The sequence below is a fragment of the Halichoeres trimaculatus genome, unplaced genomic scaffold (assembly GCF_033239565.1).
Source record: "Halichoeres trimaculatus isolate MK-OKI-2021-1 unplaced genomic scaffold, fHalTri1.1 fHalTri1_scaffold_11, whole genome shotgun sequence".
Taxonomy (NCBI): Eukaryota; Metazoa; Chordata; class Actinopteri; order Labriformes; family Labridae; genus Halichoeres; species Halichoeres trimaculatus.
The window spans coordinates 36241757-36312836 of record NW_027437189.1 but is presented as its reverse complement, the minus strand read 5'-3'; the positions used below and the strand labels follow the sequence as shown (position 1 = coordinate 36312836).

Here is a 71080-nt window from a genome sequence, read left to right as displayed (position 1 = left end):
CATCACACCGATTTTAAAGTCTCTGCACTGGCTACCAGTATCTTTTAGGGTTGATTTTAAGGTTCTCTTACTGGTTTTTAAATGTCTTAATGGTCTTGCACCCTCCTATTTATCCAACTTGCTTTTATCATGTGTGCCTGTGAGAGCCCTAAGGTCTTCAGGTCAAGGATTTTTAACAGTACCAAAAGTTAACACAAAGACCCACGGTATGGCAGCCTTTAAATATTATGGTCCACAACTGTGAAACAGCCTGCCTGAAGACCTGAGGGCTACACAGAGCTTTAACGTTTTTAACAGCAAACGTAAAACTTACCTTTTTAGTCTGGCCTTTAACTGAGTTTTATTTTTAATTTTACTTATTTATCTTTTTATCTAATTATATTTGGATCTTCCTTTTTTAAGGTCCTAACTTTTAGTTCATTATATATTTATCTTTTTTTAATGTGTCTTAATCTTACTATTTATCTTCTTATTTACTGCACTGTTACTTTCAGCTTTTTAATTTTTGTATCTTAAAGTTTTAGTTCTTCATTGTTTCTTTTTCACTGCTTTAATCTTGTAATACTTTTTTTTATCTTATTTGTTTCTTTTAGCTTGTTTGTTTTATTTTTCTACTGTGAGTTTAACATCTTACTTTACCTTCAGTGTCTTCTCATGAAGGTCTGCAGATAGCGTTTCCACAGTTCCTCAGGTCATCTGCAGGGATTTTAATCAACTGTGTTCACCTTGTGCACTAGGAGTGTGGGTTGGTGGGTTAGAGATGGAGGGTTGTACACTTTGCTTTGTTTTGCTTTGTTTTGTTTTGTTTTGATTTGTCAAGCACTTTGTGTTATGTCAATGAATCAAACTTTGTTTATAGAACACTTTTTACGCTTAAAGGTGGCAACCTTTAGGCATAAAAAGTGCTCTATAAACAAAGTTTGATTTATTGATTGATTGATTGGTAACTTTCAGCTGTTTATCACTGATACTGTCAGCTGAAAGTCACCAGTTAGCATGGTTGCTATTTACTCTGAAACACCGGTTGCACTGTAACTGTCAAAACTTGACAGAAGTTGCCTCTATTGTTTAGTATTGTTTCTGACAACTGACTAGAGAACAACCGTACATTTTGATGTTTGTAACAGGTTAAATTGAGAACAAAAAACGCTAACTCGTCTGAATGAATGGAGCTGAATCCTTCTTCTGCAGTCAAGATGAGTGCGCAGCTTTTTGATAGCGTAGACTGATAATCCCTTTATAAAACATGGGGTGTGTCTCAAAGCGATAAAGTTCCATCCTTCCTTCCTCCACTTGCATCAATCACTTACGTCTTAGTCCCTCCCACCAGAGATGATGGAGAGATGCGAGGAAATGAAGAGAGGGGAGAGGAATGAAGGAGATTGGTTTTTAGAGCAATGGGACATCCTCTCCTCCAGAGCATCACATGAAGCAACGTGTTTCAGTGATGACGGCATCAGCTGATCACGTCTGGATCATCTGTCAGTCAGCTCTAACAGCTGTTTATGTGTCTGCACATGTGTGCTGTAATAACTCTGATCAAACAGAAACAGTAACAGAGCTTTAAAAGCTCTCCTCTGAGCACAGTTATCACTTAGGGACAGTCTTCAAAATGGCGACCCAAAAAGTACTTATGGTAACGCGGAGGAGATAGGAGAGAGAAGGCACGAAATTAACACATTGAGGTGCACCCATGGACCTAGTGTAAGAAATTGTGAAATACAGCAGCTATCTTGGTCCGGTCAACCTTGCTGTCAACAAAAACAGAAGCAACTGAGACTCAAAGATGCCAGAACACTGTACAGCATGTTCCTGCAAAAATCATCAGACAGTACAGAACAGGGCTCCAGGGATTACCCTCTTTCTTCACTATGTACATACCATACTTCTTGTGGGCACCTCACCCTGTACTGTGTTTTTAGGCTGTTTTTCTATATTCTTTATTTAAAGTGTTTATATTCTCTATTTTTAAACAGTTTATATTCTGTATTCAAACGTTTTATATATTTAGATTCTGAGAGTCTTTCACAAGATTTCCTACGTGTGTAGACTGTCGGTCCATGTAGGCTACATATGGCAAATAAAAACATCAAATCCTTGAATCCCAAGACCAATTATTTTTGTACAGCATTAATAAATTGTGTTACACAAATGTATTGTCTGTTATCAATCATGTTTTTCCCTTTCACTGTCATGTCTATGAATTTTTAACTCATTTCAACAATAAGTTAAATATATTTCTTATACCATTAAAATCAGGAAAACTCATACAAATGCAAATCATGATCATAAGCTCACACAGAGCTTGTTTTTAGCTTAGTAACATTAAACAAGGCACCCAGAAATGATGTAGTAAGTAATCCCTATTACTCCAAGGAAAATGCACATCTGAAACATAAACGTCAGTATATTGACTTTTTGTAACATGTCTCTCTGTAGCTTTACAGTTTACTCCTATTGTTTTTTGATGTTGAAGAAAAGGTCTTACACAAGGTTGCTAGGCGCCGCCCTGTTGGCTATGGCTGACTTTTGCAGCAGCTCTCTTCTTTGTCCGTTTCTTGTAATTTTTTCATCTCTTTTTTTTTTTATCTTTGTATTTGGAGTGGATCATTGCTTTGTATGGCTCATTTGTTGGTCATGGACACCAAACTGGTTTTGTCTTTGTGACGAAGTGGGTGAGACCCCTGCTTTATTAAACCCACTTGTCACTTAAAGCATCAAATGTTTCCTTAAAAATTACTTTGCACATTTGTTAATTTTTGCCTTACTTTACTTTTGTCCCTGTAACATTGCAGCACTTACTATCCCGGGTTTGTTTGTGTTAGCAGTAAGTTACATTTTCCATCACAGTACAAAGTAATTTAAAGCAATCACACAGTCTTTAGTTGATCAAATCACTTTATTTAGTTTAAAGTGCACAGTAGTGTTGGGTCCGGCAACACCGATGCATCGGCGCATGCGTCGAGCTCATAGAGCAAAACCCGTGTCGTCGGCGTATCGCTTTAAGAAGGTCACGTGACCGATACTGGAACTGTTTCGAATTGACACTGACGCTCCAAACTGTCTTTATAAGGAAGCACATCTGTCAACAAGATGTGTCGGCCAAACAAATTTCTGACCCGATCTGACATGATCATCATAAAATCCGTCAATAATTATGGCACAGCCTCCATCAAAGAGGAAGGTTTCCGGCGTGTGGGACCATTTTGATGTCATGACGGAAAATAAGGTATTTGTTTTAACATCCTTGTTTTATCCTGTTCCTCTCAGAGTTTCCACTTGATCTATCTGAATTCAAATTAATTTCAAAGTAACTCTTAGTTTACTATTCATATTATTTTCTGCAGGTTAAATGTCGCATTTGTTCGACTGAACTGTCATATTTAAATAAAAGCACATCTTGCTGAGGCATTACAGGGCCAGGCATGAGGGTGAAGTCCCTGATACACCCAGGATAAATTCAGGTATACAGCCACTCTAAAACGTACACACGGTTGCTTCATTGATAAGTAGTTACTATTAATTTATCATTGACTTCTTTGTTAACCATCAAGCCTCCAGAAAGCAGATGCTTGATGAGGCTATTTTGAACTTTATCCTGAAGGACTGCCAGCCCCTCAGCATTGTAGAGAGTGAAGGGCTCAGGGAACTGGTTCAGGTCCTTGAGCCCTCATATGTTTTGCCAACCAGAAAGGTTTGTGTGGAAATTATCTTAAGTAGTAGTTGATATATCCAGTTTATTTCATCTTTAATTTAAATATATTGATTTGCTCATGGTTTGACTTAGTGTAAATTTCAGACCATCAAACAAATGGTGGCCAAAAAGTATGAGGAGGAACGGGAACGAGTGAAAATGGAAGTACAACAAGCTGTGGCAGTGAGTATAACAGCTGACATGTGGACTTCTGTGAACATGGAGGCTTACTTGGCTCTTACCTGTCACTACATTAATGACAATTTGCAGTTGTGTACGTCTGTGTTAGGAGTGCAATACTTTCCACAAAGTCACACTGCTGACAATTTGGCCCAAGTCAAAAGGGGCATGATGGAGGACGGGGCCATAACCAATAAAGTAAAGTGTCTTGTGACTGACGCTGCACCAAACATGATTGCATCCACCAGACAGCTCCAGATTCGGCACTCAGTTTGCATTGCACATAGTCTCAATTTAATTGTTAGAAAATCATGTGATCAGATCCCCACACTTACATCCATCAGACACAAAGCTAGGTACATTGTCACTTACTTCAGATCAATTACTACAGCCAAGGAGAAGCTTGCTCAAGTGCAGCAACAGATGGGACGGCCAACCCTGAAACTTATCAATGAGGTGCCAACACGATGGAACAGCACATATGAAATGCTGTCAAGGCTGCATGATGAGAGGGAACCAGTGTGGGTGTCTCTGGTCTCTCTAAAAACAGATTTGACTCCACTTACAGCTGATGAGTATTCCATCATAGGACACACTTCATCTTCTTCACTTCTTGTGCTTGCTCCTTTACACCAAGCTACAGTGGAGTTGTCTGAAGAGAGGCGAGTGCCGGGGTCAAAGGTCATCCCAATGATGAAAATGCTCTATCATGCACTAGAGCGTAATGCTTCCACCTTGCGCACACAGACAGCCATACACCTACATGAACACCTGAAGCCTCGAGTCACAGACACTGCTTCCAATCTGGAGTCATTAAGTGTGTTGACTCTAGCAACACTTCTAGACCCCAGATTTAAATCACTCGGGTTCCGCAGTTCCTCCAAATGCAATGAGGCCATCAGCAGACTGCAGTCTGAATGTGCATCTTTTTTAGATAACCTATGGCAAATGTTTGATATCGAAGTGGACAGGCAGACTAAAAACGCCACAGCTGATGCCATCCAGGAGGTGCAGAGATACCTGGCAGAGAGCAAGATTGCGAGGTCCCAGGATCCTTTGTCATACTGGAGAAACCAAAAATCAACATATCCAAACTTATACCAGCTTTCACTACAATTTCTTTGCACTCCAGTCTCATCTGTTCCGTGTGAACGAGTGTTTTCAACAGCTGGGGAAGTTGTGTCCAAAAAGAGGAACAGACTGAATTTCAAGACTTTGGAAAAAAAATATTTTTTTGAATAAAAATTTGTATATAAAACACTCCCAGTCCACAAGCAACCTCATTCACAACACGTTCACTGAGATTTTTACGTTATGACACATGTTCACATTATTTATTGACTGCATCTACAAATATCAAAAGTATTTCAAACTTAAATGACGAAATGAAATAATACAATATTAAATACAATGACTTAAATTATATTATTGTACATAATAGGCCATCATATCAGTGTCAGTTGAGTATGTTTACTAGGTTGCCTGTAGGAATTTTTAAGTTCCAGCAGGTGTCAGTATTCAGTGACACAGTAACAACACAGTGTCAATACAGTTTGGCAGTGTGTAGACATGCTTCACGAGGCCTCTTCTACCCATCACTAGTGCACAGTATTCATTAGTTTGTTTCTTTGTTCATACTGACCTTTGTTTGTTTCTTTGTTAGTACACCACATGGATCTGCAGACAGAAAGGGATGGCCCTGCACTTCCTGCCTTTTTATAGAGTTGGTGATGTCATTAGTGACATCATCGGGCCAAACCATCTGCAGGGGTTTCTTGTTTGGTGATTCATTTCTTTTAGGTTTAATTGATGCATTTTGTTTAATTAAAAATTTGAGATTTCTTTGTGGTGACTTATTTAATTGAGTAGATTAGTTAAAAATAAATTTAAGAGTTTGTTTCTTGGGTAAATTTCAAGGATGCTGTACGCACTCCCCTGTGAGTCAGGTCATCCACTCAGCTGCGGCTAATCGGCACTTGGGGCAGGCTATAAAGCTGGGGGAGAGTTGCAATTAAAGGGGAGAGAGCAGGGGGCTGTGCTGCCTCAAACACGTGCCTTAATTTGAGTTTAATTATGAGTTCATTAGCCTTATTTCAGTTTGAACTTTCGTTGTTTTTTGTTAACACATGTTTTTAACTCACTGTAAATAAAGACACGCCTGGTTGGAAAAGAACTGCTCTGTGATTGCATTCCTACCACCTTCCACAACACTCAGGCTCGACTTCACTACAGTCTTCAGTGATATTTTTACTACTTTTCTCCTGTGTTTGTCTGGAGATCCTATCCATGGCTACATTGTTTACATGTGAAATTAGCTGTTAGCAGCCTGTAGCATGTCAATGCTAACTGGTGTAAGGCCTGATGTCTTCCCACAAGGTGAGGAGAAGGAGGTGAGGATGACGTGCTGGTTCTCCGGTGTGAGCTAAGAAGTGACGCCATCGACCTGTCCTTTCATCCATCGTTATTGGGAATGTAAAATCTATCTCCAATGAGATGGACAAGCTAGCTGTGCTAACCCAGCAACAGAGGGAATACCAGAAGACAGAGTAGCATCATGCTTTTCACAGGCATGGCTAACGAAGCTGACATCAGACACCAACGCCACATTGGAAGAACTTTACCTGCAGTGAGCAGACAGAATCCAGGAGACAGAGACTGAACAGACTGCTGAAGAAGCTCAGTCCTGGACCCTGTGGAGGTGGAGGCTGGCTGACTGGACAATGATGGACAAGTTGTCAGCTTCTGTTTTCTTATGGACCTTTCTATACACTTTCTTACTTTTGTTTTCTTGATTGCTGCTGTGACTCCTCCTCAGGGATAAGCAAAAAATTTTCTATTCTATTCTATTCTATTCTATTCTATTCTATTCTATTCTATTCTATTCTATTCATAACCTTACTAAACTTCTTAGTGAAGCTAAAGAACAACTTCTTTACTTCTTTCTTTCTATATATATATTTATATATCCTTTGTTAGCAAAATATATATATATATATCTATATTCAGCCAAGCTACACCATTGCAAAAGGTTTTTCTGTTAATCACTTAGCCTTATAAAGTGGTTGGCCTGAATTGGCAGCCATAGCAGGAAATTGATGCCAAGGGCAGTTGCTCCTTATATGCCTCTCTGCAAAATGTTGTGGATTATTCTTTGTATGGAGAGAATATTGTTTCTATATTATTCAATCAAAAATAATAGATTTGACTCCAAAAAAAAGATTTGTAAGCAAAAGATAATAAGCGAGAATTTTTTTAAAAAAAAGTTTAGATCAAAACACAACAGGTTGAAATTGAAAATAAAAACAGAGAACATGTTTCCTTCCATTTTGCTTAAAAATCAGTCCTCTTTGCTTTCAAGTGGAAAACCTTCTCTTGAAAATCAGTCCTCTTTGTTTGCAAATTCCAAAGTTTTGTTTGCGAATTCTACTGCACTTAATGGGCGGGGCCTACGCTGGTGGATGAGAGAATAGTTTCTATTGGTTGGTTTGACCTGATCACACTCTATCAACACATGATTAGGTGTCTTGTTCGTCATCATTGATCCATTGTTTGATTTTTCAGCTCATTGGGCTTGCATTTGTTTCCCTCAGGTTCAAACAGTTTGGACAGTTTGAACCTACAGTGGCTGGCTGAGCCTTGTGGAGCCGCGGCGCGGTTCTCGTTGACGGCAACGCGGTCGGCTCGGTGCAGACCTCTAGGTCAGCTGGTGAAGCAGGGTGTCTGATGAGCATGACGTCTATGACATGTCCCATTATGCGCGACTATGCTCAACGAAGTTGTGATGAGGAACAAGACACCTAATCATGTGGTGATAGAGTGCGAAAAGTGAATTAAACAATTAATAAACAATGCTTAGCCTGGGGTGGGGAAAACAGAGGCCTATATCACAAATCAGGATTAGTGTCTTAGCGAGATAACTTCAGTGTTAACTCTCAATTACCGATAGCACGAAGCCAGTTCCTTTTTTATCAGAGTAGATCACCATGGTGACCTACTCTGAACGGCTATCCTGCTCTGGAGCAGGATAAGTTGGAGGTTGAATCTGATCCTATAAAAAGCCCCCCCCACAGGCCAATTGGCTTCTCAGAAACAATGGCCTGCCCTTTTCTCCCAAACCCGGTGGACAGAGGCACACAAGTTGTAAGAAGAGTTACGAAGAGAAAGGGTGTTTAAAGATCGATCAGATCCACTCGATCAAAGCGACGATTCCCTGTATGAGAGGTATAGGTTCTCACGGCCCGGACTACTCTACTTCTGTGAAATATTAGAGCCGTACATTGCCCATGCAACCCGCAGGAGCGGTGCACTGACTGTCCCACAGACATTGTGCATCGCCCTGCGGTTCTTTTCCACGGGCAGCTACATGTACTCTGTCAGGGATGAGGAGCGGCTGAGCAAGTTTACGGCATCCCGTGTTGGCTGCTGCCCTCACGTAATTTAGGGATTAATTCATAGCGTTCCCAGGATGAATGAGAAGGAGGTGGAGCCAGTTACCTGTGATAGGTAGCTGATTCTGAACAAAAGATGAAGGAATTCTAGCTCAGATTTTATCAATGAAATGTAGGCCTACACACAGCAGTACATATCACCAGTGGTGTGCGGTCAGGGGAGGCTGGGCTAACAAGAAAGATATATACATATTTTTTTATATATAGAAATATTTTTTTCAGTTGTTCATATACAATTTGTCATAATTAAAATTAAAAAAGGAAATTGCTTATTTGTCAATAAGATGGAGGCTTCGCGCTGGCTCCATGCTTGTAATGAGCGTCAGAGGCAGAGACTCCGAGAGCGAGAGAGACCGTTTACTTGAAATCACAACGTTTTGCAGGTTCGCGCAAGCGTACTAAGGTCTCACGCTGATTAACGTGGGCATCGATGAGGCACAGCGCTTCTCTGCCTCCGCAGGTTGGAATACCGCTCCCTCTTTGAGGTCTCGCGATAGTTTGTTAGTGCAGACGTTTAATACAGTCTACCGGGGTGCCTGACATGTGTTCTTGAGTTGACATACGGGTTATTTTTGTTTGTATTTTGCTCTTTCTCCTTTGAACTGAATCCTGTAGAAATGCAGGTGAACGTATGTTTCGGGTTCTAATTGGCATTTCGTCATGTTAATACCGGGACTTCAGTCTGTCTCCGACCCGTAGATGGGAAAGCTGATTAACATTTATTTACTTGGCTCGTTGCTGGAAACCGGTGTCTAGGAGTCCGGGCCAAAGTGAGGAAAAAGACTAAAGAGGAGGAAGAAAAGGTGCACCTTGTGCACAACCGCACATTTATTGAGGAAACAAAGACCAAAATAATGTACTCCTGCACCACACACACCATACCTGCACTCAGACCATCTCTCCTTCTGCTATGTCACACGTGCGCACACACACCCACACACACACAGCACAAACTGTCACCGCATTAAAGGGGCAGGGCTGACCAGTGACAGTTTGTATTAGCAAATGTGAGCAGTACGCCGTATATAGGCTATAACACACACATATAGAAATTTCAACTTTAGCTGGGTGCCTGCCTCCCTCGTCATGGACCTCACCGCACGTTACTGCATATCACCACTTTTTTTGGGAACATTTTAGGGGAAGCTGAGCTTCCCTTGTAGTCTTAGAGCAATCGCCACCGCTTGAAACAGACTTATCAGACGTGATGATGTTCTTGTATTTGTTTTTTATCTGCTCCCATGTTCTTCTGACTCCAGAAGGATTACATCTGGGAGAATGACATGATAACTGGAATACACGCAGGTCATTTGCACAGTAGCATTTATTATTTCGTGAGATTTAGAAGTGTGATCACTATCATTTTGAGCCACTGATGAGTAACATTTACACAGTCTACTATGGGTTGCCATGCATTTTGCCTGCGGTTGGCCGCTGCTACAGTGTTCCCCCTTACCGAGTTATTGCTTCTCTCCTCCTTGTATTGCTGCATTATCAGCCGCTGCTCTTCAGCGGTGACGTACGGAGCTTTCTTAGTCGCTCATGATTGTGATTGGTCAGCTGCCTCTGAGCCCTCCTCTTTTACGTGCGCGTTCACGGCTCTTGATGAGTCAATCCTGGGTTGAGTTACAGTGTTGATAACTCGTGTCGTGCTATCGATTATCCTGATTGCCATTGTTACGGTTACTCAATCCTGGATAGTTGTCAGTTACCGCGGATAAGTTGGTTCGTGATATAGGCCTCAGGAAAAGAATGGCGGCCCGTCAGGCTTATACCCTGGAGGAAACCCTGTACTGTAGGAACCATGACACCGCGTGTACCGTGGAACAAAATATTTTAATCACTCACTAACTTGGCTAACGTTAACTTAACTTACTACACTCAGGCCGTAACTAGCAGAGACAACCATGCTAATTAGTGTGTTTGCAGCAGTAGGGCATTATAATTCATTATATTGTATTGTTGTTTTGAGTGTACGGTGGACTGTAGCCAAAGGCCATCAACTTAACTCCAGGTGTTGTGTAAGAGGGAAGTGGTAGCTGGCGCTCGCACTCGGTAAAGCCGGGTCAAATCAACCAATACAAACTATTCTCTCATCCACCAGCGTAGGCCCCGCCCATTGCGTGCAGTAGAATTCGCAAGCAAAACTTTGGAATTTGTAAACAAAGAGGACTGATTTGTTGAAGAGAAGGTTTTCAACTTGAAAGCAAAGAGGACTGATTAATAAACCAAATGGAAAGAAATATGTTTTCTGCTTTTTTTTTCAATTGCAACGTGTTGTGTTTTGATCTCAACTTTTTTTTTTTAATTTCTCACTTATTATCTTTTGCTTACAAATCTTTTTTTGGTTTCAAATCTATTCTTTTTTATTGAATAATAAAGAAACAAAATTCTCTCCATAGTTCTGTCATAATTTCAATAACTTTGAAAATAATATGTTTTAAAATATATGCGCACATTAAAGCTTCTGTAAGTGTTAGTGCTAAAAGCCAACAAAACAATCAACAGAAAAATTCTTTTTTTTTTGGACTGTCTGTGGTTCAAACTCACAATGAAATATGTTAGAGGTCTGTCAGTTTGTATTGTTGCATTTGACCTTTGTTTATTTGTTTATCAGAAACCCCACTACTAAGCTGCTATTTTGTCAATGTTCGATTTTGTCAGTGTTAATTACATACATGCCTGCAGTGTTATATTTTTTAAGTGTAGACTTGGTTGCATTATTACACCAGCAGGTGGTGCCTGCGTTCAGGTTAAACAGAAACAATAGAAAAGCTGCAGAAGAAGACTGTTGTTGTTTTAGAGAGTGACGCTTGACGATAAACGGAGAGAGCATGAGCACCGTAGCATATACTTAGCAGCTAAATGAAGACACTGCAGGGAGGAAACAAGGGAAAAACTGTTCTTGTGAAAGTGCTGAAAATAAAGTTGCACGAGTAAAGCATCTATAAGTGTCCGCCTGTGTCCGTGGCTGCATCAAATATACATCAATAAATAAAAGCAGAGTTAAAACAACATGTACATACACAAGACCAAATCACTTTGACCACCAGGGGCGCCAGATTAAGTCTAACAGAGAGCTTCACAGCAGAGCTTTAAATGTTTCATTGCTACGGTTTTTAAAGACTCCAGACAAACTTTAATGACTTTTTAATAGATGCAAATCACTGCACTTTATAGAAGTTATAAAACTGTTTTTAAGAGTCAAAACATTGTTTCACATCTCCCAGAGTCACAGCCTCTGGTTCATGCTGACCTCTGTCCTGCAGGGTCTGTAAACTCTGCAGTAATGGAGTTTTTCTGCACCGTGCGCACATTCCTGGGTATGATAGAAGGGGACTTCAACAATCCTCTCCGATCCGCTTCCCACTTCCTCTCCAATCCCTCCACACACACACACACACACACACACACACACACACACACACACACACACACACACACACACACACACACACACACACACACACACACACACCAGCTGAGCAGCGGTCACATGACGGCTGCTCGACACAAACAGAACCCGCAGAGTGAGTTCAGCTACCGGGACGCTGTCAGCTGCTACCTGGTGTGCGGAGAACCAGGATCTGAAGGTAAACACAGCTTCTGTCTATTCTCTGTCTGCTTGTTTAATTTCTGCTGTTAAAGCTGAAGATTAGAGACAGGCTCCTGACAATACTGCTCTCTGACACCGCGTCTATCCCAGCACCGACAACAGCACTGCTTCATTCACAGTTTAACAGCCCTGATGCCCGGGAGATGGTTAGGACAGCAGGCTTCAGCGAGTTCTGGGTAAAAATCGACGAACCACTGTTCTGGTTCTGGATTATTGATTTTTGAAGGCTACTGATGCTCCAAGCTAACCCAGCTAGCTGATAACCCGGGTTGTGCAGCATTTAAAACTATTATGGCCTTTAAAGTCTTTATTGGTTATAAAACAGAACAGAGCTCATCCTGATGTCTCAGCATGAGCTACTGCAGCTCAGAAAACCCAAGGAAAAACAGTTATTTGTCCATTATTAAACTGCCTTCTTTACTGCAAAATTAGTTTGTCATATTTCTTAAAAATAAATTTGCAGAGCACGATTTAAAAGTACAGGATAAGATCTGCAATGTGGAGGCAAAACAAACTGCAGTTCCTTAAGTGTCCACTTAGTGCTGGCTGCAAAAGAACTTATAGCTCATTTGTTTAAAAGACCTTAGAGATGGGGTATCATACTTTTTTAGTCTTTATTTTGTCCCTCTGGTGTCCCTGTAGTATACATGATTTACAGCTCACACAAAACCCTATTTCTCTCCCTTGGTATTTATTTATAAAACTCTTATTTCAGCTAGTGTCTGAAACACTTTGTCATAGCTGCTGTCTCCCTGCTCCACAAACCCCCTGGCCAGGTCTCTGGAGGCCTGTCTCAGGCAGAGATACAGGCAGACTTTTGGTGTTTGAGCATGAACCAGTTAGAAGATCTGGTGAAGAGTATGTCCTATTTTTAGAACAGTGTTTTGATGCAGTTTATTTCTACAACTTAAGATTATTTAGGTTTGAAAATCTGCACACGCTTAGTGTGGACATCCAGTTTTGGTACTGTATATCCATGTTTGAGAAAAGGGAACAGTTGGCCTCAGCACACCTGATGATTTCTGGGAGTTGGCTTAAATGTTTAAAGAATAAAAACTGAACGCTGCCCCTCTATGTCTGGTTCTGACTCTGGGACAGAAAGCACACCTGTTTCAGGTGACCTCAGCAGTCAGAGTGGTTTGTAACGAGAGCTTAGCTCTCTGATAGAGGAAGGAAAAACCTCAGGCAACCTCAGACTCATGTGATCCACTTTCTCAGTCTCAGTGAGGACTCCAGCAGCAGCTGGCTGTTTACCTGGGGTGACCTATGAAAAATGTAACGCCCAACAAGTCCCCTGAGGATACATACAAGGACCAGTTTTTCCAGAGTTCTTCAGGCTCCAGAATATTCTGCAGGTGATATTAAAGAAAGGGGAGCAGGATTTTCCTAAACAAATGAAAGTGAGTGGAAGAAGTGAATCACAGCAGCTTTGATAGTGGACGTAGCACAGAGCAAGAAGAAATACCAGAGTGAAACGAAATGCCAAACGTAGAAAGCTTTTCCCTAAACGAGGGTGAAGCTTGGCTCGACTTTCACTCACTTTCAGGAACTTGGAGAGCAGCACAGGACAAAGAGAGACGTGAGTTAGCTTTCTGCTAACCAGGTATGAGTCAAATACCTGTGATTAGCTTGTGCTAACATGCCAAGTCAGGTGCACAGCTCTCGAAACAGGTTGTTGCTGGGCTAGTGAGTGTGTTCATGTAGTCGCTGTCGGAGGCTGTGGGTGTGTGCTGCTGCTGGCACTTGGGCTAAGGAGGAGGAGCCCAGCTTGAATGCTGTGTTGTCCAACAAGTTACAGAAATTCCTGCAGATGCCACCTTCAAGGAGACTGTCTTGATGTGGTAACTTCTTAAAAAGTGGCCCAGACTGCTTCCCCCTCCCCTGCTTTTATCCTCTGCCCCTGATTGGTCATGAGGTACAGGTGAGTTAGGTCACCTGCAGTGGAGTGGCTCTAAGTCCAGAGTAAAAAGCTGTTAGCCATATTTTCCAATTTTAAGCCAGATTTCAGGCTGTAAAGATTGTCTTTTTGGCTCGTTGTGTGTGTGATTTCCAGTACGTTTGCTGCCAGCCTCTAGTGGATACTGGATGAACTACAGTTTGCGGCTCTTCTGCATAGTTTGATATTTTTAAACTGGGGGTTCTTCCTTTTTATTGCCACACAACGTAACACACACCAAGACAGCCGGCTGATGACATCGATCACCCCCTGTATTGTTTAATGAAATGAAATGCAAAATACTGTATTTATTCCAAAGGAAAATTCAGGATTGTAGTAGTTCAGATTGTGTTCAATAATAATAATAATAATAATAATAATAATAATAATAACGATAATAATAACTAGAGCCCGACCGATATGGGATTTTTGGGGCCGATACCAATACTGGGGGCAAAAAAAAGCAGATATTCAATATATCGGCTGATATCCAGTATATCGTCCGGTATCCGATATATAGGCTAATATATAATAAATTGATTGATATACAGGATATATACTGTATGTGAACACAGGATATATACTGTATGTGAACACAAATTATCATAATACCCATATGATTCAAGACAGAGACAGAACACTATTAAATTAAAACAAGGAACTTTAATTATAAAACTGTCAACAGAAGAACTGTAGTGGTAACCAATGATGAATAAGAACAAGCTGTAAACACAATAATAATAACGCAAACTTTAAACAAACTAAGTAGAAAAATAAGTCACACTGTTAACACACAATGAGCAACTTACACAATGTTAGAACTCTGTATTATAGGTTTACATTAGATAATGGTGAACGTGTGAAATAACAGCATTTATCTCTGTTTATTTCACAAAAAAGCAAATAACACGACGTTAAAACACCTTTCTATAGTCTTACATTACATAATGGTGGACGGAGGGGGCAGGCACTCGGGCAGTGTGCAGCCCAACACACAGACACACAGGAGCAGGAGTGACAGAATCTCTGCAGAGCAAAATGTTTTATAATCGGCTACATTTTGGCCGATGTTGATTAATCGTTGATTAATCGGTGACAGGCACCGATTAATTAATCGGCCCGATTAATCATTCAATATTAACAATAATTAATTCTGGACTTTGTTCATGAGGTTGATTGCTGCTGGCAGGAATGATCTTCTGTACCTCTCAGTCTTACATCGGACCTGAAGAAGCCTCTCACTGAACACACTCTTCTGTCTCATCACCGAGTTGTGGAGAGGGTGTGAAGAGTCCTCCATCATCTTCATCAGCTTGTGCACTATTCTTTTTTGGACGATTAGCTCCAGCGGCTCCGGAGTTACTCCAAGCACAGAAGCAGCTTGCTTTCTTGATCAGTTTGTTGATTCTCTTCAAGTCTCTGCTGCCCCAGCAGATCACTGCGAAGCTGATTGCACTTTCAACAACAGACTTATAGAAGATGTGCAACATTTTGGTACAGAAGTTGAAAGATCTCAGCTTCCTTAAGAAGTAGAGTCTGCTCAGACCTTTCTTGTAGATGTACTCAAAGTTGCATTTCCACTCAAGTCTATTGTCCAGCTTAACTACTTGTATTCCTCCACCACCTCCACCTCCTCTCCCAGGATGGAAACACATCAATGTGCATTCTTGTTCCTCTTGAAGTCAACAATCATCTCTTTTGTTTTTGTTGGTATTCAAGATGAGATGATTGTTACCGCACCATTTTACAAACTGACCAACCAGTTCTCTGTACTCTGCTTCCTGTCCATCACTGATACACCCAATAACTGCAGAGTCATCAGAGTATTTCTGCAGATGACATGACTCAGAGTTGTACTGGAAGTCTGAGATGTACAACATGAAGAGGAATGGTGAAAGTACAGTTCCTTGTGGTGTTCAAGTGCTGCTGACCACCTTCTCAGACACACAACTATTCAGTCTCACAAACTGTGGTCTGTTTGTCAAAGAACATGACCCTCAAAGTGCTGCCTGACTGGTCCAGATGAGAGTGGGCTCTCTGAAGCAGGTAGATGATGGCGTCTTCAACCCCAAGCCCATTACGATATGCTAACTGTAATGGGTCTTGAAAGATGTTCACCTGCTTGTTGAGGTGAGCCAGTAGGAGTCTCTCCAGGACTTTCATGATGTGAGATATCAGGGCAACTGGTCTGTAGTCATTTGGTTCAGCAGGTTGTGGTTTTTTAGGCACTGGAACAAGGCAGGATGTTTTCCACAGCACCGGAATTCTTTTCTGACTCAGGCTGGTGTTGAACAGGTGCTGAAGAATTGAACATAACTGTTTCGAGCAGGTCTTGAGAACTCTGGGACTGACACCATCTGGACCTGCTGCCTTGTTCTGGTTCAGTTTCTGCAGTTGTTTCTTGACTTGATTACAGGAGACAGACAAAGTGGAGGAGGCAGTGGAAGTTTCAGGAAGTCCTGATTTGGATGGAGATGAGATTTTATCCATGTCCTAAACTGAGCTGCAGGGTGACAGAGTGGGGCAGTGACAGGAAAGCTGTGGGTTCAGGGAGGGTGTGTGACGTGTTGGGTTTGAGGCAGGAGGTGAGCTGAACCTATTGAACAACATGTTCAGCTCATTAGCTTTGTCCAGATCTCCGTCAGTTTGATCCCCCTTTATCTTGAAGCCAGTGATCTTCTTCATTCCTGACCACACATCCCTCGTTGTTTTGCTGAAGCTGACTTTCCAACCTTTTCCTGTAGTCCTCCTTGCACTTCTTTGTTTGTGTTTTCAGTTGTTTTTGTGTTGACTTCAATAACTCCCTGTCTCCATCCCTGAAGGCTTTCTTTTTGATGTTCAGCAGCTTTTTGAGGTCACTGGTGACCTTAGGGTTTGTTATTAAGGAAGCACCTCACTGTTCTTGTTGGAATGATGCTGTCCACACAGAAGTTTATATAATCTGTCACACACTCAGTCAAGGTGTTGATGTCATCTCCATGCGGTTCACAGAGGATACTCCAGTCTGTAGCCTCGAAGCACCCTCTCAGAGCATCTTCAGCTTCATTAGACCAGGTTTTAATAGTCTTTCTGATGGGCTTGTAGGAGGAGGTGAGAAGAACCAGATTATGGTCAGATATTCCTAAAGGTGGCAGGGCAGAGGCGCTGTATGCATTTTTAATATTTGCTTAGAATAAGTCCAATGTTTTGTTTTCTCTGGTGGAGCAGCTGACAAACCGGTGGAATGTTGGTAGAGTTGCAGAGAGGGAGATGTTAAAATCTCCAGATATCGCCACAAAAGCGTTTGGATGTTGTGTTTGAAGCCTGGCAATTACAGAGTTAATAACATCACAGGCTACGTCTGGGCGGTACCAGGTGTTATATAAACCGCTACCAGAATAACATGTGAACTCTCGGGGTAAATAATATGGGCGAAAGCTCACAGCTAGAAGTTCAATGTTACTTGTGCAGATCTCTTTAATAGTGACATGTCCAGGATGACACCAACGCTGGTTAACCAGCACTGCAATTCCACCTCCCTTTAGCTTTCCGCTGAGTTGTTTGTTGCACTCTGCACGGACCGTCATGAAGCCGTGTACAAACACATTATAGTCTGGGATGTTTTCGTGCAACCACGTCTCAGTGAAGCACATAATACTGTATTCTCTGTATTCTTTCAAAGACCTGGTTAGCACCCGGAGCTCGTCAATTTTGTTAGCTAGTGATCTTACGTTACCCATCACACAACAGTTGGAAGAAACTGTTTAAATCTCCACCGTTTTTCTCTCTGCCTCACTCCTGCCCTGCATCCGCTTCTCTTTCTTTTCAACTCCATTGGGATTTGAGGTGATATTTCACTGATGATCTTGAGTTTGGAGAGCATTATCAGTTGATCCCGGTGGTAAACAAGTCTCGTTGCCATGAAGATTCAGCATAACAAGTCTTGAAAAAGCCAAAAAATATCCAGAAAATCTCCCGTGTAGCTGTAGCACAGCCTCTGAACCTCTGAAATCCTCTTGGGCAAACAAAAAATGACACCTAATGTATTAAAAAAAAGACGTATATATAACAAAAAATCACAAAAATTAAGACAGAGCTACTATTGAGAGCTACAATTTGCAGCCACCTGGCCGCGCATTCCTGAATGATGCCCTAACCCTAACCCTAACCCTTATCTGCCGAAGTCAAGTTTGATCATGTGAGATTCTGCGAGATCTTGTGTCTGTAGGATTTGTAGTGTGGTTTGGTTGAGGTAGCGTTTCAAAGACAGCACCATCCATTGTTGGGCTTCAGAACCCAATAGGTGGCATCACTGAGACTACTACTGCAGTGTTTGTTTGTATCTCTTTAAAATCCCCACTACTTTAACTTTTTGTGTTTGTCCTTCAAAAGAGCAAATGAAGTTTAAACTCAGTACGAGCTTGTCAGAGCCCGCTGACACTTCCTCGCATCTCGCAACTCACCTCCAGACTTCATTCAGAGATATTTTTGAGGAAATGTTGACGTTTCTCATGAATTCTTATGGTTTTGGTCACAGGAAAAATGTCAGAGGAGACGTTGAAGAGATGGCGAGAGCAGATCCGCACAGAGCTGGACAACGTGGTGGACTTCTGGCTGAAATACTCTCATGACACTGAGCATGGGTGAGTTAAGCTGTTAGTTATGGTGGTCGATAGGTAGTCAGCCAATTTGCAAACGCAAAAACACAAATGCAAAAACCATAACACAATGGAAGTTAAAAGAGGACAGTTATCCTAATGGACACAGAAAAGTTGTTAAAGTAAGTTAATGATTGTTTTTTTTTTAACTGAAGCTATGATAAATATAGTTCTAATGCTAACATAAATAAAGAAATATAAGTTCTATGAAGGATATCATGAGGTGACACTCCTACATAGCTATATTTTTCATAGAAGAAGTTAATCATTTACTTACTTCTACAACATTTCTGTGTCCGTTTGGATAAGAAACCCCTTTAATTTCTGTTGTGGCTGAACCTCTGTTGTGTTGTAGCTTTTGCATTTCTGTTTTCGGCTCTTGCATTCATGCTGTGTTTTTTGCTCTTGCATTCATGCTGTGGCTTTTGCATTTGTGTTGTAGTTTTGGCAAATAGTCTGAAAACCACTGGCCACAGTAGTTTATTACAAATAAAACCAGCGTGCTTGTAAAAACTCTGCACAGAAAGTTGAATTTGTGAATTATATCCATGCTTCATGGCTCAGAGGCTTCTTCACGTGCCTCGGGAGGGACGGGACGGTTTATGATGACCTGAAGTACGTCTGGCTGCAGGGCAGACAGGTACGCCACCACAGTGAAGAGGAAGTAATCTGTTGTATAAATGTGCTCATTAGTTGTGTGACTACTTGTTCCTCTCACAGGTGTGGATGTACTGTCGCCTCTACAGAACCGTGGAGCGCTTCCGCCTGCCTGAAATCCTCGAGGCAGCAAAAGCGGGTGAGTGCGTGACAGGATGTTTCCTCAAAGAGCAGTGGGCTGGTAAACTGAACACGTGCTGTGTCAGAAAGGACAGAGAGGAAAGTGTCGTCCTGTGATGGGGAGGAAGAAGGGTCCTCTGTTCTGACCGGCTGCCTCAGTCATGGATTGTCAAACCAAATGTTCAGACAAATCCTTAAACTCACGACTGCGATCATAATAAACTCCTCACACAGCCCTTTCCCTGCATGTTTTTCCTGACTCTCCTCCCTGTTCCCTGCTCTCCCCATCGCCCTGTCCTCTCTCAACGTGGAGGTGCTCACGTGTCGCCTCTGTGAGGCTTCATGTTTGCTTGATGTGATGCCAAACTTTTGTGCATCTGTGCAACAGATGGTTTGGCACTGCATCTGTAAACTGAAGTGAATAATGACTGCAGAGTGCTTGCTTCATCATCATTAGAGACACAGTTCAGTACCAAACATCACCTGATCAGGAGCTGATCACAACAACCAAGCTTTTAGATCAACCAGTGTTTAACTTCCTGATGTTTGTACTGGGAAGACTGAAATCCAAGCTAGTGTTTGTGCCTTGTTCTGGTAAAAAAAAATCATCTTATTAATCTGAACCACATTCACCTGAGAAGTTGGGAAAAACATCTTGTTGCAAAAGCAAAAATGACACCTGTACTGCTAAAAAAAGAGTGAAATAACCTGTCTATGGGTCAGTTAGAGAAATTTTACTAATTTAATAATTAATATGTTGAAACAAATAACTACGTTGAAACAAATAACTTTCCATTGCGTCCAACCTCTCGGTGCAGCCAAAAAGTTCAACAACCAGCTGCATCCCATCATTGCCAAATTTGAACATTATAAACACAAAGAGTTCGTTAAAAAACAAGGCGTACCTGCTCCCCCTCTCCCTTCGCTGGGCGTTTGGGGCCCGCGGCCACCTGGGGGTCAGCCGCTGGGGCCTGGCATACCTCCAGGGGGGGGGGGGCGCATCATCTGGGCTGGATCACTGGGTCTGGGTGGGGCGGCTCCAGATCCTGCCATGAGGCAGGAGATAGTGGCGGGGGTGTGCACTGGGGCTGGTCCTACCTCCCCCGGTGGCTCGGGCAGGGGTGGGCGCCGGGGATGTTTTGATGCCCTGGAGTCCTCCCCTGGGGGGCAGCGCCCTGGGGGTGGCCTACCTGAGTGAGGTCCCTGGTGGGCACTAGGCCGGTGGTTCTGGTGCTGCAGTCTACTAGGGGTGGTGTTCCTGCTGAGCGTGCCTGCTCACTGGGGCTAGCCTGGGTTGTCGCTTGTGGGTCCTGGGGCCTACTGTTCAGGGAGCCGCTTGGTGCTGCTTACGTGCCCCCTCTCTGTTGTGGGTGGTTTGGCCCGGCCCTCACTAGCCCTACCTCTCAATTGCACTTCACCACTCACACATTGCACTTTTGTATATATTCTCACTTGTGGGCACATTCATAACACTTAGGGTTCTGGGGGTCGGGGGTGATGGGGGAGCGACCAGCTCGACGCCTCTGTCTCTCCCGTTCTCCTGTTTTTACTGCACTAAATACACTAACTTGGAGGGGTTAGTGCAATCTGTTTTAGGCTGTGGCTGGTCTCTGTTCCCCTCCCGCCTGCCCGTCCTATTAAACCAACTGGGTTGGTGGTATAGGGTTTGTCACTACCATAGGCTTGGTGCAGCTGTGAGGGTCGGGCCTTGCTGGCTATGACTTTGTTGGAGGATGGGTGGTGCCGGCGGCTTTCGAGGTGCAGCTGGGCTCCGGTGGCTGCGGATGGGGGTCTGGTGCAGGCCCTGGGGGTCGGGTGGGCCTCGCTGGGTCATGCGTCCCTTGGTAGGCTGTGGTGGGATCCTTTGGCTTGTTGCTGGCTGGGGGCCTTGGCATGGCAGGCTGCCTGTGGGGTGCTGTCCTGTGCAGGTGGCAGGGGGGCCTCTCCTGTATGGGCAGCGGTCTCCGGCGCTTCTCATGGCCTTGGCTTCTCTGGGGGGCGAGCCGTGACCTCGACCCCACCAACCTAACAGGAAAGTGTAGGATTGGGAGGTCAGTAATCTCTTCAGCCAAGACCAGTGGCCCCTGTCCCCGGCCACTTCCCCCAGCTCCTCTGGGCGGATACCAAGGTGTTCCCAGGCCACCTGAGAGTTATAATCTCTCTGGTCCCTGGTCTGCCGTCTGTCAATCTCTCGTTCCATTTTCCTCTCACTAGTGAACAAAACCCTGAGATACCTTAACTCCTCCACTCAAGGCAAAGACCACCCCCCACCCCCTACCCACTCACACACACTCCCAACTGGGGACGACTTTGACTGTTAGCAATACCAACCAGACTCTCACTGCGGGAATACAGAGATCATCCTGGTCGTGGCACACTGGACCAGCTCTGCACTACGGTGGCTGATGGGGGTCAAACGATAAGCAAAGCCACAACACGAATGCAAGGGCGAAAACACAATGGAAGTGCAGCAACAACTGAAAGTACAAGCAGTTAGTTATCCCAACAGACACACCAAAGTTGTGAAAGCAGGTAAATGATTATCTTTTTTTAACTTTATCTATGATAAATAAATATATAAATTCCCATGGGCTCACCACCCACAGGAGGGGCTATAGGGGTCAGGTGCAGTGTGAGTTGGGCGGCAGCCGAAGGCAGGGACCTTGGCGGACTGATCCTCGGCTGCAGAAGTTAGCTCTGGACGTGGAATGTCACCTCTCTGGTGGGGAAGGAGCCTAAGTTGGTGTGCAAGGTTGAGAAGTTTGGGCTAAACATAGTTGGCCTCACCTCGACACATAGCAAGGGCTCCAGAACCAGCCTTCTTGAGCCACATGGGGCCGTATGTCTTAGACACTCTGGTAGAGAGAGGGGCGGAGCTGTCAACTAATCACCACCTGGTGGTGAGTCGGCTCCAATGGTGGGGGAAGATGCCAGTCAGACCCGGTAGACCCAAACGTATTGTGAGGGTCTGCTGGGAATGTCTGGCAGAGTCTCCCGTCAGAAAGAGCTTTAACTCCCCCCTCCGGGAGATGTTCAACTGTGTTCCGGGGAGGTAGGGGACATTGAGTCCTAATGGGCTTTGTTCAGTGCCTCCATTGTTGAGGCGGTCGATCGGAGCTGTGGCTGTAAGGTGGTTGGTGCTTGTCGGGGCAGCAATACCCGAACCCGCTGGTGGACACCAGCGGTGAGGGATGCAGTCCAGTTGAAGAAGGAGTCCTATCTGGCCTTTTTGGCATGGAGGACTCCTGAGGCAGCAGACAGGTATTGACAGGCCAAGCGTAATGCCGCTTCGGCTGTTGCCGAGGGAAAAACCCGGACATGGGAGGAGTTCAGTGAGGCCATGGAGAAAGACTTCCGGACAGCTTCGAAGAGGTTCTGGACCACCATCCAGCATCTCAGGAGGGGGAAGCTGTGCACTGTAAACACTGTGTTCAGTGGGGACAGTGCGCTGCTGACCTCGACTCGGAATGTTGTAAATTGGTGGAAGGAATACTTCGAAGACCTCCACAATCCCACTGGCATGCCTTCCTTGGAGGAAGCAGGGCCTGGGAATGTAGGGGGGGGCCCTGCCATCTCTGGGGTTGAGGTCGCCGAGGTGGTTAAAAAGCTCCTTGGTGGCAAGGCCCCGGGGGTGGATGAGATCCACCCAAAGTTCCTTAAGGCCATGGATGTTTACAACATCATGTGGGCATCGGGGGCAGTGCCTCTAGATTGGCAGACTGGGGTGGTGGTCTCTCTTTTTAAGAAGGGGGACCAGAGGGTGTGTTCCAACTACAGGGGGATCACACTCCTCAGCCTCCCTGGTAAGGTCAATACCGGAGAGGAGGGTCCGTAGGGTAGTCAAACCTCGGATTCAGGAAGAGCAATGTGGTTTTCGTCCTAGCCATGGAACTGTGGACCAGCTCTATACCCTCAGCAGGGTCCTCAAGGGTGTATGAGAGTTTGCCCAACCTGTCCACATGTGTTTTGTGGACTTGGAGAAGGCATTTGACCGTCGGGGAGTCTTGTGGGGGGTTCTCCGGGAGTATGGGGTATTGGACTGCTTGTTACGAGCCGTCTGTTCCCCGTGTGACTGGTGCCAGAGCTTGGTCCGCATCCCTGGCAGTAAGTCCGACTTGTTTCCAGCGAGGTTTGGACTCCACTCCTGCCCTTTGTCACTGATTCTGTTCCATTACTTTTATGGACAGAATTTCTAGGCGCAGCCAGGGTGTCGAGGGGGTTCGGTTTGTTGACCTCAGGGTTGCATCCCTGCTTTTTGCAGATGATGTGGTCCTGTAGAATTCATCAAGCAGTGTCCTTCAACTCTCTCTGGATCGGTTTGCAGCAAAGTGTGAAGTAGCTGGGATGAGAATGAGCACCTCCAAATCCAAGTCCATGGTTCTCAGCTGGAAAAGGGTGGAGGGCCCTCTCTGGGTCGGGCATGAGATATTGCCCCAAGTGGAAGAGTTTAAGTATCTCGGTCTTGTTCACGAGTGAGGGAAGGATGGAGCGAGAGATAGACTGGCGGATCGATGCAGCGTCTGCAGTAATGCGGACTCTGCACAGGTCTGTCGTGGTGAAGAGGGAGCTAAGCCAAAAGGCAAAGCTCTCTGTTTACTGGTCGATCGTCGTTCCCACCCTCACCTATGGTCATCAGTTTGGGTAGTGACCGAAAGAACAAGATGGCGAGTACAAGCGGCCAAAATGAGCTTCCTTTGTAGGGTGACCGGGCTCTCCCTTAGAGATAGGGTGAGAAGCTCGGCTATCCGAGAGGAGCTTGGAGTAGAGCCGCTGCTCCTTTGTGTTGAGAGGAGCCAGATGAGGTGGCTCGGGCATCTGACCAGGATGCCTCCCTGACGCCTCCCTGGTGAGGTGTTCAGGGCACGTCCCACTGGGAGGAGACCCTGGGACAGACCCAGGACACGCTGGGGAGACTACATCTCCCGGCTGGCCTGGGAATCCCTTGGGATCCCCCGAGAAGAGCTGGACGAAGTAGCTAGAGAGAGGGAAGTCTGGGCTTCCCTGCCTAGGCTGCTGCCCCCGAGACCTGACCCTGGATAAGCAGCAGAAGATGGATAAGTGGATGGATATGATAAATACAGCTTTGTATGGGTGTTGTGCTATCCTTCATAGTACTTGTGTTTCTTTATTTACCTGAAAAAGACATCCATTTATATTTAGCTTTATGAATCAATAGCGTTAGCATCGGAGCAAAATTTATCATAGCTGAAGGTAAAAAAGAAAACAGCCTTCACTAAAACTGTCCTATTAACTTCTGTTGTGGCTGCACTTGTGTTGTTTTGTAGCTTTTGCATTTGTGTTGTTGCGTTTGCATTCGTGCAGCATTATGTAAGAAGTTTTTAGTTATTACAGGAACCTGCATTTTGTAATAAGTGATGCAATATGTAAGAACTTATTACATAATGCAGCAAAGTTTGTTACATATTGCGTTCAAGAATTTTATTGCAATTTGCGTCAGATTATTACGAAATGTGGGGTTATTAAAAGATGAAGAGAAAATTGATTACATAATGAAGCGTTACAGGTGCTCCATAAATGTGGAGTTGACGATCCACTGTTACAGCTGAAGCTGTTTTTATAAGCTTCAAACATGAGTAAAAATAAAATTTGGGGTGAGACATTTTAAGTGCACTGCATGCAGCGATTTGACGGTGTTCATCAACATTTTTGTCACAAAGAAAAGTAAAGCAAAAAGAGAAACTCCTCACAGCCTAAAAAATCTTCTCCAATATTTAAGGAAATGCTCACGGTCTTGCTTTAAAAAGTAAGTAACTGAAATAAACTGAAGCTCTGGCCATTCAGAGACTCAGGTTTTAATGTGACATTTTTTTATGAGCTCAGCTTTTGGTTAAAATAAAAGAAAGTGCCGTTCTTCCCTCATTCAGCCTTTTCCATCACAGGTTTCTGTCACCTGTGAACATGTTGCTCAACTGTCCTGATAAAAGTCATTTTAGGAACAGAAAGTTGTGTGATTGTGTCTTGTGGAGGGTTTATTCATCCTCCTGTTAAAAATCTTAAGCTTGTGGTTTTGTTGCTTGATATCTCAGGAGGATCCTTCCTCAGGAAGTTTGCCCGTGTATCCGGCGTTGGCAGCGGCGACGGTTCATGGAAATGTGCCTTCTGTCTAACCAGAGATGGTAAAGCAGTGAAGATCCAGAGGACAATTTTCAGTGAGTGTTTCTACATCATGGCCGTGGACGAGCTGAGCAGAGTCACAGGTGACCAGGACATGCAGGTACAAACCAGGAGCGCAGCTACCTACTTTCTGGGAGGTATGCAGACACATGACAGCCAGACATATATATATATATATATATATATATATATATATATATATATTTATACATATATATATATATATATATATATATATATATATATATATACATATATATATATATATATATATATATATATATATATATATTTATACATATATATATATATATATATATATATATATGTACATACATACATACATACATATATATATATATATATATATATACATATATGTACATACATACATACATACATATATATATATATATATATATATATATATATATATATATATATATATATATATATATATAAACGCATCATCGTGACGCATGCCTGGCCAGCTGATGAGCCGCTTAAATAAACTGGCTTAGTTCAGATGATATGACAGGCCGAAATAGTGCTGAATTATCTAAAAAATATATATTGTGGTCACCTCGGTGTAGACGGACGGGGATGTGGTCTACAAAGTGTTAATGATAAAAACACACTAGTTTTTGAATGGGGTTTGGCCCGCTGCCAAACATCACAGGGCGCACTTGCGGGTACATGCATCAGCTGATCAAACAGCTGTTCACTGTAACAAACACATTTCTCTGGGGTTGAAGGAGCGGAGGGGCGCTAACCAGTGATGTGCTGGCGTGCCCCTGCAGAGCTTTAGAGATCTCTATACTTCTTATCTCTCTCTTATTCTTACTGTCTCTATAGCTCTGTGCCTCTGTTTTCGATTGTATCGTTTACACAAACAGCTGTCAAATACAGAAGATGCAGACTCAAAATAATTTCTGCACCATCAGTGTGTGTGGTTAGAGCTAAACATGCTCTGATATCCTATCAGCTGCATGCTGAGGAGAAAGCAAACTGACCTGCCAATGAGTGAGCTGCTGCAGCTTGCTGTTTTTCTGCTGATGCTGCATTAACAGAAACTGTTCAACTCGGGTCACAGGATGTCCACTTCCCTGTTTTGTAAACGTGGATCATACTTCCTCTGAGAAATTCTGAGAAATGTCCAGATCTACGATTTCTGATCTCTCTAAATAAAAATCGAAGTCCACAATCAAAAACATATCAGTCAGCCTCCATCATCGTTTTTCAGTCCAATTAGAGCGTCCACGAAGTCAACCTGAACACCTGAGGATAGTCATTTTAATCAGTCTGAACTGTCCGTGTGTGTGTGTGTTTCAAACTGAGCTCTATCACTCTCTGCCTGGTCGTGTTTTTCAGCTGGAGGCCGAGCAGATGATGGAGCAGCTGATCTTCTGGGTTAGACAGGACTCGTCGGGTCTCGGCCGGCCGCAGCTCTCCGGGGATGTCCCCACCAACTGCATGGCTGTTCCCATGATGCTGCTGTGTCTGGTGCAGCAGCTGACTGAAGGCCGAGCGGAGCAGGGGGTGCAGAAGTACAGAGAGCTGGGCAGCTGGTGTGTGAAGCAGATACTGCAACACATCCAGGTGGGTGTGCATGGTTCCACGGCTCTTGCTATGTGTTTTAGGGTCCAATCAGAAAAGAGAGCAGCAACAGACTTTCAGGCTTTTTGCACATGTGGTGATGATGTGATTTGTTATTATCACTGACTGCAGTAAAGGATAAGACCTCAAAGATGGCACCTAAGAAAGAACAAGAAGTAAAACTCTCGATGTATCCAGAAAGAAATCATCCTTATTTTACCGTTGCATTCCTGCAGCTGCCTGAGCCTCACTGTGCAAGGATCCTGAGCTCAGGTGTAACAGGATAATAGGTTCATTACCAAAATGTACAAACTTTCAGCTGTTTGCACTGAACAAATCAAAGAACAACTTCATTAGCCTTATACAACTGATGTTTGCAAATGTTTTCTCAAATTATAGAAAAAAAACGTCACTTTTGAGGATGATTAAAGTATCAGAGTGATCCAACCCCGTCATGTCAAGCTTCTCTCATCCTCAGTCGAGCTCCTTTAGCTAAAGATGGGACTCAGTGTCTTCAAACCTGACCACAGATTTTCTCTGGGGTTCAGGTCAGGTGCCAGGACCAAGAGCCTACATCCATTCTAGAAGAATGAAGCCTATGCAGAAATGCCAAAAGCTGTTCATTGAGAACCCCCTTTAGGCTGGCTTTAGAGGGACCAGAAACTATAGAAACACCAAGCTCAGCTCATGTGACTGACAGCGCCTTGTAGCTGTTTGAAAGGAAGCTCAAAGCCTGAGTCATATCTAATATGGCCCCTGCCATTAAGCGGCTCCGTTACTCTGCATCAGGAATAGACGGGTGATGCAGAGACTGCGTCTATATTTCATCCAGTCTGTGACCAGGACTTGTTCTGAGGCTGGGCTATGGTGGACTTTGAGGTCAACTTTGGATCCTTGTCCTGTGAGGTCTAAGCTCCAGCTTCTGGCACGTTACAGATTTACTCCAGCTCCATCAGATAGGTTCCTGGTCAGTGATTTAGGAAGTTGGAAATGAATCTTTCCTGTTTCTCTGTCTGTGTGCTGGCTTAGAGAGACGGCACGGCTGTTTTAGAAAACGTATCACTGGAAGGAAAGGAGCTGCTGGGCTGCAAGGGCCGGCTGCAGAACCCAGGTAAACACACACACACACACCTACACACACACACACACACACACACACACACACACACACACACACACACACACACACACACACAGAATTAGGAACCTTCCCATCTTCTCTCTGGTCCTTATCCTGGCTCAGGCCACGCCCTGGAGGCTGGCTGGTTCCTGCTGCAGTTCAGTGCCGAGCGAGGGGAAGTGGAGCTCCAGCAGACCGCCATCGACAAGTTTGTCGAGCTCCCTTATCAGGCGGGCTGGGACAAGGAGCACGGAGGACTCTTCTACTTCCTGGACGTGGATGGTCACTGCCCCACACAGGTGAGATGGACATCCATCCACACATTTCTGTGATGGTGTATGATGAAGTCATAATAGAGACTGACTGATGACTATGCTGTGTGTGTGATCAGCTGGAGTGGAGCATGAAGCTGTGGTGGCCTCACTGTGAAGCTCTCATTGCCTTCCTGATGGCCTACAGACAAACCAAGAGACCTGAACTGCTGCAGAAGTTCTCTCAGGTCTACAAATACACCTTCAGTCACGTGAGTTTCACTCTGAAAATCCTCTTCCATTTCCTTTTTAAAGGAGCAGTGTGTTTAATTTAAGTGGGGCTGTGTAAGGTTCATGTGGATGTTAAGGATTTCCCTCAGCCCGGTCAGTTTGTTCCAGTCAGACTCAAGAAAATGGCCTCCACTAGGGGTGATGTAGGGAAATATGTGGTTCAATGGCAGGATCAGGGTCTGGGGCTGTTTTCCGAACCGCTCACTACACTAGCAGTGCCTACTATTTTGGCTGAATTTCAGTATGTAGTAGTCAGTATGCGAAAACTTGCAAAATCTGCAGTATACTAAAAATCCCTGTATGTCCTACTGATCAAAGAAAATTTCTCAGTATGCAACAGACCAGTCTACCTGGCATACTGTTTCCCACAATGCACGGCGCTAACACTGTTTGTCGATACAGGTGGCAGGTTTCGGTGAATTACTGCCATCTACTGGAATGAGTCGGCATTATAACTACAACACAACAACACTAACGTTAGAGCAGCAGTGTTCAAACTTTTTGCAAAGAGGGCCAGATTTGATAAAGTGAAGATGTGCGGGGGCCAATAGTTCCTTCTGATGTCTTTTTAATTACAAAAGTAACACGCAAATGTACACTTTTATTAAACAATTTTCATTGTCACAATTCTCTTTATTTTCCAAACGGCAGTGTAAACCAATATAAGCCACTCAGGCAGACTGTAACAACTCTAAAAACACAATTCTGCCTTGTTTAATTCATATCTGGAGAGTCAGATAAACATTGAACATTGAACTGTATTGAATACCCTAAATTTCCATGAGTTTGGTAAATATCTTTGCCTCATGAACATCTCAAACAAGAGTTATATGTAATGCAGAGTTGTCTGTTATCACTGAAGTTTTAAACAAGTGAATTTTTCTCTTTTCTTTTACAAGATTGTTCACAGAGTAATAATTTGTGTCATATCTACAGGTACCCAACATCAACAGTTAAACCCAAATCTTATTCAAGATGTTATAAAAGTGCCATCAGTCCAAGTGTATAGGTATGCTTTTGGCTTTTCACTGTTAATAGTGACAGATTCAAGACATTTAATTTCATATTAAGTTCATATTAAGTTCATGACAGAGAATGTCTGTTCATACAAATATGTAGAGTCGAATAAGCTCAGCATTTTCCTAGCAAGTGTTCACATTTCTGGAAACCTGCCTTTATCCAGCTGCCCATAAAAGTCACCAAAAGAGAGCTGCTGGTGCTTACCGCACCGCTCATCACACTGCAGCTCAATGAGCTCCAGCTGCAGCTGTGGAGGAGCATCACCAGGGTCCACGTAGAAGGGAGAGGAGAAAAGCAACATGTCCTTTTCAGTAACTGCAAAATCCTGAAAGCATTTGTTAAATTCCATATAAAGAGATGAGATAGCTGTTACATAAGTCTTCATTTGTGCAACGATGTTGTCCTGTGGGAAAATGTCAATGACCTCTTTCAAAGCTGGGAAGTGCGCGGTGCAGGGCTCTGTTTGGGACAAGTGTCTCCAGAAAAGTTGCAGCTTGGCTCCAAAGGCCTTGATGTGAGCATACAGCTGGCTCACCACTGCATCTTGTCCTTGCAGATCAACATTCAGATGCTTCGTTATGTCAGCCTAAAAAGCCAAATCTGCCAGCCATACAGGATCGGACAGGTCTTCCATGGGTTGCCCCTTTTCACCCAAAAAATGTCCAATTTCCTCCCTGAGAGAGAAAAATCGCTGCACTGCAGACCCCTGACTTAGCCGTCTCACATCATTGTGATATATTACATCTCCGTATTCAGCCTGAATGTCAAGCAAAAAGTGCAGAAACTGTCGATGATGTAGAGCTTTAGAGCAAATAGAATTGATTGCCTTTACCACTGGTTTCATAACATGATCAAATTTGAGATGCTAGGCACAGAGAGCCTGCTGATGAATCATACAGTGAAGTTTAGTAGCGTTACCTCCTTCTTCGCTGACTTCATTGCAGATCAGTGTGGACAATCCACTTCGCTCACCAGCCATGGCCATCATCTGTAATGATCCCACAAACTTATCAACAGCTTTACCAACAGAAACTAAAAGTTCTGTTCCTCTGGTTTGGCCTTTAAGGCTTTGAAGGTCAAGCAGCTCCTTCGTTACATTCATGTTGTCATCAACTCCTCTTAAAAAAACAAGAGCTGTGTGTCCGATGCATCGCTGCTTTCATCGCAGGCTAATGAGAAGTAATCAAAAGCCGCTCCCCTGCCCCCCAGTTGTCTCTGAATATCTGGTGATATGTCCTCAACTCTCCGTGCCACAGTGTTATGTGCCAGGCAAACGTTCATAAATTCTTGCTTCTTCTGGAAAACAGCCTGAGTCTCATCCATTGACCGAACAAAATGAACGTCATCTTGCTTGGCTCAAAGTGAGGTCGCCATAAGAACTGCTCCCCCTGGTGGCTGGCTGGCTGGCTGCAGTATAGGTCACAAAAATTCTGTCCATGAAGGAGTGAGATGTGATTATTACTGCTGACTTATTTTAAGGTACTTGACAAACGTATAATCACATTATATCTCAGTATATATCTCTGTTCCGCTAAAGCTGCCCACTTCTACAGACTGCACCTTTAAAGTGTGACTGTCTGACTTTGTGCAGTTCCCTGATGCTGAAGGAGGCGAGTGGTTCGGTTATTTGACTCGGGAGGGGAAAGTCGCTCTGGATATTAAAGGAGGGCCATTCAAAGGTGAGAACTTTAACCTTTTAGGGGGAGCTCTTTGGCCTGTTTTAGGTTTTCAGTCAACGTGTATCAGCTTGTAACAGGATTAAGAGCAGTTTCAGTTTTAAGCTGGTTTTCCTTCTCCTTGTAGTCTTGCTGGATTTGAGTGTAGTTCCATTCATAAAACATGATCATCTTCTTGTCCTCAGGTCTCTTCCACGTCCCTCGCTGCCTCTACATGTGCGAGCGCCTCCTGGATGAGCTGCTGGTTTCGGCCTGAGATGTTATAAAAATGGGATTAACTCTGATCTGTTGGTCTGTTCCAGGTTACAGTCAGGTCAGGAAGTGAAGTTGCACTAATTATCAGCAAACAAACACGCATTCCCACAATTTCCTGATGTTTTTCTCAACATCTCCTCAAATTTCTTCAGTTGAAAGTGAAGTTTCTGATTCCATCTTAGCAGTGGCTGGTTCGAGACAATATCACAACAGAAATAGAGAGAATATCTCATGTATGTACTTTTTTACTCATGCTCAATGATATTATTTGCAATCGTTTTCCTTTCCTTCTTTGCTGTCACCTTTATGTCTTTTTTAATGGTGATGTTATCAGTTAACTGCAAAAAAAAGTGAAGCGTAGTTAAGTGTTTTATCTTAGTTTAAAAAAAATTGTCTATTAGACTTCATTAGAGCCACATTCACCCGACAAGTCCAGAACAATATCTTATCTCAAGATACCAAAAGATGAAAATGGAGCCTGAATTTCTTGTAAATGGGTGGAAGAAAAGGTTAGGGTTTTTTGTATTAACAAACTTGACAAGCAAATTTTTCTTACTATTTTTGTGATCAAATATCTTTGATTAAAATACATCTCTGGACTTTAGGGTGAATGTAGTTTAAACTAAGTCTGTCTTTACTAAGAATAAGACAGAAATGCCAGATTTCGGTTTTTGCAGTGTTAAAGCCGCTTTGTGTCTGAAATGTACAAATAATGAGTCATTATCATAGATTACCAATAATACGGTCTGTCTGTGCATTAGGGATGAGTAATATGATGATTTGAAGAGTAAAAATGAAAGGAGACTCGAAGGGAGAACCTGCTCAATGTGCTTAATGAACACAGGAGCATCATTATGAGAAATAATCTTTTAACCTCAGCTTCTCTGTCTCTCTCTCCTTCAGCTGAAATGATGTATTTTTTTTTAAGAGAATGTGCCTTTTACATGCGCACTGAACCTTTTAGATCCATTCCATTTTATAACGCTTATTTGACAGAGGTTACTGTAACCAGCTGGGGAATGTGAGGGGCAAAATGATGCTGCAGTGTTTCAGTGGAAGCAGCATAGACCTGTGAGTTTTATACTTGTAAACAGAGATTTTACGGCTGATTTTAACTACAGTGCCAACCATTGTACTGGATTATTTGGTCATTCATAGACATGTTACATATGTGGAGTAACTTTTGTGAAGCCAGCACTTCCGGAAGCAGAATGTTGCTGTGAGGAGAGGTGTTGGAATATAACATTTTCTCTACAATTTGTTTGTTGTTTTGTTTTTTGTTTATGAGAAATCATGTGAATGATCCTCATTATTTTTCTTCAGGTGAAGCTAAATACTGGGAACTTGCTAAACAAATTTAAATAAATGACTTTGAAAATGAAAAATGGGCAAAACTGAGCAAATCAAACATGATTCACCTGCAGAATCCTGACCTTGTGTGTGTTGTCATACTGCCACCTGCCAGTAGGAGGCAGACAGACATGCAGTGTTCAGCTTTAAACAGTGGAAAGTGCAAATGCACTGTTCTTCACCTCTTCTTCACCTTATTTTAGGCGTCATCACTGGTCAGCCATCTTACCTCGGCACTCTACAGGGGCCTTTTTCAAACCGCCCCCTACACACTCTCCCTACCCACTACCCCTCCGTTTGCGCATTCTCGCGTAGTGTCCGCCACATTAAGGGCCATCCCAAACCAATCCGCGGGGAGGGGTAGTGGGCTATAAAACCCTCCACGAGGGAGTCTGCATGGATGCCGACTCGCTGAACACGTGCAGCGCTAAATTGTGTCCAGTGTCAGCCATAGAGGAAGCAACGTACAAATGTAAGTTCCACGCATATGTGCCTGCACAAACACTGTTAAACTAACACAAATATTTAATGATTGTCATGCAGATGTTCACAACTTTAGATGTGCATGTTATTGATTAAGGTCTGCCTTGCATTTGTTTTGACAGTTCGTGTTTATTTGAGCGTTTAATATTTACAAAAAACTGAATAATTTATTCAAGCGAGAATGAAACATGAAAAAATCTTCAATAAAAAAAATAGAAATGCAGCCAAAAAAGCGTGGGAGTAAGTTCCTTTTGTATTTTCTAGGCTATATTTTCTTTTTTTTTTCAGAATCAGAATCAGAATCAGAATCAGAATCACCTTTATTGGCCAAGTATTTTCAAGAATACAAGGAACTTGACTCCGTTTTAAACTTTCTTTGTTTATCTGTTTCCGCCTGAGATCTGGTGAAGTTTCTGTCCCAAAGCTGTATTTATACCCTACACCCTGATGAAGTGAACTTGGTTCAGCTGCGAGTGTGACTCCGTGACGGAGTGCACTCCATCATGGAGGGGGAGTGTGTAGGGGGGCGGTTTGAAAAAGGCCCTTAGTGTGTATCTATGATTTTTGCTCCCCAGCACCAGGGCGGCGCCATGGTACAGCACTTTGTCATCTGTTTTCCGGTCCAGACCGGAAATTCTGTATCGCCAAACAAACAGGCGCGGATAGCCCATACGGGATAGGACCACCTACAGTGTTGTTTTTTCATCCCAAGATGTCTAGTATTGTGTGTTCAGTTAAAGGCTGCCACAATAACTGGGCGAAGAGGAGGGAGCATTTAAAGCGGACCTGTTATGAGAATCATGTGGAGAGATCGGAGTGTTGTGGGGCAGCCTATAACCTACACCCACCGCCCAAAGAAGAGGAGCACAGAAGGCTGTGGCTGAGGGCGCTAAACCTCAAGTGCCCTCCGAAGCGCCCTTATGTTTGTTCTTTTCATTTTGTGGACGGGAAGCCGACAGAGGGGCACCCTTACCCTGAGAAATGGCTCAGCTATGACGTCCTGATAAAGAAGCCACGGCGGCTTCTGAAGAGGTTGTTAGATACAGGTGAGCGAGATTTAACCTGCAACTATTGGGCGATGTGATTGATTACGCCCACTATAAAAATAATCGACTCGTGGAATTGTACTAGGCGTCGTGTTATTGTTTTTAATGGTGTTTACATAGGATGCAATCAAATACGAGGTGGTAAATGCATTTCTGTTACTTAAATTCACTACATTGAGGTGCTGTGCTGTTGGAAACTTTTATGGAGATAGATCACTAAATTTAGACATGAGGAATATCAATGAGGACTTCTGCGCTGTGTTTGGCGTCTGATAACGCGACTAAGAGAAATAAACGTTGACTTTATACAGGTTTGCAGTCACAAAATAGTAGTAAAAAAACTCCTAACTGATCACAAAGTGGGGACGTCTGTGTAGTGGTGCTCATTTCAGCTCACAGTGCACCACCGCTCAAACAGCTGCACTTTCTTCATTGGCAGTGCAATAACACCCAGAGCTGACCAATCAGCGGCAAGAAACTTACATGAGGGGGTAATGCAATTCAATTCAATTCAATCAAAGTTATACGCAAATATTTCTCCTTGGAAATACTGTAAACGTACTTAAACTTAAGTATGAGATTATTAGTATTAAGTATTAGTATTATATATATATATATATATGTGTATATATATATATATATATATATATATATATATATATATATATATATATATATATATATATATATATATATATATATTGTAACGTAAGTCAGGCTGGGACCTGGTTTCGCAGCTCTGACCTAGTCTCCAACTTTAACCCCCCCAAGGAAGGAGAGGTAATAAAGCAAGTTTTGGAAAAACAGACCTCTGCGCTAAAGTGGTTTTCTCCCCAAGTCTGCCTCATCCCTTCCTCTGATGTTTGCAAGACTATAAAACATTAAGACATCGCTGTAAATTCGAAGACTTTTCGTTGACACCTGGCGGACATGTGAAACTGTACAGACATCCCTCTCTCAGGGAGAGGCTGGAGAGACCTCTCAGCCTCCACCTAGTATCTTGTGACCCTTGACCTTTCTCTCTGGGAACAGGAGAGAAGGAATGCCAGGAGAAGATCTACTACCCTCCTTCTCCTCAAAGACAAAGACTCTTTGATTCACACAGTTGAGAACAGCACAAAAATGATGTTTTTACACTAAGACCTACATGTACATCTTCACCTTTGCAAACGTGTACTGTGTAATGAGAATCATTGATAATGTGTGTGTGAAAACTGCTGTCTTCCCATTGTAATATCTTGGTTTTTATTTTATTGGGTTCTTAAAGAGGAAAACCGTTCATGTTTGGTCTTGATGTGAAGCTTAAATCATAAGAAATATGATTTTGACTATTACATGTAGGAATCTCTTTACAGTTTAAAGTTATAGTTAGTTAGTGATCTCTGGGACAATCTGGTCCACGTGCAGAAAGATGAGATGTGAAGGGGCGTCAGCCTAAAGTGACCTCACTGACTCGGCGGGAAAAGCTGAGTAAACTCCACTCCAGGACAAGAACATTGGCTCTTGCTCTTTTCTCTTCACCCTTCTACACGAAGGCTCTGGCTCTTTCTTCTACCCTTCATCCAGAAGGCTCTTCTTCTCTTCCTTCTGCTCCTCAACTGGCAACGCACATGCCAACTCTAAGCTCATCACCGTCTCCAGACTCTACAGGCTGAGACGCAAGTCACCTCAGCCCGACTGCATCCAGTCATCTATCGGTGCCTGGGTCTCTCCCTAAGAAACCCAGCTGATCGACGGGATTCCCCCTCATTCGCTGACGTCAGGAGACGAGCGCTGCTCACTGCTTTCCCTGCGGTGATTCAACTTTGGAACTCTGCCAAAGTTTCAACCCGACGCCCGGCATCATCGCCGCGGTTCCAGCCGCTACTGCCGCTGTGAGAATCGATTCTACGGACTCAACTCATCGGACATCACCTCCGTGACGCTCAGATGACCTGCAGCAGGCCTCCAGCCTCTCCATCATCCCTCAACGGACATCCGCAGACATCCGCAGACATCTGCAGCGGGACCCAGCCACCTCTGTCGCCCCCTCCACTCTCACCATCGGCCTCAGGACTTGTGTAAGACAATCTTGCATTTATTGGTATATTGTGGTCAATGCCCTAGAGATCTTGGGTGGTTTAGTTAGTTTATGCGGGTTGGTTTATGTCATTTTCCATCCATCCATCCATCCATCTTCTTCCGCTTATCCGGGGTCGGGTCGCGGGGGCAGCAGCCTAAGCAGGGAAGCCCAGACTTCCCTCTCCCTAGCCACTTCATCCAGCTCTTCCGGGGGGATCCCAAGACGTTCCCAGGCCAGCCGAGAGATGTAGTCTCTCCAGCGTGTCCTGGGTCTGCCCCGGGGTCTCCTCCCGGTGGGACGTGCCCTGAACACCTCTCCAGGGAGGCGTCTGGGAGGCATCCTCATCAGATGCCCGAGCCACCTCATCTGGCTCCTCTCAACGCGGAGGAGTAGCGGCTCTACTCCGAGCTCCTCCCGGATAGCCGAGCTTCTCACCCTATCTCTAAGGGAGAGCCCGGCCACCCTACGGAGGAAGCTCATTTCGGCCGCTTGTACCCGCGATCTTGTTCTTTCGGTCACTACCCAAAGCTCATGACCATAGGTGAGGGTGGGAACGAAGATCGACCGGTAAACAGAGAGCTTCGCCTTCCGGCTCAGCTCCCTCTTCACCACGACAGACCTGTGCAGAGTCCGCATTACTGCGGACGCCGCACCGATCCGCCTGCCGATCTCTCGCTCCATCCTTCCCTCACTCGTGAACAAGACCCCGAGATACTTAAACTCCTCCACTTGGGGCAGGATCTCATCCCCGACCCGGAGAGGGCACTCCACCCTTTTCCGGCTGAGGACCATGGACTCGGATTTGGAGGTGCTGATTCTCATCCCAGCCGCTTCACACTGGGCTGCGAACCGCTCCAGAGAGAGTTGAAGGTCACGGCTTGATGAAGCCAACAGGACCACATCATCTGCAAAAAGCAGTGATCCAATCCTGAGGTCACCAAACAGGACCCCCTCGACACCCTGGCTGCGCCTAGAAATTCTGTCCATAAAAGTAATGAAAGTTTATGTCATTTTTATTCCATTTATTCCGGTGTTATGATCACTTTCACTTTCTATTCCTCATTGCATTTATCCTTTTATATCTTTCACCTGTTCATTTATTCATGCACATTTTCTTCCTTTCAGTTAGTAAATAAATTTTTCATATATATAGAAATTGCTTTATGTCTTTGTGTGGTTGAAATTAACGGCCTCTGTACACCGTTCAAAAGAATTCACGTTTGATGTAACGGCCTTTTGATATTGAGACCTGATAATTGATAATTCTATGAATTATTAAGTCACAAATTCTTACAGTAAACCTTTCTACAGTTTCCCTGTTTTCTCTAAACTGGGTGGTGCCCCGACTTAAATTTAAACTCACATATTGTAAGTTTAAATGTCTTTTGAAAGTTATACTTTCGCTCCGGTGGAATGCTGGCATTCTGCTGTTAATAATTAATTAGTCATTCTTTGACACCGATTCACGCTACAATATATATATATATATATATATATATATATATATATATATATATATATATATATATATATATATATGTAATTAAAATACCTTATAACTTTAAATGTCAAAAATTAACCCAACGGATCACTCACTAATGGAGTCATGTTAGTACAACAGACTTTTTTACAGGTGTGCAGTCTTTAGCCACTGAGGTAAGACATGGGTCCTAATTAGGTGTACACAAAATAGTTATGATCAAACATTGCTGAAAAAAAAAATCTATAGATTGGTCAACATAAAAAAAAAAAACGTTAGTTGCAGCCCTAAGCGAGATATTGTTTAGCATAACCTTATGTCTATATGATCCATGCTTTTATTGAGTTTCAAGATCAGTTATAAACAAGTTACTGAATGAAAAAATTCTGAAATTACAAATGAAATGTAGAGGTTTTAAGCTTTTATTGTAGCTTATACAATTTCTGTATGATGCTCATAGGCTTTCAAGCAATACACAACACATGCTAGTCACACTGCTTTTTATTCTTGCTGTTCTGTACTATTTCTCATTATGATGGCCCTTCACAACACTCACTCATGGGACCAGGGGATCATCTGGCCAAAGTTAAAGTCCAAAAATAAAAGTTTTCATTATGTTTTCTTTGAAACAGACATGACTGTCAGTGTCAGCGATGCAAAGAAAGATGACTACATTCACATGCCTCCACGATGTGATGTGAAGACTCAGTGGGAGGATCTGCCTGTCTCTGAACACAGCTATGCCTCGAGATCATCACTCCACCTGAAGCCCCTGACATCTGAAGAGGGAACAGAGTACGTTATCGTGTGCTATGCAAAATGTAATGTAGTTAAATATGTTGATATGTGATCTCCAGCCACTTTCTCATGTCATCTTTTTAGAATACCTGGTTTTATGTTTATTGACGTTTTAATGCTTTTACTCAGAGGAGCTGACTGACTGGAAAAGACTTACCACAAAATGTAGGAATAGCAAAGCATAAAAGTGGGTGGGGCAAATTACAGTGAATAATTTCTATTAGATCAGGGGTGTCAAACACACGACCCACAGGCCAAAACTGTCCTGCCAGGAGATCTATAGGCCTGTGGAATGAAAGGTGCAAAGGTGAAAATGCCGCAATGAATACAACAACGGGCGCCACAATGAGACTCAGCAAAGCAAAAAATATTACTGCTTGCAAGGAAAACTGAAAAGAGAGAAGACACATGAATTGATGGTGCATCTGAGGAAACAGCCGTCTGTTTTCATCCAGAGTCCAGAGGTCAATGATGCAGCGGTGAAAGCCATCTACCTCATTGCTAACATTAGCTTTAAAGCCATGCTGTGAGGGGAAGTTTCTAAAAACCATAGACAGTATAAAACATGGATGTAGCCTCCCCAACGTTACTGTCTGTTCCTGATACTGTGAAGTGAAGAGAAACTGCGGCCACATTTGATATAGATTCTTTTCAAACAGCTACAGGGCGCCCGTCAGTCACGAGACCTGAGCTGTGTCTCTGATTGGACAATCGAACAATTTGCAGGTCGTGATAAGTTAATGTAATATTTTAGTGCAGTACTATATTTTTCAGTTCCAAATACTGTGACTTTATGTTTGTGCCTTTGTACAACCTCTGTCACTGGTTATAAAGCATATGTGCAATTGAAGAACTGAGGCTAAGTGCTGTTGAGATTGCACTTGTTATTTTTCTTGAGGAATCTCAGGCTGTTATTACGATAAAGGAATAGGGCCAAGTTAAAAGAAAAAAAAATAACTAAAAGTTAATCTCATAAATGTAAAAGAAAAAAAAGTTGCAAATTTATTAGCACAAACTCATTATTTTAGTGCAGGGGTCCCCAAACTTTTTCCCATCAGGGCCAAACAACTTTTCCCTTCTCTGATGGGGGGCCAGGGTCAGTTTTTAAAAAAGTGTGATGATCGCAGAGGTGTCCAAACGGTTTCCCATAAAGCCACACATAACCAAATATTAATAACCCTTTCTGGGATCTTGATGGGAAAAAAAAAAAAAAAACAAACAGAAAATAAAGAATAACACTATTAATGCAATATATAACACTATTTATGAAATAAATGATGACTAAATGACCCTTTTTGAGGTTTTTCACAGAAAAAAAGACCATGAAATATTAACTTTCTTGTAGACACCACTGTTTGCAGCTCACTCTCATTAACTTCACTGTGAAAACCAGAAAGCAAGCAGGCTAAGAAACCAAACTAAGTGATACAACACCTACCAGCATAATACATTTTACTACCAGTGTTGTTGTAAAACAGGATTTTTTTTTAGGGAGGGGTTTCAGATAGGGCACAAACTGCAAAAGGGTGGAATAGACAATTACTTCCTATGCATGTGTAAGTCTCGATCATGTGGCCAGACTGAAAAAAAAATAAATCATAATGCACCTCTGGTATTGTTCAGGGGGCCGGGCAAAACAAGGAGGCGGGCCGTATCCGGCCCCCGGGCCGTAGTTTGGGGACCACTGTTTCAGTGTATCGCTATAGGTTATCAGAAGATCTAAGAGAGACGTGAGATCACATGTGTTAATGGTTTAGATGATGCTACACTTCTCCTGGGTAAAGTTATTTAACATTTTTGTATATTTTTTCTTGGTGTTGCATTTTGCAGGCACTGCATTCGAACAAGAGCCGCTGCAGATTTTCTTAAGTTGACTCAAGCATGATGAAACACAGGAGGAGAGATTTATTTGCAACAAACTGTATTTACTGGCAACAGACAGCTCATGCACATGAATCACTTCCAACCGCAGGTGTAACAACAAGAAGCTGTAAATCAGCTTTTAAATTAACTCAACAGGCTTCTTCTCCCACATCAGTGCAAAAGAAAAAAAAAGAACAGCTGGGGAGGAAAACGACACAGGCAAGGGCCTGCTAGCCTAGCCCTCCCCTTTCACAGCCCTGCTCAGTCACAGTTCTTTTTTTCCGATCCTGGTTTGCGTGTAAAAACAGAAGGGCATCAACATGGGCTGTATGAAGGCTCGCCCTCTGTCGCGTGATGAGAAAATCCCCTCGCTCTGCGTGCTGGTGGCCGGGACAGCCAGGAAATGTTCTGGTCACCACAAAAACTGCCCCCCCCCCCCCCGGTGTCTGGCTGCAGGATAGGTAAAAAAAAAATCCGGCTTTCCAGTCATTCCGTATGGGCTGTGGTCAAACTTAAAAAAATTAATACACCTGGCAGAAATGCTTCTCACGTCCGATTGTTGCGGCGGTTTGAAGATATCATTTTGCTGCTTGTGTTCAAGTCCTCTTTTTTCTGAAAAGTTTTGTTTTCCTTAATATACAAGGTTAAAAACGAGACTTTACGTAACGTTTAACAATGACTGACAGCCGTCGTTCTTGTGTATTTTTTTCAGGAACTGTAAAATATGTCGGTATGTAGAGTCAAGGATTGATTAGACTCTCGAAAGATAAACGAAAATCATTATTTTTGTCACCTGGCTCCACTCAGATTCTTCTTCTACAGCCAGTCTCTACTGCACAGACTCCAACTGCTTTAACGGCTGCACCTGTGATGGGAGTATTTTGGCTTCAAAACCATACGGCCACGCTGTCCACTCTATATACAGTCTATGGTTTTGCATGGTGGGAATTTGGGGTGTTTGCAAACACTCACGGACGTCTTCATTGGCAGTGCAATAACTCCCAGCTGTTCAAAGTCTTGCTGGAGTCTGGCTTTTTTCCCAATTCCTTGCTCTTCCTCCCTGAATTCAACCCCCTCACTTTGGACACTCTCACCTTTAACAAAATGAATAGCCATGTTTACCAAGGCTGTGCATTCAGCAATACATGAAAATTTAAAACAATTCCGATGGATTAATTTTACTCAGCGCGCTCACCTGTTGCTGCCAGCGGCTCTCCTTCCTCTCCAAGCAGCACGTTAAAGTGGATCTGGACGGCCTCTCTTTTACTCTCCAGGACCAACTGGAGATGCTTGATTTGGGCATCAAGCACACATGCCACAATAGGGATGGATTCTACCAGGTCATCTGAATTCAGTTTGAACCGTTTTTTAACTGCTCTCGGACCGTGTTTTTGAAAGTGCGCACAGCAGCCAGGTCAGATGCTTGGATGCGCAGGGTGATGTTAATCATGTTGTATATCACTGGGTAGATAAAAGATAATCCCACATGCAGTCCACCACCTGTTTATTTCAGGAGCCTTGGCCAAGGGCTGCAGTACTGGAATAAGCTGCTCCACCAGCTCCCACTGTGACGCTTTCATGGGGAGTGATTTCTGGGCACTTGGTTTTGTGACCGCTTCATCCAAAGCACAGATTGCACTGCAATTCTTTGCTCAGAAAGCCACCGGAGCATGATGACTGTGGAGTGCCACTGCACCGGGCAGTCATTCTGGAGTTTGTTGGCTCTTATGCCAAGCTGTTCTTGCCATCTCTTCAGGAAGCAGGTGGCCAGTGCGGAGTGGCAAAAGTGACTTACAACCGTCCGTGCTGCGTCTTTATCGCCAGCTGCAGCGTGTGGCCAGTGCATCCCAGATCCTTGGGGAACTTTTTGCATAGCTCCATGGCTAAGTTCATGTTGCTGGCATTATCGTGGACTGTGCAAAACACTTTTATGTCCCATTTCTTGATTATTGATTATCTCAGAGAGAAAGCCATGTGCCTTTCTGACATAGAATAGAATAGAATGGAAAATACTTAAATGATTCCTGAGGGGAAATTCAGGAGTCACTGCAGCAATCAAGAAAAAAAAAGTAAGAAAGTGTATAGAAAGTGCAAAAAGGTCGACAAGAAAATAGATGACGACATCCCGTCCACCACTCTCCAGTCCAGCCAGTCTCCACCTCCACAGGGTCCAGGACTGAGCCTCCCCAGCAGTCTGTTCAGTCTCTGTCTCCTGGATCCTGTCTGTCCACAGCAAGCGAAGCTCCTCCAATGTGGCGCCGGTGTCCGGTGTCAGCTCCGTCAGCCACGTCCGTGAACAGCACGATGCCACTCTGCCCTCCGGCAGCCCCTCTGCCGCTGGGCTAGCACAGCTAGCTCGTCCATCCCACCGGAGATAGATCCCACGTTCCCAATAACGATGGATGGAAGGACAGGTCCACGTCGTCACCTCCCAGCTCACACCCGAGAACCAGCACATTGTCCTCACCTCCTCCCCCTTACCTCCTTCTCCTTACCTCAAGGGAAATCATCAAGCCCTACACTAGTTAGCATTGACATGCTACAGGCTGCTAACAGCTGAGTTCACATGTAAACAATGCAGCCATGGTTACATGTAGGATCTACATGTAACCATGTAGATCCTACTACACAAAGTAGTAAAAATATCGCTGAAGCCACAAAAAGTTTGGTGTCCATGACCAACAATGAACCATACAAGTAATGATCCACTCCAAATACAAAGATGACGAAAAAGAGACGCAAAAAATTACAAGAAATGGACAAAGAAGAGAGAGCTGCTGCAACAGGCAGCTACTTGGGCTGCGCCTTGCAACAAAAAAAAACATCATAGATGTGCACAGCACCTTGGCCTTCAGCTCCCATGCATCAGTTATGTAGTGTGCCGTCACAGTTATGAACAGGTCTGTGGTGGTGGACGTCCACAGATCGGTCGTAAGGGACACACTCTGGTCTTTCATTTCTCTCATGATGCTTTCAAGCAGGCTTTATAAAACATGGACGTAGTCTCGTCGACCTCACCCATCTGTTTCTGAAATGGAAAATGAAGCACATTGGCTTTAGCGGCCATATTAGTAGTGGCAAGGGCTTCGCCTAAAGCCATAGGGCGCCTGTCGTCACGTGACCCTCAGCTGTGCCTCTTATTGGGGGAGCTTGCGATCTTAATATCCTCTGAACGGCCGCGTTACAGTGGGAGCGGGTAGTAAAATTGGCAACTCAGACAGGAGACGTTTTTTGAACCAGGGTGTAAATAGGTTTATTTCTGATTTGAAAATGGCTTTTTTTGGCTTGGTGTGTATGTGACTTCTGCTACACCCGGAGCCAGCCTCAAGCAAACACTCCAGAAACAGCAGATTTACCCGTAACCCGATCAAACTGACAAGAGCAATCGGACAGGAAATCGGTAAAATCAAGTCAGCAAAGATGATGAATAAAAAGAGTGCTAATCCTTGCAGGGAGCAAACAACAGCAGGAGAAGATCATTAAAATGACATCATTAGCTGGGGAAAAGATGAAGGCGTATATTCCTGGGGCAATTTCTAGGCAGAAAGGGGTTATCTCAGGAATACCATTGAGCATGTCCATGAATGACATTAAAAAAGATGTAAAAGGAGGGAAAGTGTTGGATGCTGCCAGGATTAAGTCCAAAAGGGAAGGTGTTCTAAAGGACACAGTGTTGGTGATACTGCAGTTTGAGAACAACATCCCAAAATCAGTACAGATTGGGTACATGAACTACAAGGTTAGAGAGTACATACCTAATCCAATCAGATGCTTTGTTTGTCAAAGAATGGGGCACATTGCTAAGGATTGTAAAGGGAAACTTTGGTGTGCCAGATGTGTAGGGCAACATGAGTATGGAAAATGTGGAAAAGATGTTCAAGTGAAATGTTTCAATTGTGGAGGAGATTATAGTGCAGCATATGGAGGATGCATTGTTCAGAAAGAAGCAAGAGAAGCCCAGAGGGTCAAAATAATGGAGAATGTGTCATATGCAGAAGCTCTTAAGAAAGTGAGAAGAGAGGGTGCCCACACCTTGGGTATCTGTGGAAAAGGACAGAGGGACACAGTGCAGAGAACAGCCTCTCATGAAAATCTGAGCCAAGTGAGATCACCCCCTGTACCTGATCAAAGGAAATGTACACAGAGATGCAAAGTGGATGATAGTGCCATGATAGTGAAAAAGGAGAACTTTCTGGCTTTCATCCGTCATGCCATAAATGTTGCAATGAACATGAAAAAGAAAAGTGATAAAATTAAGACAATAGTAGAGGCAGCAGGAAAATTCCTTGATATGAAAGAAGTTAAAGGAGATCAGATACACACACTGTTGAGTAGGGATGGGTACCGAATTAGGTACTTTTTTAGGTACCGACCGAATTCTGTCAAAAGTACCGGGTATCGATTCATGTAAAATCAAAAGGTACCATGTTTAGGTACCGAAACGCATCCTTGTGACTGTGAAGGAGTGGAAGAGTAGGCGATTTTCCATGCTGGACATGATCACAGCATTTCAAGGTTAGATATAGAAGAATATATTTGTTAAATTGTAAAAAATATATATTTCATTATTGAACAAATTGATATTTTTTACTACATAAATACAAAAAAGTACCGAAAATTGGTACCGCTGAGTACTGGTACCGATTGCCAGGTACCGGGCATCGGTACCGTATCGTTTCAAATGTGAAAGGTACCCATCCCTACTGTTGACAGTAACAGAAGCAGCAGAAAGCACTGAAGATGTGGCTTGATGCACTATTTATGGTACTACACATTCTTCAGAGGAATGCCAGAAGTCTGATAGCTAATGGGCAAGAACTTAAGGTTATTTACATAACCCCGGTTCTCTGAGTAATATGAGTGAGATGTCTCACTATGGGATGCACGCCCCTGCTGCAGCCCTCAGAAGCATTAATCTCATTACGCCAATCCTGATTGGCTGGTGAAACGTGTCCGTCCGCCATAGGTAGAGTCCCCCTACCTTAAATACTTCATGCGGACGGTACCACGTCATTCAAGATAAGCACCTCTTCTCACTCGCCCAAGCAAGAAGGGTTGTCTGGTGAGACATCTCACTCATATTACTCAGAGAACCGGGGTTATGTAAATAACCTTAAGTTCTCTTTCATAATATTTCGCTCGATGTCTCACTATGGGATATGGTTGCTCCCGTATTGCCAGACAAGCTTATCTAGCGTCCACCAACCTACAGGGAAAATTACTCCGTTCAAATCAGGACAGCAAAACTGCTCGTGCCACGCAGGGAGCAGAGACGTCCAGCATATAGAAACGAACAAAAGTGAGAGGCGAGGACCAACTCGCCGCAGCACAAATGTCCTGAACAGAGACTCCCCTGAATAAGGCCCAGGATGTAGCCATGCCCCGAGTCGAGTGCGCTCGCAGGCCTACAGGAGGCTGCAAACCCTGACTCGTATAAGCCAAAGCAATCGCCTCCACCATCCAGTGGGATAGACGCTGCTTCGTGACAGGTTTTCCCTTGTGAGGATTAGCCCAGGAGACGAACAGCTGATCGCTCCTCCTGACACTCCTCGTCCTATCCATATAAGTGCGCACCGCACGGACCGGACATAACGCATGTGACCGCTGCCCACCTGGTGAGGCAGTAAAAGCCACAAGGTCAATAGGGGAACATGAGCCCACCACCTTAGGCACAAAAGCCGGGTTGGGCTTCAAAATCATCCTCACATCCCCCGGGAAGAGCTGAGCGCATGAGGGATGAACCGAAAGCGCATGAATGTCGCTGACTCGTTTAGCTGAAGCCAGAGCCAGCAACAGCACTGTCTTGAGAGACACATGTTTCAGGCTAGCTCCCTCCAGTGGCTCAAAAGGAGGGCCCTTGAGCCCCTCCAGAACCACAGCCAGATCCCATGGTGGCACCAGCGGTCTGGACATGGGGAGAAGCCTGCGTGCTCCCTTCATAAAGCGGCAAACCAGCGGGTGCTGGCTCGCTGTTTGCTTTCCAAACCCCACGTGACAGGCAGCGATTGCTGCCAAGTACACTTTGACCGTGGAGAAAGCCTTATGTTTGTCAATCAAGTCCTGCAGGAATGATATCACCCCCACAGGACACTGAAAAGGGATGTGGCCGTTTCTGTGACACCATCCCTCAAACACTCTCCACTTACAGTCATACAGAGACCTAGTGGAGGGGGCCCGAGCACTTTGTATAGTGGAAATAACCCGCTGTGAAAGACCCACAGCTGACAGATTTAACCACTCAGGGGCCAGGCCCACAGTGCCAGACGCTCTGGGTGCGGGTGGAATATCACCCCTCCCCCCTGCGATAGCAGGTCCCTGCGCAGCGGGAGCTACCAGGGTTGAGCGCACATCAGCTGATAAATCTCCGCCAGCCAATGCATCGCAGGCCAGTGTGGAGCTATCAAAATCAGTGCATGGCCGTGCTCCCTCACTCTGGACAGAGTGGGGGGTATCAGGGCCAGGGGCGGGAATGCGTATAGACGCTCGTGCGGCCAAGCGTGCGCTAGAGCGTCTACCCCTAGAGGAGCATCCATGCTGCGCAGAGAGTAAAAACAGAGGGCAATGCGTGTTTTCTCTCGACGCGAACAGATCCACCACGGCCCGACCGAACCGGGTCCATATCTGTTCCACAACTTCCGGGTGCAGAGTCCACTCCCCGTATACTGGCGCGCCCCTGGACAACAGGTCCGCGCCTGTGTTCAGGACTCCCGGGACGTGCGTCGCTCTCAGGGAGAGGAAGCGACCGCAGCTCCACAGGATCAGTCTGCGTGCTAGCATATGCAACTGACAGGAACGTAATCCCCCCTGACGGTTGATATACGCCACGGTCGTTGTATTGTCCGTCCTCACTAGAACGTGATGACCCATGAGAGACGGAAGGAAGTGTTTCAGGGAGAGGAACACCGCCGAAAGCTCCAGAAAATTTATGTGAGAGCGCTGAAGATTCACACACCAGCGACCCCTCACAGACCGGCCCTCGTGAATCCCGCCCCAACCTGTCAGGCTGGCGTCCGTAGTGTGTGCTGGGGACAGCATGCTCTTTTCTGCGTTTATCACGAAACCCAAATCGGTTAGGTGCCGTATGACAATACGCGTGTGCGCTCTGGCCTCCTGCTCCGATTGTGCCAACAGCAGCCAATCGTCCAGATATGTGGCCAAGCGGATGCCCTGCTGTCTCAGCGGGGCTATTGCTGCTTCCGTGCACCGCACAAACACCCTCGGGCTCAAAGACAGGCCGAAGGGGAGTACTTGGTACTCGTAACAGATCCCCCTGAAAGCGAATCTCAGATACTTTCTGTGAGGAGGATAAATTGGGATGTGGAAATACGCGTCCTTCAGGTCGACAGAAGTGAACCAGTCGCTCTGTCGCACGAGGCGCAGCAGCGATGCATGTGTCAGCATCCTGAATTTGTATTTCCTGAGGTATTTGTTCAGAGCACGTAAATCCAGGATCGGGCGACTACCGCTCCCCCCCCGTTTGGGGACCAGAAAATACCTGGAGTAAAAACCGCTCTGACTCTCTGCGGGAGGTACAACAGAAATTGCTCCTTTGTTTAACAGAGAGAGGATTTCCTCCTGTAAAACTCGAGCCGATTCTCCCTGAGCCTGTGAGTGTATTACACCGGCGAATCGCGGGGGAAGTGCTGCAAACTGCAGCCTGTATCCCCTCGTGATCGTCTTTAACACCCAAGGTGAGGCTGCAAGCGCGGCCCATTTCTCCCATCTGAGGGAGAGAGTGGATGCCCCTTGCAGCCTCTCCACCATGAGAGGCTCCCGCCGCGGTGCGGAGGCGCCCTCTCTTGGTGGAACAGTGCCATAGCCTGCGAGTGCCGCTGAACTTTGCTGCCCTAGAGGACAGCGTGGCGGCGGAGCACTTACTACCCCGGCGTCGGGGGAAGCCGTGGCTTCCCACCGAGGGGGGACAGCGGGTGTCGCCACCACGCTGTTTATTTGGATTTTCACATTTTGTTTGGCTTTGTATATGAACTGCGTCCTCGGCCCTCGGCCTGGATACGACAGTGGGACACTTTTTATTTTCGAACTGAAAATATGTGTGTTTGTGCGTGCTTGTGGACATGAGAGAGGGGCAACAGCAAAACCCTCCGTCGTCAACAGTCCACTTCTCCTGGGTTGCGCCGGCACGGTCCGTGGCAACCGGGAGATAAGGGCGTGGTGGGCTCCTGCACGCTGAAAAGCCGAACAGGTGGAGCTGGAGAACGGGGAACATCCAGCTGCATCACCGGTGAAGAGAGGGGCGGTCAGACCGCTCTCTTCTTCTTCCTCGCCTGGTTATAGACGGGCTGCGCGGGCTGTGCCGGCGGAGCTGTTACCGAGGCTTCGGGTTTCTTAGGCCAGCTGGTCCGGCCGGGCGGGGGGCCCGGGGCGAGCTGAGACTTCGGCAGTTTAGGAATTTTAAACTGCGAACCCTGGGGAGCAGCCTGCGCAAAGCTTTTACGCTGCGCAGGTGGAGAGGGAGCTGGGGGCTTTCTAGGGAGGCACAGCCGGAGAGCTTCATCCTCCTTCTTTTTGGCTTCACACCGCCGGTGCATGGAGTCCAGAGCGGAGCCAAAAATCCCCTCCGGGACAATGGGCATGTCCAGGATTTCCTCTTTTTCCCTGTCTGATAGGTGTGCGAGGTTGAGCCACCGTGCTCGTTCCTGCAGCACCATAGAACCCAGCGCTTTTCCCGTGGCCTGGACCGCGCAGCGTTGGACACGGAGACACAGGTCGGTGATGACCGATATTTCCTCCCAGACAGAGGGGTCCTGTGTTTGCACAAAATCCTCACCTAACTCTGCCTGATAAGCCGTGAGCAGGGAGAGGACATTGAGCGCTCTGGCCGAGAGCGCCGTCGCTCTGTACGCCTTCTCAGTCAGGGCTGACTGGAAACGGTCAGATTTGGACGGCAGGCTGGGACTCCTGGAGGACAACGCTGACAGGCGCGGGTGAAGATGCGCTGCAACGAGTGGCTCCATCGGAGGCATACGGAGCAGACCCCGGCTCTCCATCGCTTCACAGTCGAGGGAAGAGGCCCCGGGAATCGGGCTCCTGCTGCTGTAAGGGCGGTCTCTCCATGAGCGCGCTATCTCATCCAGCAGCTCCGGGAAGACAGTGACAAGCTGCTTCGTCACGCCCTTGGCCGAGGGCAATTTCTTCCCTTCGTAGCGGGATTTGGAGGTCTCAGCTACGACAGAGGGCCAGGGGATGGCCAGCCGGGCTGCAGCGCGTTTACACACGTCGAGCATGTCCAAGCTGGGGGGAGAAGAAACTGGTGTGCTTCTCTCATCTCCATCCTCAGAGGTGACAAAGGGCGCGGGCTGTGCAGCCTGTGCCGGAGTGGCGAAGATGTCGTCCTCTTCATCCTCTGAGATGAGGTATTCCGAGGCGTCATCTTCGTCGTCCCCATAGTCCAGCAACAGGACGTCTTCCTCCTGCGGAGGGACCGCGGCTAGGTCGAGCTGGGAGCCCCAGCTGGAGCTAGCCTCTGGTGCCGACATCGCAACGGCCCCTTTCTCCTCTTCGTCTCTGTCGGCGGCGCCGTCGGAAGGGAGATAGGGGTCATTTCCAGACAGGCTAGCCTGGCGGGCTAGCCGTCTACGGAGACTCTTAATTGTGAACACCGCACAGTGTTGACACGAGCCAGGGACATCGATAGCCAGTCGGGCGTGTTCCAGCCCTAGGCAGCTCGAGCAGACCTGGTGTGGATCCCTGCTCGATATCTTGTTCCCACAGCGACAGGGACGAGCCCCAGAGTCTCCTTGTCCTCTGGTGTGAGGGTTTTTAGCCTCCATTCCTCGCAAGCTGGTGTGCAGGCAGGGAGTCGAGGCAGTTAGCTGGTGTGCTAACGTTTTAACGGGAGATTAGCTGGTATGCTAACCGTACAAAGAGATTAGCTGGTGTGCTAAGCTCGAAGCTCGAAAGCCGTGGTGAGGCGTCGAGGAAAAAGTGCTAGCCAAGCCGTGGAGAGGCAAGAATAGCACAAAAAATCGATCTGGTGTGACCGACAACTAGAGCTAGTTAGCGTCCGGCGACGGAAGCTAAATAAGATCCGTCTGTGGACAGTTAATTTAGCTAGCCCAGGATGCGAGATATGCTCCGAGTGAGAAGAGGTGTTTGAATGACGTGGTACCGTCCGCATGAAGTATTTAAGGTAGGGGGACTCTACCTATGGCGGACGGACACGTTTCACCAGCCAATCAGGATTGGCGTAATGAGATTAATGCTTCTGAGGGCTGCAGCAGGGGCGTGCATCCCATAGTGAGACATCGAGCGAAATATTATGAAAGAGAACTCAAAAGATTTGTTTATGATCTGGATGTAGTTCCAGACTTCATTTGTGTTCAAGAAACTTGGCTGAAACCACAGATAGAGTTTAGAATCCCTGGGTTTACTATTGTAAGACATGATAGAGATAATTGTCATAGTGGAGGTGGATGTGCTACATTTATTAAAGATGGGTTGGCCTACAGAGAGATCAGCTCGCCTAAAGAGGTAGAATAAATAAATGAAAGGTTGAGGTTGAGAGGATAACAATGTATGGTCAGCCATTAGAGATGGTCACTGAATTTAGATATCTTGGCCTTTGGTTCGATAGCAAATATCTATGGAAAAAGCAGGTTGAGAATATGGAAACAAAATGTAAAAAAGTAATTAATTTGTTGAAAGCTGTGGCAGAATGGGACTGGGGAGCAGACAAACAGGCCCTATTGGACATTTATAGGGCACTCATGAGGTCCACAATTGATTATGGCTGTATAATTTATGGTGCAGCAGCACAAACATCTCTACAGAAAATGGACAGACATCAGTTTAGAGCATTGCGTGTATAATATTCAGGAGCCATGAAGACAACTCCCACAAATGCTCTGTTAATAGAAGCAAGAGAAATACCTCTGGAGCTACGAAGGGAAAAATGTCATTAGCATATTGTATTGAACTTAAAGGAAGTAGGGGAAAGAATCCAGCTGCACAAGTTATACAAAGCTGCTGGGAATACTCCAGGTTCCAGAGGAGAGGGTTTGGATGGACTGGAAATGAATGGGCCAAAAAGTATGGCATATATGATCTGGATTTCCCACAGCCCAGTCCAGTTAGCGTGGTTTCCCCATGGATCTACCTTGAAGCAAATGTAGACAGGAATGTGAGTGATATGAAGAAAAAGTGGAGACAGAGTGAGGTGGGTGAGTGAACGAGTGAGTACCTAAAAACAAGATATTACAACTATCTCCAAATATTCACAGATGGATTTAGGAACACAATGGGGTATGTGGGAGTACAGGTGTACATACCAGAATTTGGAGTTCACATTTCAAAACACCTGGCAAACAACTTTTCAATATTCTCAGTAGAAATGGTGGCAGCAATTTTCACTCTACACTGGGTGGAGGAGGTCAGACCAGATAGGGTAGTCATATGATCAGACTCAGTTTCCATTTTAGAAAGTATACAGACAACAAACACAATCAGGGAGGACCTGTTAATTGAAGTACAGCTCAGTCTGCTCAGATTTCACAGGGGTGGCATTGATGTTAAGTTCTGCTGGGTGCCAGCTCACACAGGGGTGAAGGGAAATGAGGTGGCTGATTATTTTGCAAAAAGGGCTTTGAACAAGAACATAACAGTCACAGTACCATATGGAAAAGGAGAGGGCAAAACACTGATTAGGGCAGTAGGCATGGAAATTTGGCAGAAAAAAGATGGGAAGATGATCAGAAAGGGAGAAAATATCACACCATACATAAATCGGTCATAACAAAAATCTGGAAAGAGAGGAATAGAAGAGAAGAAATAATCATGACAAGATTTAGAGTTGGCCATACTGGTTTAAATGATATAATGAATGTATTAGGGGAAAAGGATACTGACAGGTGTAAAAGATGTGGTGTGAAGGAAAATGTGGAACATATTTTAATTCACTGTGATAAATATGCATCAGAGAAAGAGAGGCTACAGGGAAAAGTGAGGGCAGCTCAGCGCAAATGGAGTTTGGTTGGAATTCTCGGATCAGAAACGGATAGGGAAAACATCCAAGACGTTAGGAAAGCATTATTTGGCCTTTTGAAAGAGACAAAACTTATATGTAGAATATAGAGATGGAGATATGACGCTACACACTCTTGTACAGTAGGTGGCGGTATGCACCTAAACGTTGTTTGCGATCCGCCATTACATGAAAGAAGAAGAAGAAGAAGCTTGGCTCCCTGACCGGATGTTCGCGGTAACGGGAGCGGAAGCTGGGAGTTCAGCCGCCAGAGGAAAAGTAAATATGTTAAAGAAGAGGGGAAAGAAACGGTTTATCCAAACCGACAGAGGTCATAAATGATGCAGCGTCCGGGTGAAGACCAGAACAAAAACCGCATTTCTGTTGGTCCCGGTAACGTTTGATGGATATTTAGGTGACGTTCACGTTTAGCATATGTTGCCCTGTTAGCGTCTTTATAACGCTGCACTTCTCATCTGGAGGAAAACTCTGGAGTTTTTTCTAATGAAGGATGAATTCTGCTCCCAGGTACAGGTACACACCGCGACAACTGAGTCACAGTGTGCGCATGTCAATGTTAACAGGTAAATAATCATAAGCTTTGATAGACCAAGTCAGTGCTACTTCGCTCTTTGTGTTGTTTCAAATAGATATCATAGTTGGTGTTACCTGTGACTAATTCACGTGACAGAGTAACACCTGTCATGGCTAATATTCACGTTCTCGTGGTAGTGTTTTCAGTGTTGGGCAAATTACTTTAAAAGGGTGATAAGTTATCGTTTCTTGTTACTTTCCAAAAAAAAGTAATTGAATTAGTAACAGAATTACTCCTTCAAACATGTAATTAGTTACCAGGAAAAGTAATTATTGTGTTGCTTTTTTGAAAAACCTTTAATTTTGCTGCAGAATTCAGTATATGAGCAGGTTTCTCTCTGGGACATGATGTTCATGTCTGTTCTTGCCTTTTCCATCTCTGACGTTGAAGTAGTTTTTGTTTACTCTTATCCTGAAAATGAGGTTAATGTAGAGCCTGTAGGCCGACTCCCATCCTGAAAACTCCAGTTTTAACCCACAGACTGCTCAGCACTCGCTCAAATTAAATCTGCAGCTCCTGTCTTGTGTCTGGCTGAGTGATCCAGGTCAGATAGACCTGCCAACTCTCCTGATTTAGGAGGGATTCTCCTGCTTTATAACCCTGTCTCTGGATCCACTCCCGACTAGTAAGACATGTCAACATGATTGTTCTCATCATTACTAATGTGTCTGACGCTTCTTCCCACGTATTATTTACTGCTCCTCTCTGTGCCTGGCTGAGCGAGCCAGGTCAGATAGATAGTAACACGCCTCACTTCACTGCCGTTAATGGTAACGGCATTATAACGTTGAAATAGTATTTACTTAGATAACCAGTTACCAGAAGAAAAAAAACGGCATTGGTTTTAACGCCGTTTTCCTATGACTGATCGTTTTCTCTGAAGTGTTACTTACTCATAGATGCTTGTGTCTTAAACTTCTCTGCCCATCTGTTGACTCTGTTCTGATGTAAGTCCTCTTTTTTTTCCTCAGTGGGTCTGGAATTATCTACAAAGCCATGCCCGCTGTTGGAGCAGACGGGCAGACCACCATGAAGCTGATTCCTGTACAAACTGTCAAAGAAAACTTAGCCCTGACTCAGAGGATACAACCCAAATCTGACCTGGCACTAAAGACGGCTGAAACATTGAACTTTACCAAGCCAGCACCTGCTCCAGTGGATCCTTGTGTCACACAGTTTGTTAGGACGCAGGTGTCACTTGGGAATGTCTTTCCTGATAAAAGGAGTGTGGATCATAAACCCCTCCCTCCAAAACACTCAAAGCTTAAAAAAGTGCCTCAGTCTAAAACACCTTCAGCTCACTGTGAGACGCCAGAAACCGTTTCAGATCATCACTCAGTGACAGAGAAATTGTATCATAAACAAATCCAAAGAGTCCCAGCTTTTCATCTCCCACCCCCCAGTGACAGACATGTCTTTACTACATCAGCAAACTCCTCCCCAGGTCTCTGCATTTCACCCATCAGCCCAGTGAAAGTGGACGCTCTTCCTACAGACACTTCTGCACCACTTTCTTTTAAACTTCTCCCTAATAAACCTTCACCTTCAGGACCCAAACCTAGTCTTAAGTTGATTCCACAAACTCCTCAGAGGCCCAACAGCCCCATCAGGTGGACGGTTGAGGAAGACAACAGCTGTGTGCCTCCAGCTCTGCCATCCCCCGTCGTTGCATCAGAGATTCTCCGCACTTTAGCAGAGTGGGAAAGAGCTCACAGACAGGTACAAGTTATGGATAACAGCCCGTCTCTGTCAAGTCAGGGCAACACTGGACAAAAGGAGGAAGATGCTCTGGTCCTGTGCGACGGGAAGGTGTTCAGGAAACGTCACCCAACTATTCAGTTAAAAAAGAAAGACTTTCCTACAACGACAGCTGAGAGTTACATTTTCACTCAAACTACTCCAATTTCAGAGCCTGCTCAGAAGAGGGACGTCTGCAAATTAATCATTCAACGAAGGTCGCATGAGGTCAGGGATTTCTGTGAGGGTGCTCAGGATGAAAAGAAATTATCTTCAGCTGTCACCTCTCGTGATGAAGACGTCATATTTACGTCATACACTCCACCCACACTAAAGCCTGCACCAACAGAGGATCTGACCCCAGACACACAAACAACAGCTGTGGGGGGAACGGTTCAGACACGAGAGGAGAGTGCGGTCACAAAGCCTCTAGCAGGGCTGAGAATGTGCTGGAAGAAACACTCCAACATGAGCCGCTTTGCTCAGCAGGTGGCGTGCATGGAGCACAGCATAGATACCGTCACCTCTTACAGTGACAGCACGTGCTCTGTGTTCCACATGGACGCCAGGATCAAAGAGGTGAGACTTCAGCTCCTCATCAAATGACTCTAAACATCCTCTGACTCATGATGAGCTTTCATAAACAACCTCAGACACATCAGCTGCAAGCATGATGTTGATTTGGTGCTAATCAGGAAATGGTTGTATTGAAGGGATAGTTCAGATTTTTTGACATGAACCTGTATGGCATCCTCATCTATAGTTATGTACATCAGCACTGTCTTACCCCTGTCAGCGTCCTGTGACCCGAGATCTTGTGCGGTTTTGGTCCGGACGAAAGTAGTCCGGCAACATGGCTGGGGTCACGAAAATAAAGCGTATTTCCTCTCAAAACAAATTGCGTTCAAAAGAGTCATAAATTTGCATCACAAAACTGCAAACCGGAAAAAAGTCAGACTCCGTTATCCATTGGCACTACTTTCTGGTGCGTATCACTGCGCAGCGCGGTGCATCCAGCAGCGCGGTGCATCCAGCTGCCTGGCGCGCGTTGTCACTGTCATTACAACTTAAAAAAGTTAACGATAACATGTCTGACTACGACACTGATGAAGATGACGTTACATTTAGCACAGAGCCAAAGGGATATCTTTATGAACCCGAATATACTGATGCTAAAATTCGTGAGATGGAGTTAGAACGGGTGGAGAGAGACGATCACAGTCATGTCGCTCCTGGAGCCACAGCTGGAGCCGTGAAAGAGAGAGAGGGTGACAGACATATGGTGGTGCACTTGTCAGAAGTATGAAGTCATGCCAACAGAGGTGGGGTGCTACTGCTGCCACAAATGGAACCTCATCATGCCACAGATGCAGCCTTTCAATTGATGCGGAGGCCAGCGTTGCAGCTTCTGTTTGCATCACAAACAATAATGACTTCCCTGCACTACTGAATGAGGGTGTCTTACAGACCTCTTTCCACGTACCTAGGTACGTGAAAAAAGCAGTAGCACTCCACCTCTTTCGGCATGACTTCATACTTCTGACAAGTGCACCACCATTTGTCTGTCACCCTCTCTCTCTCTTTCACGGCTCCAGCTGTGGCTCCAGGAGCAACATGACTGTGATCGTCTCTCCACCCGTTCTAACTCCATCTGACAAATTTCAGCATCAGTATATTCGGGTTCATAAAGATATCCCTTTGGCTCTGTGCTAAATGTAACGTCATCTTCATCAGTGTCGTAGTCAGACATGTTATCGTTAATTTTTTTAAGTTTTAATGACAGTGACAACGCGCGCCGGGCAGCTGGATGCACCGCGCTGCGCAATGATATGCACCAGAAAGTAGTGCCAATGGATAACGGAGTCTGACTTTTTTCCGGTTTGCAGTTTTGTGATGCAAATTTATGACTCTTTTGAACACAATTTGTTTTGAGAGGAAAAACACTTTATTTTAGTGACCCCAGCCATGTTGCCGGACTACTTTCGTCTGGACCAAAACTGCACCAGATCTTGGGTCACAGGACGCTGACAGGGGTAAGACAGCGCTGATGTACATAACTATAGATGAGGATGCTATACAGGTTCATGTCAAAAAATCCGAACTATCCCTTTAACCCGCTTGATGTCATTTATATATAGTTCTATAAACTTGTCCGCACACTAAGATCTCAGATTAGCTCACAGCTTTAGCTTGAGAGAGATGCTGAGAAGGCTGCAGCCTGCTTATCATATATTGTTCTTACTTACTTTTTTATTTCCTCCTTTTGTTTGCAGAGCTCTGATAATCTTGCTGAGAGGTCTTGGCTAAAACCAGCACCTCAGCACATTTCCGACCATCTGCTCAGACACATGTTTGGAATCACCACGGACATTAAAATCTGCCTGCAGAGGATCGATGAACCCTCGGCCACTTCTCCTGCTGAGCGTCATCACAGTGAGTTCACACAGATGGAGGTTCAACATCAGGAACCGACAAGCACAGTGCACAAAGAGGAACTGTTTTCATCCACAGATATCCACAGTCCACCTGAGAGCGACAGCCACAGCGGATCCATCAGCGTGAAGAGTGAAGAGGAGCTGTCTGCAGACTCTGCTTCTCTGACCTCTCACACACTCACCACACCTCTCACATGTTCACATTTAGAAGCAGAAACAAAACCAAAGAACCGTTCAGGTCAAAGTGACGGAGAAACAGACACAGCATTCGGCTACATGGAACCGATAGACGAGGATTTCATCAGCGTGGATGACAAGCACAAACAGGACGTCACTGCGGGGACACGGGAGGACAAGAGGAGGATCAGACGGACCAGGAAGAGAACGACTTGTCAGTGTTGCATCTCTGGAGCTCAGAATCAGGCTCTGAAGCTGAGTTTAAAAACTGATTTTCCAGGAAAGAAAAGTGGAGCGAAAACAGCGAGAAAACGAGTGAGAACATCGAAGAGGAAGAGTTCTACCTCTGTATCGTGTTCATCCTCTGAGGAACTCAGGTGTCACAAAGAGATCAGGCGACTCAGGGAGCTGCTGAGGGAGAAAGAGGAAGCTTTGGAACTTCTGAGGAGAAACTCCAGCTGAGAAAACACATCACTGACATTAATCCTTAAAAGCACACTATTGTTTTACTGAAGCTAGCTGAGTTAATTTATGACCTTAGCACCTTGTTTTTGCTTTTATTTATATCTCAAAACTAATGGGAGAAACTTTTTGTTCGCCCCTCAGGAGCGAGGAGGTCACACCTTTTTTTCTGTAGATTTCCTTGTGTTGGTCTTGATTACTAACAGAAACATCTCTTCTTTTAAGTAGGGAACTATTAAACTAACTGAATATTTTCTGTGGAAAATGTGAACAAAAGCTCTCAGGTTTGTGTCCTGTAAACCTTTTGGCTGTCGTTTCAGACATTGATACATTGATAATAACTAATAAGAAAAGATAAATCCTCTTGATGTTGGTGTGGTGTTTGATTTGTGGTTCAAATATAAGAAACATTGTATGTGTCACTGAGTTATGATATTGTAGAAAAGTTAACTTGTTTAAGAGTTAAGTTCAGTTAAAAAAAAGAAACTTGTGTTGGTCCACTGTGTTTTCAGAAATTCTGAGTCAGCACAGCTGTTAACCAGAAAACATTAGAGCACTTTATGTTTCCTTCTGCTCTTTAGGCCAGGTCAGGTTAGGTTAGGTTCTAACCCTTTCCTTAAACTTGACTAAAAACTCTGAATTTAACTCGAGTACACATTATGCAAGTCTAGTCTGTACTTTACAAAGTAAAGCCCAAAAAAACTCATTTAAAGCAGACTTACAGTTTTTAAAGAGCTTACAATGAAGATATTTGGGCATCTCTACTTGTGAACTGCTTCTGCTTGAAAATATCACCTATAAGCATTAGAGGAGTAAGAATTGACACCTGAGACTACAGGAAGCAGCAGAAAATTTCTAAAAACAGGTCCAAACTCTCTTAGATCTAGAAAGAAACACCAGATAAATTAGTAACCGCCTCTCGGCAGTGGTGAGTTGATAAACCGTCATGATTAACCCACGGACTGAGATGAGAACAAACTTTGTATTAACTTTTGATTGCTGTGCAGGCGATGCCTTTATTTTGAAAAGTAAAGCCCGGAAGTGCGTCATATTCCCAGTAAGTGAAACTGAAGCTGAACATCAGCCGGTGTGTTCGAAGCCGGCGAGGAATTCTTCCTAAAGGTACGAGAGATAAAATAATTGATTCTGAAAAGTCTTTCTGCGGTTTTTACATTTTGAACAAGTGGGTGTTACGCGACTCAGGTGTTGATGAGATTTCAGGTGTCAACGTCAGAGTTTTACTGTTGACGTCTCTGGTTGCAGGTTATTCTTTCCATGTTGTCTTCGTGTGACCTGTGATTTTGGTTTGTTGTCGTGTTTTCGTTTTATTTTCCCCTTCTTTTGGCGTCATTGTACAAAATGTTTTACACATAAAGTTTGACGAAAAAAGGTTAAAAACTCCCGGCTAACGAGAAATGCTAGCTCAAGAGCGACAAAGCGTATTACTTTGTCCTTTGTCTTTTAAAGAACAATCAAGTCTGTGATTTATTTAAGTTAAAATTCATCGATTAAGGAGTGTTAAGTTTTATTCTAAGTATGATTTAAATGCACGGCTGGGATAATGATGTCGCTGGGAAAGCAAATTAGGTTAGCTTTTTCCTGTTTGTATAAACTTTATTAACATGTTCTTCAGAAAAAACTACGCTGAGGTTATTTTTATTCAATATTAGACAGACAACAGAGGGGAAAGCACATAAATAGATATATTCCTAACAGAAATTACTGAACAGACGGCAGTGAAGTTGGACAAATGACTCAATCAAACAAATTAATATTGCTGTCAAAGAAAAATGTTTCAGTGTTTGCTTTGTTTTTTTCCACAAATACAGTTCATACTATTTTAACTTAATAGTTCGTGTCTTACTATGTAAAGAAAAAGTGTTTAAAAATAAATTGATGAAACAGCTTATTTAATGTTAAGAGAATTTAGACTCTAGGAAGAAATTTTTATTTTGCATGTTAGATGAAAATAAAAAGCTGAATGAATTTATTAATAATGCAGAAGTGGTGGAAAATAAAACCTTATACTTATTTCCACTTTTAGAATGTATATAAAAGTTTAATCACGGATTGTGAAGTGCTTTTTGTTAAGAAATTCTGTTATCTGTAGATCATTGAAGGGTTTTTTTTGTTTGTTTCCTTTTAATGTTCAATATATATTCATTCAGTCAGAATTCCTTACAATGAGGGGATTCAGCAAACTGACATTAATCCATGTAATATATATTATAAGGATGATACCGTTTTGAATAACAATATGGATGATGTAGTTAATAAATTTAATGATTATTTTTGTAAATATTGGACCAAGACTCAATATCATTTAATTATAATTTGATACATAGAAATCCAATGACAATGTTTCTTAAGCCAGTAGAAGAAATAAGATCATAGATTTTGTCAACAAGTGTAAGAACAAGACATCCACTGATTACAATGGCATTAGATATGAAAGCACTGAAAAAAGTAATTCATGGGATCTCCAAACCATTAAAGCACATCTTTAATTTATCATTACAAACCGGTCAGTTTTCCAATAATGTGAAAATAGCTAAGGTTGTTCCTCTCTACAAAACTGGAGACAAACACCATTTTACTAATTATAGACCTGTTTCACTTCTTCCACAGTTCTCAAAAATTCTGGAAAAAGCTTTCTACAGCAGGCTACATAATTTCATAGAAAAGCATAGCTTATTCACTAATAACCAATATGGGTTCAGAAGTAACCGGTCAACATCACAAGCTCTAACTGAACTTATAGAAGAAATCACAAATTCCATAGATAAATAGAAACATGCAGGTGGGGTATTTATTTACCTAAAAAGGCATTTGATACAATAAATCATGACATATTAATCAGTAAATTAGAACAATATGGGATACAGGACAGAGAGCAAGTTGTAAAAATTGGGGATTATCAGTCAAAATGCTTGGACATTGTTTGTGGGGTTCCACAGGGATCAGTGTTGGGTCCTAAACTATTCATCATCTACATCAATGGCCTATGCAATATATCAGAGACACTCAAATTCAGCTTATTTGCTGATGATACAAATATATTCCACTCAGGTGAGAACTTACAGCAAGTTTTGGACAATATCACTTCACAATTCAACAAAATAAAACACTAGTTTGACAAGAATAATCAATCACTAAACTTAAGCAAGTCAAAAATATGATGATATTTGGCAATAAAAAATAATAATTCCCTAAAGACAGCTACAGATAGAGAGAGTTAATATAGAAAGAGTGCAAGACATTAAATTTCTTGGAGTGATGATAAATGAAAAAACAAAAAAATGCTGGGAGTCCTACATTAAGTACACCTGCACTAAAATATCGAGAAGCGTTTCTGTAATTGTCAATGCAAGGCACTTTTTGTATAATAGATCACTCTCCATTCTGTTCTGTTCACTGGTCTTACCTTACTTAAATTATTGCATAGAGGTATGGGGCAACACATACAAAAGTTCATTGAAGCCACTGTTCATACTGCAAAAAAGAATCATCAGAATCATTTCTAATGCTTAAAATGTCTAATGCGTAAGTGTAAAATAATAAAATTGTACGACATTTTAGAATTTATAACAGCTTAAGTCTTGCACAGGACTAAGAACTATCTATTCCCACTCACTCTGCAGAAAATGTTTCATGAAAGAGAGGGAAGGTATGATCTAAGGGAGCAATTAAATTTTAAGATTAAAAAATGTCGCACTACAATTAAACCTTTTGCGTTACGCACAATGGAGTGAGACTATGGGACAGACTGAGTGTGGAGCTAAAACAACGTCCAAGCATCAACCAGTTCAAAAATATATATAAACAAATGATTTTCAACAGATACAGGAAACAAGGGATATACTGTGTACATATGTGTGCATGTATGTATGTGTGTAAGTATGTATATTACTTGTCTATTTATTTTATAGTGTCCGCAGGTGATAATATGATTTATGTTCAGGGAGTTTGTGATAAAGAAATAGATAAGGACAAATGTATCATTAACTAGTTATGAAGAGGAGAAGGGGTAAGATTAAATAAGCTGATGCTTCTTCCTACTTCTTTTCGAACATGTCAATATTGTGCCAGTTGTTTTAGGGGTTCTTTTTGTTGTTGCTGTTGTTTTGGTTTTCCCTGGTTGTTTTTTTCTTAATTATTGTTTCTTTTGTTTTCATTTTTTCTTTTCAATGTTGATATTCTTCCCTTTTTTTCTCATTGTATTATTTTCACATGTTCGAAATAAAGCATTCATTCATTCAATTTGTTTGTTTCATAACAGGCTTTCTAACTAGAATTTGCCCTGTTTTTCTGAATTTTGGAGATGATTTGTTGTATTTTTGAGAAAATTGTTAAAGAATAATCTGTTGACCGTGTTATTATTTTTGTTATTATTATTATTATTATTATTATTATTATTATTATTATTATTATTATTATTATTATTATTGATAATAATGATAATTTTAAAAAAAACTGAATGACACCTGGGCTGTTAGGTGGTGCAACGGTTAGTGCTGCAGCTTCACAGCAAGAGGGTCACAGGTCCGATTCCCAGCTTGGCCGGTGGGCCTTTCTGTGTGGAGTTTGCATGTTCTCCCTGTGCATGCGTGGGTTCTACTTACTCCGGCTTCCTCCCACAGTCCAAAAACATGCTCACCAGGTTAATAGAGCACTCTAAATTGTCCGTAGGTGTGAGTGTGTGTGTGTGAATGGTTGTCTCTGTGCCAGCCCTGTGATTGACTGGTGACCAGTCCAGGGTGTACCCCGCCTCTTGCCCAATGACATCTGGGATAGGCTCTCTGAACAGGATAAGTGGTTCAGAAAATGAATGAATGGCACCTTTTTGAGACACTCAAGAACACCTTACTGCATGAAAAATACTGTATTAAAAGTTTTAAACTAAATTAGTACAAAATATTGTAAAAGTGCTTTAAAATCAATAATTAACAACAAATAGGGGAGAAAATGAATCAAACAGAGTAGGCACATTTTAATAGATGTGTTTTGAAGTGGGTTTTGAAGGTTGAAAGGGAGTCAGTGTTGTCATTACCTCTTACAGCCAGGAGGTGACAGCACAGAGCACATAACTACAATTCTGCTCCAGCTTGGGATCTGTCTTTTTTCTTTATTCGAACCAGAATCCCTACCAAAAATCTCTTGATTTCATCCATGAAAAATCCAGAGATATGTAATTTGTAAGAGTGGAAAACTGCACAATATTCAATCTTCCAACTGCAGAAACCTGCAGGCTTGTCTTAACTCCAACACTCATAGCTGGAACCGCTGTAAAGTTTTGCAAACTAATGTTGCCAAAAAGAAAGAAGTTGTGGTTAAGTTTGATGCTAAATGTTGATTCAGAGGCTCAAGCTGCTGTAATCTGATGTGAAGTTTTTTTCTATCTGTTTTCACAGGAGAATAAACAAAGCATGGACCCCCTCAGCAGACATGAAATCTACATCCCAAAGGATGCTGAGGTGAAGAGAATCGCTCTTCAGAGTTTACCAAGATCCTTGCTGACAGGAATGGGCCTCTCTGTGTCTGACTCCAACGCCTCCAGGATGCCTCTGGACTCTCCTGAGGGGATATGGATCTGTCCAGCTGTCCTCCGACCTAAAGGCCAGAAACTGCCCTCTGACACTGGGAACAGTCTGTTGGAAAACGTTTCAAGGTTAGCCAAAAAGTCTCAGGCTTCACCAGAACCTGTTCAGATGTCTTTTGTCTCCTCCAACCGAGCAGCTCGCAAGGCGTTACAGGACACCTTAAGTGGGGTCAACATCTCTGCAGACCCGCCTACTGGCTCAGACTTACCCCCAGGCTCAGCACCGCAGACATACCAGATAGCTGTGGTCATCTACCATGGGCGCATTTACTTGTCCATCAGGAAGCCCAGTCAAAGCCAACGTCAGGGAGAGACTGCACTGACAGCCGCCAGGTCTGCTGCTCCTTCAACATCATCCAGCAGCCAGAGGAAGGTAAGAAGATGTTTCAGCTCTGAGGTCTCGCAGCAGCTGGTTCAACAAGTCAGACTCCAGGGCCTGCTGACAGGAAGAGTCACAGAGCTCATTTTTGATGTCATCAAACTTCAAAGAAGGTGTTTAATTTACTGATTCTTCTTTTTTTTTTGTCTTTTGCAGCGCACGGCTCCTGAGGCTCCTCCTAAAGCTGCCGGCAAAAAAACACCGAAGAAGAGAGTGCGCATCCCTCTGCCCCCAGGATCCCTGAAACTGATGAAGAATCTCACCTTGAAAGCCTCGTCTGTGACTCAGGTATGTGGCATCATGAGTTCTTGGGATTGGTAATGTATGTATGTAAAGGGATAAAAATAGTAGAACCAGAGAGAAATGATCGGAAAGATGGAAAGAACACATCTCAGACTTCCCCTTCAGTCCCCAAACCTTCTGACAGAGCGCACAGGGTGGACAAGCAGAGTCAGAGCCATGTTGGTGCTGAACAGACTCCAGATGAGGCAGCGGGCTGGAGGAGTCCAGGACTGAGTGAAGCAGAAGGAGGAGAAGCTCCAAACACCAGTCAGAACGGCATGATGCACACTAACCCACTGACGGAGAGCCGAGACCAGAGCTGGACCAGTAGAGAGTCTCAGTCCTCCTCCCTGCAGCAGCAGCAGCAGCAGCAGCAGCAGTGTGACTACAAGGAGCTGGAACAGGAGGAGAAGATCGCTCAGATCAAAGCCAAACTCAGGCTGAAGGAAGCCGCTCTGAAGAACCTGAAGAAGTGACGCTTCGGTCTGAGACTTTGGACGGAGCTTTGGAGTGAGGTGGAGGAGGGACTTATTAAAGCATGAAGTAAATACAGTACACATGGAGGGCAGCAGCCAGGAGGACTCCTGTTTGGAGACATAAACTTTCAGTTTCTAGAGTTTTTTGAACACTTGACTTCAGGCAGCTCTTTCCTTTGCGACAGTATTTCTATCTATAAGATAATCGCACACACACAATGCAGAGTGTGAAGCTGCCTGTTAGTGCTTTGGGTCTGAAAGTGCTTTCAGAGAGACAGTGCAGACTGCTCCTAAAAAAACAGCATGCTTCTTTGGAAGATTATATAAAACTAACAGATAATCCAACCAGACTGAGTCTACAAAGGTCCATCAGAAAGGTGCACGAAATAAAACTCACCAAACAACCACAGATGTTCCTCCTTTCTCTCTAACAAACAGTTTATGCTCTGTGTTATCCATAGACTATATACAGAGTGGACAGCATGGCTCCACCTTTTACCATTGTACAGTTTTGAAGCCACAGTACCCCCGTCTCAGGCGTAGCCATTGTGTAGCCAGAGTCTGTGCAGTAGAGACTGTGAGGGACTCTGAGTGGAGCTGGGTAACAAAAGAAATGTATTTTTTCATTTCAAAAAATTCAGCTGTTAATCATCATTAAATGTGAGGTCAAAGGAAAAAGAAGCTTTTTAGAGATATTGAGGACTTGAACACAACCCAGCCCAATTACACTTCCACCAGGTGTTTTTATTTTTTAAAGTTTGACCACAGTCCATCTGGAATGACTGGGGGGACAGAGTTTTTGACCTATACTGCAGCCAGCCCCCAGGGGGAGCAGTTTCTGTGGAGACCTCACTTGAATGACATCCATTTTTTCTCAGTCTATGGTGTTTTCTGGTCCAGAAAGTCACCACTGATTTCACTACCAACAGCACTTTGTTCATTTCGAGAAGTAACAGCAGTAACAAGCCAATGGAGGGAAGAAACCCAGTAGCAATAGGAAGAACATCTGCTAAAATCCAGCTATTAGAGTAAACAAACCGTGCAGGCACAGATTAAAGAGGGGGTGCTTTTTCTGGTCTTCATTCTGTCCCTCCTTGGCCCCACAGAATCTTTACATGATTTACAGCTGTAAAAATCCCTATTTGTCTCTCTCTCTGGTGTCTTAAACCCCCCTCCTCCTGCCTCTGACTGAAACACTGAGTATTAGCTGCTGTGTCTTCAAAGCTTCCTGCTCCACTGACCCCCCTCCTTCTTTTCAAAACCACTTTCTCTTTAGAATAACCCTATTTTTGGCGCTGTGACATTATGCTTTTCTCCTGTTTGATTATTTTACGACTTTTGTGGTGCTGATTCGGTTTAAGTTGAAATTGTTTGATATTTCCAATTTTGGGTGTTTTTAGTTTCACCGATCATGTGAAAATGTTCAGTGGTGATGATGTCCACAGACTTTACCAGGAGCCTAGGTTTCCAAAAGATGCTCATCGTGTGAGTCACTTTTTAGGATTTATTTGGGGGCTCTGACATCACGTTACTAAATAGTTAAAGAGAATGATTTTGCCCTCTGCTGGAGAAAAGTAGTAACGTTTTTTTCTAAACCATTTTATAAACAAATGCTAAAAAAATAGGGTTTAAATTTGAAAAGAAAAAAAAAGTTTTTGAAAAAGAAAGTGAAAAGAAAATTGTGACTTAAAAATCATAAAACAAATAATCCCAATACTTATGTGAATCACTTTTTTTCTCCCACCCTTACTTACTTCAGCCTATATCTTAAACACTTTTTTTTATCTGCTGTTTCTTTAAGGCTCACCTCTCCTTAAACCCCCTTCCCTCTGATTGGCCAGCCTTCCAGGGGCCTGTCTGGGTTAGAGCTATGGGCAAACCTTGATGTTGACTTGACTGACAGAGTACCCCCTCTTTAAACACACTAAATTAACCAAACAGGAAAGTCAACTCACTGTAGACTTTAGTCTTTTATTTTCCATGTTTTTTGTTGTTTTGTTTATCATCACATTGGTCGGTGTATCATCATTTGGTATTATTTTGTTTCATTTGTATGTTTGACTTTCAAGGCCATCATACTCCATGTTAAGAATATTCTTCCCCTTGAGGTTCATTTTTTTCAATTTAAAGACCACTTTTAGGATGAAATATGAAAATTAAAAGTACTCTTTAAATCCTTCCTTTGAGGACAAGAAACCACTTCAGTGGATTACAGAACCAGACCGCTCTCAGAGGTGTTGTTGGGGTTTCAAATCCATCCCAGCTCTCTGAAACAGATATCATGTCTAAGTCTGAGATAAACCTTCTGTATGAACAGATCCATTTAAATCCTCAGATTATCAGGGATGTCCGAGGAGCTGAGGGAGGAAACCTCCCGCCATGGTCCTTCTCCTCCTCCTTCTCCTCCTCCTCCTTCTCCTTTTCCTCCTCCTCTTCCTGCCCTGTCCTGTCAGAATAAAAGCCTGCAGGTCTCCTGAAGTGTGTGCAGTCAGACAGGATGCACTCCTCATCAGCCCGACCTCAGACTCTGAAGGTAAGAACACCATTTACTCAGTTTGCTTCTCAGGGCTAAAAGTTTCTGATGTGACTCCGACTGAAGACTTTGACCTGCTCTGTTTCCTGTCTGTTGGTTCTGAGAAAAGAAAGTGCACTAAGAGTTTTTGCTTCTTGTGCACAGCAGGTCAACGAAACCTGCACAGATGAGACTAGAAAAAAAAATCAGAGAATAAAACCCAGACCTGATACTCATCAGTGTGTAACTTTTCTCCCATTTATTTAAAGACATCAACAAACAGGCTTCAGTTTTTTCAAGACTGTTCACTGTGTGCCTTCAGTTTTAGACCAAACAACCTGTTTTCAAATCTCTTCAAGGAAATTAGACCAAAAAAGTGCTTGGTTTTTACTTTTTGTGCTGAGATGTTTCACCGAAAGCCTCAGAAGTTCCCTAAATGGTGCACAGCATGTGACAGAAATATCTGAAATCATGTTGATAACACTTTGATGACAAAAATGGTGAGTTTTCGTTAAATAGAATCAAAATGTTCAGGTTGAAAAACTGGTAAATGATGGATGATGGACTTCATTTTGGTTTTAAAGGTTAACAGATTTATACTCTCGGAGCTTGAATAAAAACCTGTACTTTCCATAATATTGGGCTTTGTGCATGTATTCAGTGTGTCCTCTCCTCCTCTCCTCAGGTGTGGTGTGTTCAGGTGTGTGTGTTCTACTCCACCATGTGTCTGTCCGGCTGGCCGCTCTCCTCAGAAGCCGCCAGACTCCGCTGTGGCTCAGACCTCCTCAGTGACCTCATATTCGTGTGCGGAGATCGTGGAATCTATCTCGGTAAGTCAGTTTAAAAGAGAAACTTTGAAGCTCCTGTGATGAGGCTCTGAGGGTTATGAAACAAAATGAAATCAACAGTGAGGCCTCCAATTCAGCAAAAACAAAACAGACAATCAGTATATACAAAAATTCCTTATTGATTTTTTTATCTACTGGTGAGTGTGTATCAGAGCACCTGAGTTTCAGCAGATACAGACACTCGACACTGACCCTCATTTATTGAACATGAAACAGTTCAAAGAGAGCAGGATGAGATTTGTCATCAGTAAACATGCTCAAAACAAAGCTATCAAAGAAATCGCACTGCAGAAACTGACGTTGAAGCAAATGTTAGTGTCTTGTTTCAAGATATTAAAAAACAAAAATGACACCTGGTATCCAAAAAAAATCTCTATGGTGGAAGAAAAACCCCAGGTGTCGTTTTTGTCTTTTAATATCCTGAAACAGATATTTTCCTGGACTTTTAGGTGATTGTGGCTCATATCACATTAAACACTTTGTCCTAGAACTACGACATAAACACTCGATCACATTTTAGTGAAGATGTATTAGATTGACTGACCTGTTGGAGACAGAAAGATCACAGATCATTTTCAGTCACTAATAGTCTCTCAAGTCCACATTGGAGGGAGATATGAATCATTTTATTGTTGAAGGTCGATAAAAAGCTTCAGTTACAGACTAAATTTACAGCTCCCAGAGCAAACCTGATAAACAGCATCTGGTTAGCATCAGCATCTCAGACAACAAGACAGAGGATCAGCATTGGTGAGGACATAAATATAACCTCCTTTACCAAGAGTGTGTCTCTGTTAGTTTGGAGCTACAGGATTTACACTGAATCATTCAGCATGTTGACAACCTTTGTTATCTCAGCTGATACAGATAAGCTAATGAAGCTAAGCTCCAGAAGCTAAGACTAGCTTAACTAGAGCCCTTTGGAGAACAGCTAACAATGATTGTGATCACCAAAGAACAAAAACTAGAACAAAACAGGCCGATGAACTCCCAACAAACACAGAGACATGATGAACAACATAGCTAGGGGCTAACGCTAGGCTAACTTTAGCTAACCTCAGAGAAAATCCCAAAGTGTCCGTCAGACTGCAGTGGTGGTTCTAGTGTTAAAGATAACTTTATATTTCTTTACAGCAAAGTCCCAACCTGCTGCCTCAGATACTCTGTCAGCTGACCTTAGAGCAGATGGAGACATCCTTCTTCATTTGATTCATTCAGAGCTGATGTAGGTCTGCTGCACAACTGTATCCAAAGAAGACACTTTGCTCTGTTCAGATGGGTCTGAGGAAAGGGTTAAAAATATACCCCGTCACCCAGCCTCTCAGGATAGTTTGTGTCAGTTACATGTCCCTCATGAACACAGTTTGACCACTTTTAAACGTAAAATCTCATCAGGTTCGAGGGCAGGACTTAGAAATCCTTAGAAAGAAACAAAAACATTCCTTCCATCTGAGGTTCAGGATCTCTTAAAGGTTTAAGAATTTTTTTATCTGATTGCTCAAGAAACATGGTTATCTCTGTGGTAAGGATCAGCTATTTTGGTGTTTGCGTGGTTTCTGGTGCAACTGAAAGGAAAAACAGAACGGAGGGATCATTGCAATAAGATTTGGCATTTATGACCAACCTTCAGAGCATCACTAATAACACTGATTGCCCTGGTAAATGGTTAAATTAGACAAATCAAACATAAGCCATGAACATTTTATTTATTAACTCCTCCAAAATAAAAGCCAGATTACCTTTTTTTTTTCAATTTACTTTCACATTTGTAGAGAACTTTTATTTTGTTGGTGGAGATGAGGTCCAAAGTTTGGAGCATAAACAATACAGTTAATCTTGTTTTGTTAGATTAATATTCTTTCTCATGTCCATGTTATTAAATATTACACTAAGCCGATAGGACCAAACCCTATCAAGGTTATTCTACCCCGAGAGCTTCCAGCTCACCCAGGCAGAGGTCCATAGCACGGATACAGTCATGGTCAAGGTGTCCACATACAAACACAGCAGCTACTGTGAGAGTTATCAGAGCCACACAACAATAATCCCCCGAGCTGCAGCAGCTTTCGGCAGCTTTCAGCAGCTTTCAGCAGCTTTTCACGGCTTTCGGTGCATCCTGATGAAGGGAAACTTTACTTCAGGAACACAGGTTTCACATTAATGTACCTTTTCCGCTAAAGAAGAGTTCTTCAAAACACTTCACCTACTTTTTCTCTAATTTCTACCAAGATTTACCCACAAGCCCCCTCTCTCAGTCACCTTTCCCCCGCTCTGACCAAGGACAATCCTCCGTCTGCTATCACCCTAGTGAAATGGCAGCATACCCACAGGACACTGTGCCTCAGAGTGTGATAGCTTTGTTGTTAGAGGACTTTTTATCTGAGTGCAGATTTAAGAGTGGAGGAGAAGAGTCAGAAGCTGCAGTGAGGTTAAAACTGTCCCATAGATTCTCTCTCTGTCCCTCTTCATGTGTCGTCTCCACCCTCTTCTGTCTCTCTGCAGGTAAAGGCACGTGGTCTGGTTACGGTGCCCGGCCCAGGGGAAAGGGGATCGTGGATCAGTGCTGTCGTCCGTCTGGCTGTGAACTTCAGCATCTGGAGTTGTATTGCGCCAAACCGAAGAACCAACCACGGACCACAGCGTACCCATCCACGACCATGGCTCCTCGAACGACGGCACAGCAGGACATGGTAAGAAATAGACAGTTTGAGTGACACAGATCTTTAAAAACCATCAGCCCTTCAGAGAATTCCCTCTAGGTCAGCATGCTTGATTTATTTGTGCAAATCCTACAAAATACACGACGCAACGGGAAGGCGCCCTCACTTGTTGAACTGCCCTCTGCATTTTTGAAGCCCTGCCTCCTAAGATAAGATAAGATAAG

The 71080-nt window shown here is 43.8% G+C and overlaps 4 protein-coding genes across 8 annotated transcripts in view; 3 read left to right on the top strand and 1 right to left on the bottom strand.

Annotated features, from left to right (window-relative positions):
• LOC141799208 (uncharacterized) overlaps nt 1-5559 on the bottom strand; it is a 22548-nt gene extending 16989 nt beyond the window's left edge. The window contains exon 1 of the mRNA XM_074681379.1: nt 5517-5559. The gene's annotated coding sequence lies outside the window, so the exon portion shown is untranslated. The remainder of the gene's footprint in view (nt 1-5516) is intronic.
• Nucleotides 5560-11783: 6224 nt separating this feature from the next.
• On the top strand, nt 11784-33906 carry renbp (renin binding protein). The gene is made up of 11 exons (XM_074682113.1): nt 11784-11915; nt 18391-18496; nt 19076-19151; nt 19232-19307; nt 25336-25523; nt 26795-27022; nt 28049-28130; nt 28263-28438; nt 28531-28662; nt 31293-31380; nt 31563-33906. Exons 1-11 carry the CDS (start codon nt 11819-11821, stop codon nt 31631-31633), a joined length of 1320 nt encoding a protein of 439 aa, XP_074538214.1. The 5' UTR covers nt 11784-11818; the 3' UTR covers nt 31634-33906.
• Nucleotides 33907-52911: 19005 nt separating this feature from the next.
• lrif1 (ligand dependent nuclear receptor interacting factor 1) lies at nt 52912-58453 on the top strand. 4 transcript variants are annotated; one of them, XM_074680576.1, is made up of 4 exons: nt 52912-53109; nt 53223-53278; nt 54261-55605; nt 57300-58452. In XM_074680576.1, the coding sequence occupies exons 3-4, from the start codon at nt 54286-54288 to the stop codon at nt 58098-58100; spliced, it is 2121 nt and encodes a 706-aa protein (XP_074536677.1). In that variant the 5' UTR covers nt 52912-53109; nt 53223-53278; nt 54261-54285; the 3' UTR covers nt 58101-58452. The 4 variants fall into 4 exon arrangements, with proteins under 4 accessions (XP_074536677.1, XP_074536676.1, XP_074536678.1 ...); XM_074680575.1 differs by lacking the exon at nt 53223-53278 and having other exon boundaries at nt 52912-53222; nt 57300-58453; XM_074680577.1 differs by lacking the exon at nt 53223-53278.
• A 690-nt stretch (nt 58454-59143) lies between these two features.
• Nucleotides 59144-71080, top strand: part of LOC141799905 (uncharacterized) — a 14370-nt gene continuing 2433 nt past the window's right edge. Inside the window, exons 1-5 of one of the 2 annotated variants that reach the window (XM_074682322.1) lie at nt 59144-59222; nt 63512-64072; nt 64235-67369; nt 68034-68178; nt 70699-70886. In XM_074682322.1, coding sequence (XP_074538423.1) covers nt 67334-67369; nt 68034-68178; nt 70699-70886 — 369 coding nt within the window. In that variant the 5' untranslated portion in view covers nt 59144-59222; nt 63512-64072; nt 64235-67333. Of the gene's footprint in view, nt 59223-63511; nt 64073-64234; nt 67370-68033; nt 68179-70698; nt 70887-71080 lie in introns of those variants that run through there. The other variant, XM_074682321.1, reaches the window with a different exon arrangement.

What these genes read in the sequence shown, in the direction of transcription:
- lrif1 (XM_074680574.1), top strand. Translation starts at nt 53,199, where the DNA reads ATGAAGGATGAATTCTGCTCCCAGGTACAGGTACACACCGCGACAACT. An exon ending in GCGCATGTCAATGTTAACAG is followed by an intron (nt 53,279 to 54,260) that starts GTAAATAATCAT and finishes TTTTTTCCTCAG; the next exon opens with TGGGTCTGGAATTATCTACA. An exon ending in TGGACGCCAGGATCAAAGAG is followed by an intron (nt 55,606 to 57,299) that starts GTGAGACTTCAG and finishes TTTTGTTTGCAG; the next exon opens with AGCTCTGATAATCTTGCTGA.
- renbp (XM_074682113.1), top strand. Translation starts at nt 11,819, where the DNA reads ATGACGGCTGCTCGACACAAACAGAACCCGCAGAGTGAGTTCAGCTAC. An exon ending in CAGGTGACCAGGACATGCAG is followed by an intron (nt 25,524 to 26,794) that starts GTACAAACCAGG and finishes CGTGTTTTTCAG; the next exon opens with CTGGAGGCCGAGCAGATGAT. An exon ending in TAAAGGAGGGCCATTCAAAG is followed by an intron (nt 31,381 to 31,562) that starts GTGAGAACTTTA and finishes TCTTGTCCTCAG; the next exon opens with GTCTCTTCCACGTCCCTCGC.